Source organism: Gossypium raimondii, chromosome 9 (assembly GCF_025698545.1).
Source record: "Gossypium raimondii isolate GPD5lz chromosome 9, ASM2569854v1, whole genome shotgun sequence".
Classification (NCBI taxonomy): Eukaryota; Viridiplantae; Streptophyta; class Magnoliopsida; order Malvales; family Malvaceae; genus Gossypium; species Gossypium raimondii.
The window spans coordinates 11,319,285-11,391,373 of NC_068573.1; the positions used below are offsets into that span (position 1 = coordinate 11,319,285).

General features: G+C 32.6%; 3 protein-coding genes across 5 annotated transcripts; 1 reads left to right on the forward strand and 2 right to left on the reverse strand.

The window, feature by feature from the left end:
- Window positions 1-1,667: 1,667 nt before the first annotated feature.
- On the reverse strand, window positions 1,668-5,731 carry LOC105798428 (COP9 signalosome complex subunit 3). 2 transcript variants are annotated; one of them, XM_052621484.1, is made up of 11 exons: window positions 5,446-5,731; window positions 4,879-4,994; window positions 4,531-4,777; window positions 4,374-4,431; window positions 4,175-4,264; window positions 3,910-3,933; window positions 3,301-3,390; window positions 3,060-3,218; window positions 2,845-2,966; window positions 2,072-2,144; window positions 1,668-1,970 (listed from the first exon to the last, which is right to left on the reverse strand). In XM_052621484.1, exons 1-11 carry the CDS (start codon window positions 5,628-5,630, stop codon window positions 1,902-1,904), a joined length of 1,233 nt encoding a protein of 410 aa, XP_052477444.1. In that variant the 5' UTR covers window positions 5,631-5,731; the 3' UTR covers window positions 1,668-1,901. The 2 variants fall into 2 exon arrangements, with proteins under 2 accessions (XP_052477444.1, XP_012483939.1); XM_012628485.2 differs by having other exon boundaries at window positions 3,910-3,975.
- Window positions 5,732-27,544: 21,813 nt separating this feature from the next.
- On the forward strand, window positions 27,545-30,179 carry LOC105798429 (uncharacterized). Its single transcript, XM_012628486.2, has 4 exons — window positions 27,545-28,404; window positions 28,905-29,048; window positions 29,455-29,660; window positions 29,809-30,179. The coding sequence occupies exons 1-4, from the start codon at window positions 28,163-28,165 to the stop codon at window positions 29,961-29,963; spliced, it is 747 nt and encodes a 248-aa protein (XP_012483940.1). The 5' UTR covers window positions 27,545-28,162; the 3' UTR covers window positions 29,964-30,179.
- A 1,620-nt stretch (window positions 30,180-31,799) lies between these two features.
- On the reverse strand, window positions 31,800-37,141 carry LOC105798430 (uncharacterized). Of its 2 annotated transcripts, none has more exons than XM_012628487.2 (4): window positions 36,670-37,141; window positions 34,313-34,588; window positions 33,869-34,006; window positions 31,800-33,542 (listed from the first exon to the last, which is right to left on the reverse strand). In XM_012628487.2, the coding sequence occupies exons 1-4, from the start codon at window positions 36,970-36,972 to the stop codon at window positions 31,995-31,997; spliced, it is 2,265 nt and encodes a 754-aa protein (XP_012483941.1). In that variant the 5' UTR covers window positions 36,973-37,141; the 3' UTR covers window positions 31,800-31,994. The 2 variants fall into 2 exon arrangements, with proteins under 2 accessions (XP_012483941.1, XP_012483942.1); XM_012628488.2 differs by lacking the exon at window positions 36,670-37,141 and adding an exon at window positions 34,683-34,924.
- Window positions 37,142-72,089: the final 34,948 nt, after the last annotated feature.

The following is a 72,089-nucleotide window of genomic DNA, read 5'->3' on the forward strand; positions in this document are numbered from 1 at the left end:
CGTATTTTACATAACACCAAAATTCACATAAAAGATAATAAAAACTTACACTTGAAATATGATACATGCAATCCATGCAAGTTCAACAATCAAATTCATTACTTTTATTTACTTCATCTTACATTTTAGTTACTTACGTTAACATCTTGTAACATTTTAGTCACTGAGTCGTTAACCGTGTAATGGTAAACTGACGTGGCACGTTAAATCATCATTTCAAACAAAAATTTTAGGTTAAATTATACAATTGGTCTCTATATTTTTTCGTTTTGAGTAATTTAATTTTTTTCTTTTATGTTCTTTTAATTTTCGTTCTATCTCTTTTAATGTAGTTTTTCTATATTTTTCATTTGTTAAAACTTTTTTTATGTTTATGAAAAGAGAAAACAGAAAGTTGAAATCAAAATAAAATTTGTTTGCATATTCTCACCTTACAATTTCAAACCCTCATCGTTCTTCAGTGCTTTAACGAACCAATTTGGATCTCTCAATAACCTAATTCACAAGCTTGCCTCACTTGAAGACCTCGCCAATCATGACCTATGACAGTCCACCCTCAACAAAGTTTTCCGAGCCCGCTTCCTTAACCTCCTAACCAACTCCCACAACCACATTATCTATCTTACCTACAACATTCTCACCCTCTTGAAACTACGGTATTTCACGGATTCTTCAAAAGAGCTCTACACTCTCAATGACTAAAACGACCTCCATACGAAACTCGCCATCAACTTTATCCAAACCAATTTTGTTCCATACTCCCTTTCTCTCTTCAGTTCATCCATACTCAACTTCCAATCAAGCTTTCTTGAGAATATCTAAGAATGTTTAGATCAATTTTATCGTTTGCTTAATTAATCTACACAATTCTGTAGAAGTTTAGAAACAAAAATAATTTGTTTTGACCATAAAGAATTCAATTTATGTTTAGATTTGATTAAGTATATTTTTTTATATTGATTAGTTAGATCCAATTTTAGTTTCAAAATTAGGTTATATTCAAACCGATATTTGATTAAGAATGATATTTGATTTTCAGTAAAATTTAATTTAAGAATCATATGAAAGAAATAAGAACTTGGTTTATTTAATATGCAAAAATTATGTTTCAAGCAGTGAAGAATATGAGAAGAGAGAAATAAAAGAGAAGAAGAAAAGAAAAATTAAATTGTTCAAAAAATAAAAGTATAGAGACTAATTTTAACAAATGAAAAATAAAAAAAATACGATAAAAGAAATGGAGAATAGAGGAAAACAGAGAGAGGAGAAGAGAAAGGAATAAAAAAAAGAAAAAAAAAGAAAGTTCAAAGAACATAAAAGAAAATAATTAAATTGCTCAAAACGAAAAAAATATAAGACCAGTTGTATAATTTAACTTAAAATTTACGTTTGAAATGATGATTTAACGTGTCACGTCAACTTACCGTTACACTGTTAATAACAATTAACGCTCAGTGATTAAAATATTACAACACGGTAACGTAAGTGGCTAACATGTAACATTTCAAATATAAGTGACTAAAATATAACCTAAGACAAACAAAAGTGACAAATCATTTAATGTTGACAAATATGCTTATTTAATTTAAACCAACACAAACACTTGCATAATTTTCTAATTATAAGCTTTCCAGTTTTTCCCTTTTTTTTTCTCTAGGTGCATGAAATTTCAAAGAGAAAAATGGGCACCTCCATTGCTTCTCTAAATTCATCTTAAAATTGGGAAAAGTTGAGCAAAGACACATGAAAATCAACTAAATCTATTTAATTAACAACACACACATTTATGTCAGCAAAACTATATCAGAAAAAAAAAAATTGGTCACCTCTTAAACAAGTTGGACCCAGTTGAACATATTTGTATGTCTTTACTATAGTTTCTCAATTATCATTTTAACCATTCATATGTTAAACCTTTGAGGAACGTTGTCGAAGTCATCAAAGTCGAACCTCTGTCGCTCTCTCCCGGCCTGAACACCAGATGCAATTAGCTAATAGACGATCATCGGTTCATAAACAATAGTATTTAAGTAACAACTAAACTTGCTTTGATGTGAAATAGCAGATTCACCTTAAGTAGATACAATGGATCACATGACATTAGTTCATCCACACCATTCAGCTTCTTAGACAGGGTCATCAACCTGTAATGAAACATTTATTCACAAAAATAATTCCATACAAGTATAAACATTATAAAATTATGGTGATCATCCTCGCATTATATTCAACTTCAACATTTAGTTCCTATATTTGATGTTTAAAGATTTGGTTACTCGACATACGTGGAAATTCTTTTTTAAAAACCCGAAAGCTCGAAATCCGAAATTCTATGTCATTTAAAAGATGAAATTATGGTTATTAAAATAGTTAGCTTTCACTAATTTATCTTTTCTTAAAAAGTTTGACATTTTGAAATTATAGCTCAAATTATGATTTTTGTCCATGTACTATACTATTCAGTCCCTATACTTTTAATTTGGCATCATTTGATCCTACTATTAATAATTTTATGCCTTTGTCTAAGTCACTAAAATTTCATGTCTTATGGCTATAAAACTAGTTATTTTCCTCTAATTTGTCTTTAAAAATATTCCAACTCAACCTCATGATTTGGACTTTTTTTTATTATAATTCCACATCAATTAACAGAGTTTTCTAACAGTATTAGTGATTTGGACCAAGGCATAACATTAATAATAGTAGGAGGATCATATTATGTCAAATTAAAGTACAAAACTAGATCCTCGAGTTGAGCATAGTACAAGGATGGAAACCATAATTTGACCAAAAACTAATTATTCAAACAAAACATGAAATCAGTGTCTATTCTATAGAGTGCACCTTTGGATTGATGAGTCAATATGCTCAATCATTTCGCAGGTCTTATATTGTTCGGGATCTTCTAGGAATCGAACCATCCCATCCTTTTGGTTTATCGTTGCATATATCTCACCATCTTTAATCTAAAATTTGACACAAAAAACGTCAACAATGTAACTTTGTAATATATGAAATTGCAGACATTAATTAACCAAAACTGACAAATCCAGAATTACCATTTGAAGAACATGCATTTCCGCTTCCTTAGGGCTATTCAGTTGCACTCTATTAGCAATATCTTGAAGTGAGAGAGTTAAATATGTCTGTGTCAACCTCTGGATATTTCGTTTATACATAGATGATACAGCTTGCTTCACCAAGCCTAGATTGTTGTCCTGGTAAAAGTGTAAAGCCTCTTTCAAATGGTCAAACGAATAAAGGAGCAATAGCGAGTTTAAATTCAGATATAGCACTTACGCTTTCGAATTTATCCTTGTTTGCCTCTACATATGTCTCTATGTCTGCAATTTTGCCGTTGCTATAACTATTTGCCAGTTCGATATATGGCTACTCAAGGAATAAAAGTAAGAAGTTAATTAGTAAACCGAAGAGAACTAGTGAAGTAAACCATTCATTCTTTTTATGAAGGTATAAAGATACAATTTTTGAAGGTCCTAATTGGTCCAGAGCTTAAAAGCGTTCTAATTGAAACCGAAAGTATCAATATTGTATCAACCAGGCCCTTCCATCAATCTAGCCGTCAATTTGAATATAAAATGCAAGCTCAGATCTGACATGGAGGCCAATTTAAACACGTGGAGCAATCAAGCCAGTTTAAACTTTTGAAGGTTTGAAATTTTAGGGATTTCACACCAGATTGGCCTTCACATTAAAATCTGAGCTAGCATTTAATGCCCAAGCTGACAGAAGGACTCAATTGATATGATACTAAGACTTTAAATACTTGATTATGATGTTTTGAAGTTTGGGACCAATTTGATATGTGGGTCATAATTTGGGAACTTTTGATGCAGTTAACTCTTCCTTTTTTAGGTCATTATAATCAATCTCGGAACTTATACGTACCTGACATAAGTTCTTCAAATTTCTCTGCGCAACTGAAGAAGCATACTTAGGGAGATTGGTAGGGGACTGTAACCAAAAGAATGTAAGACCATGGGAAAGATCACCGCTCGGAGATGAAGAAGAGAAAAGACGAACAACAGCTTAATACATAATACAATTTGAGAACCAATCTTATCATCCGTTCTTTTTTTCGTTCTTTTAAAGGATTTGTCTGTACATCCTTAATACATAATACAACGTGATGAATGCTGATTGGTGAACCTACCTGTCCATGGTGAATAAGGGAGACCAATATGTACTTTTTAAAAGCCTCGACAGCTATAGCATTAACGGTAGACATTGGAGCAGTCACAACCTAGAAAATTACCATACACAAATAAAATTAGACTAATTGGAAGTTAAGACTCTCGGAATTTTCGTACCTGACCAATAATTTACAACAGAGGTGTAAAGAAGTAACGTACATTGTGTAGAAGCTCCAATGCTTTCCGGAACCACTTTTTTCCAATGCTTATCATTCCCCTATTGTAATGTCAAATGGGAAACCCAAATAAGTTATTCCCCCTCAATGATGCTAAACAGTGTAACAGTAAAAATCGAACAGTTTGAGAAGCAACCAACCCGTAATAGCAAAAAAGGAAAAGGTCTCTTGGTTGATCAACCTCGAAAACATCTTCTTCCAGAATGGAAAGACCAGCTTTATAGCACCTTGACAGCAAACAAAGCAAGAGAAACTCCGGGTGTAAAGCAGTCAAATGTTCGGAAGATGACTGAAGCTTTCGAATAGCGGTCAGCATTGGAGCCACCCCACGCAAGGGCTCCTCGAGCAAAAGAACTTGGTCTTTGAACCTCTTACACACGGTTATAACTGCCAAATCACATTCAAATCAACATCGACGATATCAACAACTTAAAAACAGAAACTTTGCAAATCTCAAGAACAATTTTGATACGAAGAAAGAGTCATACACTTATCAGGCGCCAATCGAATTTGCTCAGCAATGCATGAAGTGATAAATCTGGCAATCATTAACACATATGAACCAGCTTGCTCTTTTGTAACTGGACCAGCAGTGCATGCCTCCCTGTTGAAATCATTAAACATATTAAAAACTCTTACATGCATAAATAAGATTAAAAGTTAAGAGAAACTAACTACAACAGCAATTGAACACCTAAAAAACCCTCAAGATTCAATTTTCTTCCTACTTTCTATTCTGTTCAGCAACCAAACATCAAATTCTAAACCAGACTAATAAAACTCATTTCCTTCTAACAAATTTTTTTAATAAGAAACCCAGATTTTACATGTATAAATAAGATTAAAAGTTAAAGAGAAACCAATTATACCAGTATCTGAACATTTAAAAAAAAAAAAACCCAAGATTCAATTTTCTTCTAATTTCTACTATGTTCTCAATAAACAAACATCAAAATTCTAAACAATATCCATATCACCCCCTCCCCCAAAAAAATTATAAAATTCTACGAAGAAAAGTGGATTTTTTAAAGACTCGAATTGAAAAAAGAACTCACAGGAAATAGAGGTAACCCAGAGAGTGCTTGGAAGGGTCGAGTTGGTCGAGAAAAGGCAACAACCGAGTGGACTCGGCATGGAGCGAGTCATCAGCTTGTTTAAGCAAATTTTGCAGCGATAAAACATCGGAGGCAGTGGTTGATAGTCCCTGGATTTGATTCACTAAACCTTCCACTGAGTTCATCCCTTTGCAGCAGTGTTTTGTGATCCTATCGACTCAGTTACCTGACAAAAAACACAAATGTTCGATTTCCAGTTACTACAAGTCTCTGATTCACCAGAGCTTTGTCATTAAAGCTTTCCTTTATTTGAGGTAAATTCGCCGATAGGTCCCTGTCCTCTAGTATTCTCAGCAAATTAACCTCTCTGTTAAAAATGAACGATTAGTTTTTTTTATAAATTTAGTTGTAAAGCAAATAGGTAATTCTTTTGGGTAAACTATTAAAATAATCACTTTTGCTTGCTTCAAATTATTTTTTAGTTACTTATAATCCATCGTTTTTCCTTAACTGGCCATGTAAGGGTATTACTTACAACTTTTGGTAAATCTTGTGTTATTTCATCTTTATTCATCAAATTAGTATTCAAGATTTTCATAATTTGATCTTACCAGACATTTTAGTTTGTTGCCTAGCTGAGTTTTTTAGTCACTTTTAGTATTTTATTACTATTCAAGATTAAGTTTTGATTTAATTTAAAAATTTGGTTGTGTGTAGTTATTAATTTCACTCTAAATTTTCTTTAGCCGCAAAACATGGGGATCTAATAAAAAAAGAATGGGTATACATTTCAGCACCCCAAAACTGAAAAATTCTCTGAAGATGGCAAGAATGATTTTAACCTAAAACCTTTAGCCACAATACTATCAAAACATAAAATTTTGTGAGGGATAAATTATATTTGATCATAATTTAAAAAAATAAAATAAAATGTAAATAACTTAACCAATTTCCTAATACGAACCAAAATTGGTACATCTCATGTTTTTTTTTTTTGTATATCCTCGTATCTTTTTAGTAGCCCTCATGTTTTTTAGTAACCTGTTACATTTTTTTTTGTATTTCTTCATATTTGATAGTAATCCCTCACAATTTTTGGCATTTGCTTTTTTTTTTTTATAACCCTCATGTTTTTTGGTACACTCTCAAATTTGTAGGTATCTTCTGGCTGATTTACCAATAAAAGCTTAATTTTTTTATAAATTTACCGAAATGGGCCTAATATTTTATTATTTACCAGAATGGGCCATTTTTCAGCAAATCGCGTCCACGTCAGCGCGATGTCAGGGGACGTGCCAGGAAATCGCGGCCACGTCAGGAAAGCGCGCTGATGTGGCCGCGATTTCCACACTTGTAGGTTTTTGGATTTTAAGGTTTAGTGTTTCAGAGTTTTTAGGATTTTTAGGGATTTGGAGAAAAAAATAAACAGATAAATCGCGCCCACGTGTACGCGCTTCTTTATGGAAACATCTACCCTTGAATCTACAAATGTTGAGCATGCATTCACTGAAGTACTAACTCAAATACATCATGTGATCAGTCGAAAAGCACTCGAAGGAGGGAATGATCAAACAACATTGCCCAAGCCATCAATGTCGACTCTCGGGATGATGTTTCAGCTGTGAAGAAAGACGGCTGCTGTTCTGCATAATTGTTAGATGATTCCGAGTGTCCAAATTTGCTTCCTTATTAAGCACAAGCTTTCCTCACCGTGATCTTTCTCGAGATCTTTCGTTGAAGACGAAGAAATCACAGCATTCCAGGGATTTTCTTATAGTTTGTTCAGACAGATCTAGTTTTGGTATTTTAAATGATTTTCATTAGTTGTGGAGAATAAATTTTAAATTAGCTATCATAATGTTTTGTATTTTCAAAGGAGTATTTTATGTAATATAACAAATAAATAGGGATAATTTAGGTATTATAAATAATTTAAATAATTTAGTGCAACTATATACATGAAATTTCATTAGTTCACGCGTTGGGCAAGTCGCGGCCACGTCGGTAGCTTTCGACGTGGCGACAAATTGCCCCTCGTTGATGCGATTTGTTGCCACGTCAAGAAAGCGCTACCGACGCGGGTCTGCATGATTTCTGGTACGTCCCCTGACATCGCGCTGACGTGGATGCGATTTGCCGGAAAAGGCCCATTCCGGTAAATAATAAAATAGAGGGCCCATTTCGGTAATTTTAAAAAAATAAGCTTTTTTTAGTAAATTGCCCGTATCTTCTCATAATTTTTGGTACCTCGTCATGTTTCCAGGCAGCCTCTCATATATTTTGGTATACCCTCAAAATGGTTGGTATGGTATAAAAGTTAGAATTTGGTAAGAGATATAATCAAAACATAAAATTTTGTAAGAGAAATTAAATTTAATCATAAATTTGTAAAAATAAAATTTAAATAAATTAACAAATTTTCTAATATGAACCAAAATTGGTACATCTCATGTTTTTTGGTATATCCTCATATTTTTTTTTGTATCCTGACATGTTTTTCGGTACACTCTTATTTTCTGGTATCTTCTCATGTTTTCTAATAATATGTCACATTTTCCTTCTTTCTTCATTGTTTTGGTAATTCCACACAATTTTTGGCATTCGCTTATGTTTTTTTGGTAAACTCTCATATATTTTGGTATATCCTTATATTTGTTGGTAACCCCTCATGTTTTCTAGTAGTCCCTCACATTTTTTGGTATTTCTTCATGTTTTTTGTAGCTCTCACAATTTTTGGTATATACTTATCTTTTTTGGTAATCTTGTCATACTTTTTTTATATTTCTTCATGGTTTTGGTATACCCTCAAAATTGTTAGTATGGTTTCAAAATTAGAATTTGGTTAAAGATATAATTTTATGTTAGAATTTTGTGAGGGATGAATTAAATTTAATCATAATTTTAAAAATAAAATAAAATTTACATAAATTAACAAAATTTCTAATCTGAACAAAATTTGGTACATCTCATCTTTTTCGTATTTCTTAATGTTTTTTGGTAGTCCCTCACAATTTTTGGTATCTTCTCATCTTTTTCAATAATGCCTCATATTTTTTAATTCACTCTTAGATTTTTTGGTATATCCTCATATTTATTCATAACCCCTCATGTTTTTTCGTTAATAGATCACCTTTTCTGGTATTTTGCCATCTTTTATTTGGTAGTCCCTCACAATTTATGGTATTTTCTCATCTTTTTTGGTAATCCCTCATGTTTTTTTGGTAAAAGCTTTCAGATTTTTTGGTGTATCCTCATATTTCTTGGTATGCCCTCATGTTTTCTGGTAATCCGTCATATGTTTTGGTATCTCTTTATGTTTTTTGGTAGTCCCTCACAATTTTTGGTATCTTCTCATCTTTTTCTATAATCCCTCATGTTCTTAGATTTTTCGGTACATCTACATTATTTTTGGTAACCCTTATGTTTTTGGTACACTCTCAAATTTTTTTTGTATCTTCTCATAATTTTTGGTTTTTTGGTTTGCGCTCATATTTATTTATACATTTTTAGATATTTTGGTATTCTCTTTTTTATACAATTATAATTGTTGGTATGGTTTCAAAAATAATTTGGTGAGATATATAATTTTATGTTAAATTTTTGTAAGGGATAAATTAAATTTGATCATATTTTTAGAATAAAATAAAATTTAAATACATTATCTCATGTTCTCTCATATTTTTTGGTATTTTTCATATTTATTGGTAGTCTCTCATGTTTTCCGGTAGTCCTCATATTTTTGGTCTTGTCTCATGTTTTCTTTTTTTTTTTTTTTCTTTTGTATAAACTCATGTTTTTGGTTTGTATTTTTGATATTCCTCATACTTTTAGTGTATCCTCGTATGATTTCAAAATTAGAATTTTATAAGAAATAATTTAATGATAATTTAAAAATAAATAAATTTTAAATAAATTAAAAATTTTCTAATACTGAACCAAAATTAGTATATCTCATATTTGTTGGTATATCCTCATATTTAGGATTATTGTAATTGATTCTTTTATATTTATACATTCATAAAGTTCAATTTTTTACTACTGTATTGGGTACAAATTTCTCAACATCTAGATGGTATTTTTGCCATCTAGATGGCTAATTGGATATTATGAATAATGGTGAAATCAAATGACTTCAACGCCATCTTAATGATATTTTTTACCATGTAGATGGCTTCTTAGATTTTATAAATTGTATTTTCATGCAAATGAAAACAAGGTTGATACATAAATATAATTGACCATATTAATATCATGTCCGAAAGAAAAACAAATATCAACAATAAAAGTAAAATAAACATCATGTCCAAAAGAAACATAAAGACCTCCAAATATGGTTTAAGTTAAATCTTATCGGACAAATAACTCACATATGATTAGAACCAACATTGTCATCCTCCTCCTCATCCTTCTCATGTTTAGGTATATCATGTGGTGGAAACTCTCTATTTAGTCTAAATGTAGAAGGTTTAAGAACTGGATAATTTGCAAGATAGTATCCCGAATTTTCACTATTTGACTAAGGAAATCACGGAGTATCTTCTCATTCGCAATGCGATACGCATCAAAGATCTCAATTCTTGTTCTCAAAATTTGCATTGCTTCCATAAAAGATAACAAATTTACATTGTTCGAGCTACTTGACGGTATTGAAGAAGATGGTGGAGCTTGCTTTGACGACAATGGTTGTGATGGTTCAATAGCAAAAACCCCTTAAGCATTTTCTTTTCGATTTTTCCAATGCTTGATATAATAATACTTTGAATTAATATCCTCATCATAACATTGGATTGTACTAAAAATGATATGCTTGGCAATCAGTTTGCTTGTGTGGGTCATTAATTCGTGACGTCTTATATGGACTCCAACATCAAAACATAACTGCATAATCAAACAAGGAAACCAAAGTGTGTGTGAAGGATTTGCATAGCTTTGGATTTGGTTGTTCAGAAAATTTCCAAACGTCTATACTGTGACCAAACAAAATGCTGAAGAGTAGTAGGTATACTGATTATGTCAACTCATTGGTCTGCTTTGTCAGAATGAGATGATACTAATGAATAAACTGCAACGAAGTTTTAGCCTCTCAAGAAAGATTCGTTGAGTGGATACTATCGTTCTTATACAAAAATACAACTCTACAGCCTTGTGTTAGGACATTATAAACCATATTCAAATTCAATGTTAGAATTGTGTGACCCAAATTCTTGTGAAAATAAAATATAAGTGGCAAGATAGGGGGATTTACAAGTGGCACCCATATAAAAGTTTATTTTCTCTATTTGATGTTGATTAGAATAAGGTGTTTTAACCTTACTGTATTATTTCTATTTAACTTTGATTAGAATATAGTTTTACAAACCTATAAATAGATGTAGTTGTCTCTTCTCTTGTATTATTCGAATTCGACATAGTGAATTATCTTCTTCTCTGCCCGTGGTTTTTCCTAAAAGGGTTTCCACATAAAATTTTGTATGTTCTTCTTCTCTTTCCGATTCTTAGTCATTATTGACGATCTATTTTTCACAAACTAGTATTAGAGCTTCCGGGTTGTTTATCTCGATTACGGTAATAGCATCTTTGAAGTGTGAAATTCCACTGTTGGATTACAACACCAGATTCACGTTATGGCAGATAAAGATGCAGGCAATTCTTGTGCAGATGGACTTAGAGGATGCCCTACTAGGGTAGATAAGATGCCTTCAACATTGACAGAGGAAGAGAAGAGGCGTAAATATTGAAAGGCGTTAACACAGTTACATCTACATTTGTTTAACAAAATTTTACAGGATGTGATGAAGGAGAAGACCATCGCTACATTACAGAATAGGTTGGAGTAGCTATGTATGTCAAAAACTCTAACTAGCAAGTTGCATATGAAGCAGTGTCTTTATACTCATCGTTTGGAAGAATGAGTGTCTATACACGAACACTTAACAGTGTTTAAAAAAATTCTCTCAGACCTTGAGGCCATGGAGATTCAATATGATAAATAAGATTTAGGGTTGATTCTGCTTTGTTCGTTTTCCCCGTCTTATTCAACCTTTAGAGACACAATTTTGTATAGTTGCGAGTCTATCACAATTGATAAGGTTTATGATTCTATGATCTTGTATGACAAGATGAAACATCTTGTGGTTAAACCCGACTCTCAAAGAGAGGGTCTTTTTTGTTCGTAGGAGATAAGATCGAAATACTGATGACGATTGTGGAAGGACACAGGAAAGAAAGAAATCATGGTAAATCTAAGAGAAGATCGAATTCTTCAAATAGAGGTAAAACTTGTAACTTCTGTAAGAAGAAGGGGCACATTAAATCTGAGTGTTTTAAGCTGCGGAATAAGATCAAAAGAGGAGTCGCAAATCAAAAGGGCAAACAACCAGAAAATTTTGGTGAAGCTGATGTTGTAGAAGACTACAGCGACGGTGAACTTCTAGTCGCTTCTGTCAACAATTCTAAATTAAGCGATGAGTGGATCTTTGATTCGAGATGCACCTTCCATATGAGTCCCAATCGGGATTTGTTTACAACTTACGAAACAGCGTCTGAAGGTGTTGTTTTGATAGAAAATAATACTTCATGTAAAATCGCAGGTGTTGGAACGATTAAAGTTAAAATGTTTGACAAAGTTTTCAAAACACTTAGTGACGTGCAATATGTTCCTGGATTGAAGAGAAATTTGATTTCATTGAGTATTCTTGATTCAAAATGGTACAAATACACAGCTGAAAGTAGGGTTTTGAAGATTTTCAAAGGTTCCTTTGTTATGATAAAAGGGCAGAGAAATACCGCCAAGTTATATGTTTTATAGGGTTCTACTATTACTAGTGATGCAACTACCACTTCCTCGTCCTTGTTAGATGATGATATTACTAGACTTTGGCATATGTGTCTAGGGCATATGAGAAGAATGGCATGACAGAATTAAGCAAAAGAGGACTTCTTGATGGGCAAGGAATTGAAGTTCTGTGAGCATTGTGTTTTTGGGAAGAAAAAAATAGTTTGATTCACCAAAGAAATCCATAACACGAAGGGAACGTTGGAGTATATTCATTCTGGTCTGTGGGGGATATCCAGAGTGCCTTTGAGAGGTAGAGCTAATTACATGCTAACACTTATTAGTGATATTTCTAGAAAAGTTTGGTCATTTTTCTTGAAGAAGAAAAGTGATGTGTTTTTCACATTTAAGTCTTGGAAAACTATGATTGAAAAATAGATAGGAAAACAAATAAAACACTTCCGCACAGACAATGACTTAATGTTCTGTCCTGATGAATTTAACGAACTTTGTAAGTCAGAAGGGATCGTGAGATACTTGACAGTTCGTCATACTCCTCGGCAAAATGGCATTGCAGAACGAATGAATAGAATGATCATGGAGAATGTTCAATTTATGTTGTCAAATGTCAACTTATCGAAGTCATTTTGGGCCGAAGTGGTCTCTACTGCATGTTTTTTTTATCAATCGATCTCCATCTATTGCCATTGAGAAAAAGACTCCACAAGAGGTATGGTCTGATAATCCTACTGATTATTCTAATTTAAATATTTTGGGGTGTCCTGCGTATGCTCATGTTGATAATGAAAAATTGGAATCGAGATCCATTAAATGTGTTTTTCTTAGTTATAAAGCTGGTGTAAAAGGGTATAAGTTATGGTGTCTTGAAAATAGAAAATTTGTGATTAGCAGAGATGTTATTTTTTATGAAACTGTTATGCTACCTAACTTATCTCTTAAAGACTCTTCCAATAAAGAACAACAAAAGCAGGTGGAGCATCAGATTAATTTAGAATCTACAATAAAGTTGACTCTTCAAGCCAGTACAGAAAGTCAGAATAAAGTTGTTTCTTCACCATAATACTCTATCACCAAAAAAAACTAGAAGAGAGATTAAACCTCCAAAGAGTTATGCCGAGGCTGATCTAGTTTCTTATGCTTTAAATGTGGCTGAAGATATAAATGCAAACCAAGAGCCATCTACTTATTTCGAGGCAGTTAGCTGTGAAGACTCAGAAAAGTGGATGATTTCTATGTAATAGGAGATGGAATCACTCCACAAAAACAGAACATGGGATCTTGTGAAGCTTCCTAAAGGAAAAAATGTTGTTTGTTGTAAATGGGTGTTTAAAAGGAAAGAAGGGACTCTAGGAGTGGAAGAACCCAGATATAAAGCAAGGCTTGTTGCAAAGGGTTACAGTCAAATTCCAGGTGTGGACTTCACAAATGTGTTCTCTATTGTTAGGGGTGAGCAAAACTCGATTCGACTCGAAAAAATCAAAAAAAAATTCAAATTTCGAGTCGAGTTATTCGAGTTAATCGAGTTAATCGAGTTATTCGAATCAACTCGAAATTTTTTTTAAATTTCGAGTTCGAATCGAGTTGAGTTTTCGAATTCGAATAACTCGAATAATTTGAATAATTCTAATATCAAACTATAATATTTTATATTTTTACCCCAAACTCCCACACCTTTTTACTTTTCCCTTAAAACTTTTACTCCTTCCATTTTCCCCCCAAAACTTTTACTCCTCTCCCCTCCCAACCCCCCAATCTACCCAAAATTCATTTCCCACCAAAATTTTACTCTTCCATTTACTTTTTCTCAAAATTTTACTCCCAAAAACCCTCAAAAACTTTTATTTTCCCCCAAAATTTTTACTCCCTCCCACTTTTCCCCTAAAACTTTTATTCCCTTCCCATCCCACCTCTCATCTACCCCAAACCCTCCCCCCTCCAATTTTTTTTCATATTTTCCCTCCAAAATTTTGCTCCCCTATTTACTTTTCCTCAAACTTTTATTCCCCAAAACTTTTTATTTTCCCCCTAAAATTTTACTTCTCACCCTTTACTCTCAAATAAAAAATTAAAATTATCCAAAAATAATCACTAAACAGAAATAGTAATAATTTTATTTATATCCACTATTTATATTATTAAATTTTCACATTTTATATTATTTATATTATTGAATTATTTAGTCATATTGAATATTTATATTAAAATTGAATTATTAATTATGCCATAAAATATTCGTGTTAAAATTTTATATTGGTATCAATTTCACATTTTATTTTTAAAATAACTTTATTAAAAATCATATTTTTACATTTAATATATTTTTAATTCCAAAATACATAGCGGCAAGAATCTGAAGATAATGAAACAACTAAGCAAGTAGAGAAGCTAACCAATATATAAAAAATTAATAAATAAATTATGAGGTGATGAAAGTTAATAAAAATTTTGATTAAGGTGGACAAATTTTATTAAGATGGGTGACAGTAGTTACAATGACCCAAAATTATTTTTTAAAATTTAACTCGTACAAATATATCCGATTTGATTTGATTCGAATTCCATCTCACTCGACTCGATTCGAGAAAACTTCAAATAAAGTTAGGATGATAAAATGAGATTCGAAAACTCAATTAACTCAAAATTTTTTGATTCGATTCGATTCGATTCGATCGAATGCTCACCCCTATTTGTTGTTGTGAAGCATAGTTTGATTCGAGCTTTGCTTGGTATTGCGGCCATGAATGATTTGGAGCTTCAGCAGTTAGATGTAAAAACTGCATTTTTGCATTGAGAACTTGAGAATGATATTTACATGCAACAACTAAAGAGATTTATAGTCTCAGAAAAAGAGGACTATGTTTGCTTGCTGAAAAGTCCCTTTACGGTTTGAAACAGTCGCTGAGACAGTGGTACAAGAGGTTTGGTTCCTTTATGACTTCTCATGATTTCAAAAGAAGTAGCTTTGGCAGTTGTGTTTATTTTAAGAAAAACAGTGATGGTTGTTTTGTGTATCTACTCCTCTATGTTGATGACATGTTGATAGCAGCAAAAGATAAATGAGAGATAAGAAAGGTCAAATTTGAGCTTAATGAAGAATTTGAGATGAAACATTTGAGACCAGCAAAGACGATACTTAATATGGAGATTCTCAGAGATAGAAAAGCAAGTAAATTGTACCTAAGTCAAAAAGGGTACATTGAGAAATTTCTTTACAGGTTCAATATGTAGAATGCTAAGCCTGTTAGTACTCCTTCAGAAACCCATTTCAGAATTTCATCGAATTTATCTCCACAATCAGATGATGACATTGAGTACATGTCACATGTTTCATATTCTAGTGCAGTGGGATCTCTCATGTATGCTATGGTTTGTTCACGTCTAGATTTATCATATACAATCAGTGCAGTTAGCAGATACATGACGAATCCTGGTAAAGAACACTACAAAATAGTTCAATAGATTTTGAGATACTTACGAGGTACTACTGATGTTTGCTTACAGTTTGGAAGAACTAGAGATGGAGTCATTGGGTATGTGGATGTTGGTTTTGCTGGAGACCTTGATAGAAGAAGATATCTCACAGGTTATGCCTTTACAATTGAGGGTTGTGCAATCAGTTGAAAAGTCATTTTGCAAACTACAATCACTTTGTCTACCACTGAAGCTGAGTATATAGCGTTACTAAAGCTTGTAAAGAAGCTATTTGGTTAAAGGGTTTCTTTAGTACATTCAATAAAGACCTTCAAATCAGTATAGTATTTTGTGACAGTTAGAGTGCCATCTTCTTTGTGAAGGACCAAATGTTTTATGAGAGAATAAAACATATTGATGTTCGGTATCATTTTGTTCGTGATATTATTGCTCCTGGTGATATTGTTGTGAGCAAAATTAGTACTCATGATAATCTTATAGATATGATGACTAAGTCACTTCCTATATCCAAGTTTGAGCAGACTTGGTTGGTGTTCATTGTTGAAGATAAACCCCTAAGGGTTTTCTTGAAAAAGGTGGAGAACTTGTTCGTTGAGAGTTCGTGATGAAGAACTTGTTCGTTGAGAATTCGTGTCAAGGTAGAGATTATTAGAATTGTGTGACCCAAATTCTTATGAAAATAAAATATAAGTGGCAAGATAGGGGGATTTATAACTGACATCCGTATAAAAGTTTAGTTCTTCTATTTGATGTTGATTAGAATAATGTGTTTTAACCTTACTGTATTACTTCTATTTGACTTTGATTAGAATATGGTTTTACAAACCTATAAATAGATGTAGTCGTCTCTCCTCTTATATTTTTTGAATTCATCATAGTGAATTATCTTCTCCTATGCCTGTGGTTTTTCCCGAAAGGGTTTCTACGTAAAATTTTGCATGTTCTTCTTCTCTTTTCGATTCTTAGCCATTATCGACGATCTATTTTTCAGATTTAGATCATAATTTATGAACTCAATGTAAACACATTTCTTAACCATAAGAATTTCATAGTAATTCTTAATAGTTTCTAGATTGAATGCTACATTCTTCCTTCTTACAACACATATATTGCCAGCAACATTAGGAAGATTTGCATAAAACTCGCATACAATTGGATGAGAATAATCAGAAAGAGTCCCATAAAATGTTTTCTATCCTTTCCTTTCAATATTTATTGTATACTCAACTAAATGATTATATTTTGCCATATCTTTTGTATATTTTATATCCAACGAGAGACCAACATCGGAAATAACACCTTAATGTAAGAGTTTCTCAAACTTTTCTTTGGCTACATTCGAATGAGATTCACCAGATACCTTATTCCTTTTCATTGATGCCATCTACACTGTGAGTAAAAAATAACAAGACATCTTACAGGCTTGATGGTAATAAATAATAAAATTGAAAAAGTTGATATAGAAAAACATAACAGAAAAAAATAACATAAAAGCCTATCATAAGCTTTTTTTTTCAAAGCTCATAGCAGACATATGTTGAGTTGAGATATAACATGATGTTTGGCACAAAAATAATCTGAACAATAAACTTGGTGGATTAACCGTAGATAACTTTACCAGTATGACTTTTGACTCCCTTGATGAAGCATGGGCTTTCTATAATTCATATGCATCTTAAATTTATTTCAGTACTCATCTCACTAGTACACGTACTAATGGGAATGGATATCTTATCGGCCAACAATTTTGTTATTCAAAGAAAAGGTTTAGGATTAATAGTGTCCAAGAACATGACCAACAACGAAGCCCTAGACCTCTAAGTAAAACTGGATGCAGAGCTTTTGTGCGAGTTAATATTCAAGATGGAGGAAAATGGGTTATCACATATTGCATTTTTAGACATAACCACGAACTGTGTGAACCAAAGGGGAGACAATTTCTTTGATCTTATCGGTCGATTACGGAATTGGATTTAGCCTAAACAAAGTCGAAGAAAGAAGTAGGTGTCTGAACTTCTCAAATCATGAATTACTTTGTTCGCCAGTCAAGTGGGTACTAGAATGTTAGATTCATTTTCAAATATCTGTACAATACCCTCCACGCAATCGAGCAGAATGAAATAGCAAAAGGTGATGTGGATGCAATCATGTCATACTTTAAAGTTAGGATAGAATGTGATTTTTGTTTTTACATGAACTACAGTAACGATGATGAAATGCACCTGCACAATTTTTTTAGGACAATGCAACGTCTCGTTCGGGCTACACATTCTTTGGTAATGACATTACCTTCGACACCACTTATAATAAGAATACTAATGGAAGGTGTTAGAGTTGTGTAACCCAAATTCCTATTAAAAATAAAATACAAGTGGCAAGAATAGGGGGATCTACAAGGGCGAATGCTGTAACCCATCATAGATCCCCAATAAGCAAAATACTGGACTAGCAGCCCCGCGGTACAATACAGGCTGCACAAGTGAAATCTGTATAGAAGTCTACTTCCTCTATTTGATGTTGATTAGAATAAGGTGTTTTAATCTTTCTACGTTACTTCTATTTGACTTTGATTAGAATAATTTAAACCTATAAATAAATGTAATCGTCTCTCCTCTTGTATTATTCGAATTTGACATAGTGACTTTTCTTCTCTTTTGCCCGTGGTTTTTTCCTGAAAGGGTTTCCACGTAAAATTCTGTGTTCTATTTTTCTTTCTTTTCTTTGCGATACATTGCCATTATCGACGTTGTATTTTCACATAAGACCTCTAATGCCAATAGTGTGTATTGACATTCTTGAGGACGAGACGGTTGATATGTTTCAATGGGTTCTCCACACCTTTCTAGATGCCATGCATAAGAAGTACCTCATAACAATTGTCACAAATGGGGATAGAGTAATGCTCGGAGCAATCAACATAACTTTGCACAATGTTAGGCATAGACTGTGTACATGGCACATGGCAAAAAACTCATAAGCTAACATTATTAATATGATGTTCGCTAAGTATTCTTCAGCTGCATGAATTCATGTTAGACACCACATGAATTTGACAAAGAGTGAGTTGCAATGGTAAAACAATTTAACATTGATGATCATCCATGGGTTCTAGAGAAGGATAGGAATCTAGAGTTATGAACTTAGGCATATATTACAGGTCACTTTGTTGGCACCTTAAGATCAACACAAAGGTGTGAGTCTTTCAATGCTTCTCTCACCATACATCTAAAGTCCTTGAAGACATATTACAGCTTTATTTAAGTGATAGACCAACCCATTATTAAACTATGAATTAAGGAGGTCCAGGCTAATTACTTAAGTACATAGACAACTCCATGCCATTTAAGCAAGTTGTCATACATTGAAAGGCATGTAGTAGAGGTTTACACAAGGCAATCATTCTCTATTTTCCAATAGGAACTGCAACAAGAGACATTGTATCATCAATGAGACATTGTATCATCAATGAGAACTAGTTATTGAATATGGGAGTAAATAAATCTACTCATTAGGGAAGTATAGGCCACCAAATCGAAGGATACAAGTAGTTTTAAACATTGTTGCCGTTACGCTTCATTGCTCGTGCTAGAAATATGAAACAATCGGATTTCCTTGTAGGCATAAGATTCATGTCATGAAGCTTGAAGATTTGTCTTGTATACTAAATTCATTGATATTGCACCAATGGACAAAAAATGAAAAGTTGGGTCCTCCACCATTTATTAATGTTGATGTCTCTTAAGAAACTATGCCGATGACTCATTTCGCTTCCTTAAGCTAGAGCTATAATAAAATGTGTTACATAACATCCTAGATAAATGAGTCTTTCAAAGTCATACGAGATGAAATAAATAGACTCACAGTTACAATAGAGGAAATGTGCCAATTGCAAGATCCCATCTTCTACAAGACAAGTACGAATAAAGTAAAGGACCCTACAAGGAAAAAAAGGAAGGGTAGACAAGTCTCGAAAAAACAAAAGGCATCCCCAACTCAAAAATATGGTTACTGCAAAATGATAGGACATAATACAATGACTTGTCTAACGTTGAAGAATGGAATCTCTACCCCGACACATGAGTTCAGTTCAAAAAATTTAGGCAATGAAATGTCATATTTAGACAATGATTAATTTACTTCTACTAGACAGTACAATGTAAGAATCAATTATTCTTTGATGATATTAATTTCATACCATATCGATTTTCCTTTAGTAGCCTTTCGATGATGATTTTTACTTGCTAACAATTTTGTTTTCGTTTATTAAGTTTTCGAGTGATGAAGCATTGCAAACGTTGCTACAGTTGCATAACACGTGGATAATAGGTAAACTCCATTTCATTTATCTAAACATTTCATTTATCTAACTCAATATTTTAGGTTTGACAATGAGATTTTGGAATTAGTTGTTTGGGTTAGTGGTTAGGATTGAATATATAGTCAAAAATTTTCTCTAGATTTCAATTTTGTTTTACATCACTACTTTTTGATATACAAAATATATACATGTTCCTAATTTTCTAGCACGTATATGAATTTTCTTTTACTTGAAAGACCCCAAAATATTTGGTATTTTACCACTCGGTAGAAGAATGCACTTCGGTTTCAGATATATAAGAGTTCTCTGATCTTTTATAAAGTCACAAAGATAGACTCCCTCACCATATGCAAAAAAATAACATGTTCAACCAATTTTTTACATGTATAATAATCCTCATAATTTTTTTTCCCAGGAAATATTTGGTATTTGACCACATCATGATGGTTGCGCTTAGGTTTTGGTGATACACGAGTTATTTGATGCTTTTCAATAGCCGCAAAGAAAGTCTCCTTAGCCATGACACTCTATAAGTTTAAACATGATAAGATGAATTAATGAAAATTGACAACTTTAGTACCATTCATATCACTTTAGATTAGTTGTAATTTACTACATCTTTGATTGGACTATGAGGTAGATACATCATAAACTTTATCGTGTACAAACTGCAATCATCTCCGCCAACGAGATGAGAAAGTTAATGTTCAATGGATGGGAAAAATTTCAGATGAATTTACTTTATCGTGTATATGTTCCAGTTTATTTTGAATATCTGTCTAGGAGCTTGTAACCCATCAAGATGAGTTTGCTTACCATTCGATGGCATTACATGAAACAATTATTTAATAAATAGAAGCATATTGGACGCCATCTAGATGGTTTATTCTACCATTCAGATAGTATTACAAGATAAATTTATTTACCTAACCAAAATAAATTGGAACCCATCTAGGTGGCTGATTCTGCCATCTAGACGACATTACAAGAAACATTTATTTAATAAACCAAAACATATTGGAAGTCATCTAGATGATTGATTCTGCGATCCAAATAGCATAATATTCTTGAACATTTTCTCCTACTACACTAATGTATGAACTAAACTAACCCATTTTTTATTGTCCTGCATTCATTGCAACTACATTAAGCTTCTCAAACAACACCATTGGTTGGCTAACATATGATGCAAAATTTTCATTCTCCCACAATTTAGCATATGATGCAAAATTTTCATTCTCCCACAAACACAAGGAAGAATAAATATATTCAAAATAAACAATACCAAATGTTTTTCATCGGTTACTCTTCTAACATTATTACTTCCTCTTACCATGCTACCCAACACGTGTGCTTTCTTTTTGAACATGTTGATCACACACATATACCAGTGTACTGTTGGTAAACTAGAAATGAAAGTACTTTTAAAGAACTTGTTGAAATCATTTCATTTATTGAATTTCCAAGGCATCTATTTATACAACAAGTTTTTTGAATTCAAAATGCAGAAAAATCTGCTACTAAATCATAATCTAAAATGTTTTTTTTTACTATTTTATTTGCCTAAAAATAAGGGTTGATATTTGCCTAAAGACTATGACAAATTATAACTAATGGAGCTTCAAAAATAATAAAAGTTAACACTTATTGATATTGGAGTTGCAAATTCCATGCTTTTTTCTTAAGAACTCAAATCTAGCTTTAGGCAATGCTTTTATGAAAATGTCAGCATATTGATTTTATGTACTGCAATAAACCAATTGCACTTCTCCTTCCTTTTGAACATAACGAAGAAAGTAGAATCTCACGGTCCCTTCTGACTTGCACAATTTATTAAACTCATCAGAATAGAACTCTAAGCCATTGTCTGTGCCGAGGTGTTTTATTTGTTTTCCTGTTTGTTTTTCAATCATAGTTTTCCAAGACTTAAATGTAAAAAACACGTCGCTTTTCTACTTCAGGAAAAAGCCTAAACTTTTCTGGAAAAATCATCAATAAGTGTTAGCATATAATTAGTTCCATCTCTCGAAAGTACTCTAGATGGCCCCCACAAATTAGAATAAATATACTCATATGTTCCATTCATTTTATGGATTCCTCTGGTGATCGAACTCTCTTTTGCTTCCTAAAAACGCAGTGCTCACAAAACTTCTGTTTGTAAATTCCTTGCCTATCAAAAAGTCTTCTTTTGCTCAATTCTGTCATGCCATTCTCACTCATATGCCCTAGGCGCATATGCCAAAGTCTAGTAACATCATCATCTAAGAAGGAACAGGAAGCAATAGCTGCATCACCAGTAATAGTAAAACCCTGCAAAACATATAACTTGGCAGTCTTGCTTTGCCCTTTCATCACAACAAGGGAACCTTTGGAAATCTTCAAAACCCCACTTTCAACTGTGTATTTGTACCCTTTTGAATCAAGAGTACTAAACGAAATTAAATTTCTTTTCAATTTTGGAACATGTCGCACGTCACTACGTGTTCTGACAACTCCGTCAAATATTTTAACTTTAATCGTTCCAACACCTGCAATTTTACACGAAACATTATTTTCCATCAAAACAACACCTTCAGACACTATTTCGCAAGTTGTAAACCAATCCCAATTGAGACTCATGTGGAAGGTGTACCCTAAATTAAGGATCCACTCCTCGCTCACTTTAAAATTGTTAATAGAAGCGACTAAAAGTTCACAATCGTTGTAGTCTTCTACAACATTAGCTTCATCGGATTTTGCTGGTTGTTTTCCCTTTTGATTCGCAGCCTCTCTTTTGATCTTGCTCTGCAGCTTATAGCACTCAGATTTAATGTGTCCTTTCTTCTTGCAGAAGTTCCAAGTTTGAGAGAATTTCTTTAAACACTGTTAAATGTTCGTGCACAGACGCACCTTCCTCCAAACAATGAGCATAAAGATGTTGTTTCATACGCAGCTTGCTGGTTAAAGTTTTTGACATACATATTTGTTCTAGCCTTTTCCACAATGTAGCGGCAGTCTTCTCCTTCATCACATCTTGCAAAACTCTATTAGACAAATGCAGATGTAACAGTGTTAACACCTTCGATCTTTACACCTATTATCTTCCTCCGTCAATGTCGAAGGCATCTTATCTATCCCCAGCAGGGCATCCTCTAAGTCCATCTGTACAAGAACTGTTTACATCTTTATTTGCCGCAACGCGAATCTGGTGTTGCGATCCAACAGTGAAATTTCATACTTCAAAGACAGCATTACCGTGATTAAGATGAACAACTCGAAAGCTCTGATACTAATTTGTATAAAAATAGAACGTCGATAATGACAATATATCGCAAAGAAAAGAGAAAGAAAAATAAAGAACACACAGATTTTACATGAAAACCCTTTCAGGAAAAAATCATGGGCAGATGAAAAGATAATTCACTAAGTCGAATTCGAATAATTACAATAAGAGTAGACTATGTCTATTTATAGGCTTGTAAAACCATATTCTAATAGAAGGAGTGTAGTAAGGTTGAAACACCTTATTCTAATCAATATCAAATAGATGGAGTGTAATAAGGTTGAAAACCTTATTCTAAAATAAAATAAAATAAGTGTAGTTCTATATGAATTTTACTTTTATTTTATTTTACCACCGTATTTTATTTTAATAAGGATTTGGGTTACTCAATTCTAACAACCCTAAATTTTTTCTTCTAACAAAGAAAGACGGTGAGAGGAAGGAAAAAGTTCACGTCAAAAAAAATATAGAGAAGAAATTGAACAAAATTAAATTTTACATGAAAGTTGTTTTAATCCTTTTAATTTAAGTTGGAAAAAGTTGTTGATGTGGCATAAAATAATTGGCTAAGACCATATATGAGGTGATGGGAAGGGTCCATGGAATAATTTCTCCTTAAAATCTATATAACTTGTCAATAAAACTAATTGAAAACTTAAACCAAATTACAATATACACAGATATGGATTCTACCTTCATTTCAACAAGGTATTCAGGCATCGGAGATTCTTCCAAAGGCTTTCGCATAGCATCATCCTCGGTCCTATGTAATCCATAAACGAAAGTATGTACAATTTATTATATATAACATAACTACCTTCTCAGTTGAATCTAGTTCTTCCTGGATAACAATTTCTTAACCTTGTCATTCCCCCAAACACTAATGCTAGGGGGAAATTCATAGCTCTCATATCCATACCAAGGAATGGTATTACCTTGAACTTTGATAGAGCAGCTTGTTGGATCAAACTTTTTGATCAAGTAGCTCAGGACCTCCCTCTTCATTGACCACGAAGTCAATTGAATCGATGATTCCATACCAAGAGCACGAAGGATGTTCTCTATCTTCGTATCCTTCAAATCCTTGAACAACAAAGAGTAAGCATGCCTTACAAAAAAAAAAACATTTATTGTCAATATGTTTGCTTGTAGCATACAATAACTTACTTTTTAAAATTAAGCACATGAGATTATACCTTAATACTTTTCATCTTAGCCTTCTACTTCCAACTCTTCTTTCTCCATGGTAGTACTTTTGAAAGGCTTCTTCTCTGAATTCAATAGTTTTGAGCATTGTAAGGCCACCTTTGGACGCTCCTAGCTCAAAATAACACCAATGCTCCTATAACAAAATCTTCAATAAGTCATTTCTCAACCTCTCAACTAACCTCTAATTCAAAATTCCCTTTCTCAACTAACCAACAAAACAAAGCTACATATGAGAATATATACCTCCAAAATAGTTCACAAGTCATCTAGATGGAATTCTACCCATCCAGATGACATTTTATCATCAACACATATGGCCACGTGCCCTAAACAATGCAGAAACACAATTAATTCCATCAATAATGCTAAATTATATATGTAATTTCATTACCCAATATGACATCATTAAATCACTAATGCTCTAATGTCGATTCCCATGCAAGCATTCATGCGTTTACTATAAAAAAGTTAAACATGCATCGCCCTATAGTGCATCGTAATCATTAAAGAAAACAAGTGCATATGCTAGAATAGAATTTGTGGTTTTAAACCTTTTTACAGAAAAATGCAATGTACTCCTTAATGCCCTCAACTCTAAAGTTGTAATAATTTCATACAACCAAATAAGAGGAGATGTAAAAAAAGCAAAATTCAACTACTAAAGAAAGGCGAGCTGTTAAATGGCGATGAATTATCAATGGAATAATTATTTAACTAATATAAAACCTATAAAGCTTATTCTGTCAATCACTAAAGATTCCAACTCCCAAACAATCGTTGTAAAACGATCTGATTTTTCATGGTATCAAAAAATACAGTTTTAGAATCTCGTTTTCGTAAACCAAATCCAGAGATTAAGTTCGATTAAGACATTTAACCGATAAAATTAGTTAATTAAAATTCAGAGACTAAATTGTAGAAGTCTAATCGCTATTGAGTTTTAATTTAGAAAGGGCTTGAGAATCTAGATAGCAATTATCTAAAGAACCAAAATAGTTATTTAACCATTGTCCATCAGGAATTAGTGGTCGATAATATTGATTTCCACTTTGTTTAATTAATGGTTGATTAAGTATAATAATAACTTAATTAAACTAATTAAGTAAAATATAAATAGGAATATAGTGAGATTCTCATCTTTCTTCCCATCATCCATAGAAAGAAAAGAAGAGAAAACTTCAAAGTTGTTCATTCATTCGGTCATACCAAAATTACCAAGGTAATCAAACTATTTTCATCAATTTTTATAGATTTATGATAATGGGAGCTTGATTTAGCTAGCTTGTGTATCAATTTATTTTATTGTTAAGTTTTTAGCAAGTTATCATTATAGAGAAATTGATGAATTAGACCTTAATTTGATAGTTAATAAGCTTAGATCATGATAAAGACTAAATTGTAAAGCTAATTAAGCTTGTTAGATAATTTTGAAATATTAGGAATTAATTGAATAAATTGAAAATTGTCATGAGATTATATGAATATGGAATGAGCCATGCTTTATGATATTAAGTAAAAATAGTATGATATAACTGCTACATGATATGATAAATGAATATGGAATGAACATGCTTTATGATATTAGACATATATGAGTGATGATAAATTGAAAAAAGATTATGATATTGAATATGAATTGATATGTGAATTGATTATAAAATGAAATTGGATCATCGGTACCCTATTAACTATAAGCAAAGTCGAACATAGTTGGTATGCTATAGGGTTAGATTGTGCACGGGTTATACTTTGACTATATGTCAATGAGCGTTGGACGCATGTTACTTCAAACGTTCCAATGAGTGCTGGACACACCTTTTACTTTGGTTATACCTTTGAGTGGTAGGCACAATTTATATACTTTGGACGTTCCGATAAGACACTACTGGATGTCAAATTGGTATGTTGGTTGGATAATCCATGTACCCGTCCTGGATCCAAGTCAGGTTAATATGGGTATAAAGTATGAACTCGATAAATGATATTGAAGCGAAATGATATTATGAACAGGTACACATGTAGATATATGTAAAATATGATTTAAAATGTGAAAGACCATGCGAACGAATTTATACAAGCCTGGAGGGTCGATATGGTAATAGAGCGAATCAGTAGATTCGAGAATAAGATGAGTTAAAGAATGAGAAATTGATATGATATGAAATGAAAATATATGTACCTTATTGTTGAATGGTATGACATGATAAATTCTAATGCAAATGATAAATGAATTGTTATACAAAATTGTTATTTCCATGCATTATATGTTAATGGAAGTTCTTGGCGTAAATGGAATGTGATTTGGCTAAATGTTAACTTGAATTGATTGTGTTTATTTGATTAATGTTATTGTTATATTGACTTAAATCATGAAAAAATCACTAAGTTTTATTGTTCAGTGTATGGTTTGTTTATTCTATGTGAAGGTATGATCGTAAAATTTCGGCCCAACAATGTTTGTACAATACTTTACATTGCAATAGATGACATGTAACTAGGTTTGAACCATTTTAAGGTTGTAAATGGTGAATGGAGTGTTTTGATGATGGAATGATAAATGGAGGTTGACATATGAATTGTTATAACATCTGTATGTATGGCTTAAAGCTTTTAAAGGATGGAAATGTGTAATTGAACATCAACATGGGATGCAATGTTTTGCGTGTTGAGTTGAAGGAATCTACCTTCACATTGTGCATTTAAAGTCGCAACCCCGAGCCTATGTCAATGATGTCACAACACGGATCTATCATGGTCATTGAAAATTTTACATTTCGATCTCAAGTTATCAAAAGAGACTTTTGTAAGCTGATTATGAATCATATGATGAATGGTAACCAGCTATAGTTTCTCCGGGAACGAATATAAGATCTCATAGCTCGGATCGAATGCTCAAGTTGATTCCAGTTGTAAGCTCAAAGCAACGAAAACCCATCATAATTTCATCCATTCCAAACAATTTTATTTAATTACACTAATAAGTAACAACACAGCAATCTGAAAATATAAATAATCTTTCAATTTTTTGGTGACTTTTAAAGAGATCATATATTCTTTAACCACTGTCAAAAATGAAAAAGAAAAGAGACAAGAAATTGACAGATTACCCGCTGTCAAAAGAGACGGGGAAGAAGAGGAACGACCAAAATGCACCAATCGGAACCTACGGCACTAGGCTTCGTTAGTCGTCGGAAAGCGAAAGACACAACAACGATGTCCAATGGGATCGGTTAGAACCGCAGTGAAAAAGATGAAAGCATGGGATGGCATAAAACGTTGCCTTAAATGAAATCTACGGCATTGATGATGCAGCGGGCTTCGAACGGTGTCGGAGAGCGGCAAACACGACGGTGGCGTCGACCGGAATGGGTTGGAAGGAAGGCCGACAGGAATTGGTTTGGACGAGGAACGGGGAACGACGGCTTAGGGAAGAAATGTTTTTTTTTTTTTTAGCTTTAGTGAATTTATTTGATTACCTATAACCGGTAAATCCCGGTTTTGCTTTTATTTTAGGCTTTATCCTCTCTTTTTTTCAATCTAAAGCCTCCTGCTTTTTGAAGCTTATGGTAAGCTTTTTTTAGCTTTCTGTAGAATTTCCCCATTATATCACCTTTTCGTTTTATGTTCTTTAAAAGCAGAGAGCCAAAGAGAGAAAGAAGGATCTGAGAAGGGAAAACATAGAGAAAAAAGCTTTAAAACAATGGCGGATTACCATTTCGTTTACAAAGACGTGGAAGGTGCTTCCACTCAATGGGACGATATTCAAAGAAAGCTTGGTAATTTACCCCCAAAGCCACCCGCTTTGAAGCCTCCTCCTTTCGAACCCGCACCCGACCCGGATTCTGCCCCAAAGGACAAGTCTTGGGTCGATGCCAAGACTGAAGATGAACTTGATGAACTCGAAGATGATCTCGATGATGATCGCTTCCTTGAAGAATACAGGTTTCATTTACATTTCTTCTTCAATTAATTGGATTTTTTTTGCGGATTTCAGTTTTAGGATTTAGACGTTATTATTTTGATAATTGGATTCAGAGGTGATTTTTTTTATTGAATTAAAATATTGGTTTAGGTTATTTGGTTAAATTTGTTAGATTTATGAGCTGAAAGGGAAGTTTCACGTTGAAGCATGATAGCTTTAGGATTAATTCTGGTGATATCTTTTTTGTTCTTCATTTTGCATCAAATTCACGATTGCAAAATTGTTGGAACTTTTGCCTTGTGACTGGATTTTCATTAGCTATGGATCCTTCAAATACACATTAAAATATCTTTGAGACATTGTATCTAACACTAACACTCGAGTTGGAGTAATACCATTAAGAAATCCGTGTGGGACATACACCCGAAACCGGCACTCGCACCGGAATTCAATTGATACAGGCTTCCATTGATATCAATGTTTGTGCAGTTTATTGGAAAATTGGTGTTGTTTTTGATAGAAAGAAGAGGCTAGCTGAGATGAAGGAAGCAGCTAAGGTTTCAAAATACGGATCGGTGATGCAGATTTCAGGATCTGATTTCGTGCGCGAGGTTTCACAAGCTCCTCAAGATGTCTGGGTGGTTGTCTTTCTCTACAAAGAAGGGTATTTTACATTTGAAATATCGCTTGCTTCTTATACAAGTTTTAGTCATCAAAACCGTGACAAATTTGTTTCTTTTTATGTGTTAAGTAACAATTGTTTCTTTCCTGAGTTTGTGAATGGGCTTTTTTTGCTTGGTACAATACAATAGTTGATGTTTCCTTCTTCTAATTGGAAGTGAATTATATAAATATCCGTTTTAGTACCACTTGATCTAATCGAAAGTTACCATTTTTCTTCTCTGTTCTATATTATATAGATGTTTCTTTTGTTGTCATTGATGTACTTCGAATAAAAACTATATGACTTGTGAACCAAGGAATTTTAAGATGCTTGTGCTCGTTGAAAAATAGGCATGGATGCTCACTTTATTTGATTGATTTTTCGCTTTATTGGTATATCTTATTAGATCCCCAGAGTGTGGGCTGCTTCTGCGGTGTTTGGATGAATTGGCAATTAAATACCCTGCAACGAAGTTTGTCAAGATAATATCTACCGAATGCATTCCTAACTATCCAGATCATAATCTTCCGACTCTCTTGGTGTATCACAACGGAGCAGTGAAAGCAAATTATGTTAGCTTGCATAGTTTTGGCCGGAGATGCACACCTGAAGGTATGCTATCGTAATCTTGTGTTCTTGACAACCTGAAACTTAATCAAGTTGGTTCGTGCAGTCACACCATTACGAGATGACTTAGTATATGTTTGGGGTTCGATATCGATTTTATTTACCATAGTTTTTATTCACTCTGAAAACATAGGTGTGGCCTTAGTTCTGTGTAAATCAGATCCTGTATTAAATGATGGTCAAAGTGGGAGTGAGCAAGCTGTTCTTGAAGGAATTCGGAGGCAGTTTATCGAGAAAGTTGTGACGGAGCATGAAGATGACGATGAGGGAGGATCTTCAAGTGATTAGATGTTCCTACATTCATTCAGGTTCTGTTGGGTTTGGGAAAGACAACTCTATTGCTTCTTCTTTTGAAGTTTTCTTTGGTGATATAGTATTATTATAACTCTCTACTATGGTTTGACATCCATTGATGGAATTTTGTGTTATCACTTTTACCTTTGGGGCTCACTAATCTTGATGTATATTAATGGAGCGAGTAAAATATTATGTTTCGATGTATAATTTTGGTGTTATTGTTAATATATGTAGTTACAAATATGAGATTAAATATAAAATATTAATTAATTGACTGCATTTTATTTTATTATTAAATATTAAATAATATTTTATTAAAGTTAAAATTATGGGTTAAATTTATTGGTATTTTAATAAATACTTCTATAATGGGTCACCTAGATATTGGGCGAATCTAGAATTGTTGGAATTAGGTCTGGCCCAGTAGGCTGGGTTTGTAGGGGTTGACCTACTTTTAACAAGGTATTTAACTTCTTTCTGGAATGGAAGGCAAGAGATTGAAATTATTTAAGATTAAAATTGATTGATTTCAACTAAGAAAAAATTCCCAAAATTTTTAAAATGAAAAAATCCCGAAGTCAACCAATTTTTTCAGTTAAGAAAAAATAATACCCATATTTATTAATTTTTTAAATACAATTTGACTCATCTTAATAACCCAATTTTTCACTCTAAGATTTTAATTGCACAGCGAGAAGACAAAAAGGAAAGGAGCGAAAGATTGGGTATTGTAGTTTATATTTTAATAAGATAAGTTAAATATGAAATCTAAAGCTTAGAATCATTTATTTTGATCTAAAGGCTAAAATCATTTTCGTTCTCAAAGTCCTCATTTTAAAAGTTCTCATTATAATTGTTACCATAATATTTATAAGCACGAATTAGAAGAAACTTTTGAATTAATAAAAAAACCTTTATCATTCAACATATTACCAAATTGACATTTTTAGAAAATGTATATGATAAAATTTCTATTCAGAGGTTGGATTTCAAAGTAAATGAGTACTAATTAATTAATTAATTATTAATAATAGTTAAATCATATCAATTAATGTGATAAAATTATTTTTTTATACAATAAAATTTTATTCATTTGAATTGTAATATTAATTAACTTTAATAATAGAAAAATATATTAAAATTAAATTAAACTTTTTACACAATTATCATTTAATTAGTGATTATATTATTGTTAAATTAGACTTTTCATTTATATTAAACTAAACTCATTATTTTAGAATTATTATAGTTAATTAATTGTATAGTTATAAGCTAATTAAAATTAATACTTAATCTTGGAATGCATGGTCATTCCTATTGAGAGGGGTTTGACGGAATAATTATCTTTTCAAACAATCTAGAGGCGGTACAAGCTGTACAAGAGGTAATACATCCTCTTCTATTGGAAACAATACCCATATCATACTCAAAAGTTAATACTCAAACCTTTTTTTATCAATTTCCTCTTCTTATCTTTAGAGTTTTATTCAAATAATAACTCTATTTTAAAATTAGCATAACATTTTTAACTAATAATTATAAATTATAATATTTTTAAATGTGTTGTAATGACCATAATTTCTATTAGAAGTGTACAATTATCACAACTTTTACTTTACTTCAATTTTTTATTTTAAAATACAAATTTAGTAATATGATGAAAAAACCAAGAATGGTACCCGAGGTTGTTTTAGTTGTGTCGTTTTAAGAAGCCATTGGAAGCAGACAGAAGCAGTGTCATACGAAAGGGAAGTTGTATTTTGGAACACTGCAGCTCGAGCCTTAGCGAGGAAGCAGCAATGAGAAAGACGTTTCGGAAATTTGCAGTAATGAAATATGCTCCGCAGATTTATGTGAAGATGATGGCAAATAGAGTTTTGACTTTGGTCATCTTCAGATGACAAAGCAGTTACTAACTACGGCAGATCAAAACCTTTACAGCGAAATACCATAAATTCTAACTACCACCACCATATCATACTCCCCAGTATCTATACAGTACACTTTCTAACTCATTTTTACCTATTTTTCTTTCTGGCTACCAAAAATAGCCTCTCTTGTTATAAGCTTTATTCCTCTCACCCATAGCTCTGCCATTTCGGACCCGCCTTCGCACATGAAATGAACCTCTTTGTTCTTGGTAGTCACCACTCGAAATACGCCGGGTTTGTTAGCATCACCCTTGCTCTGCCGGTTCTTCTCAAAGGCTGCACTTGGTCCCAATTCTGCCTCTCTGCATATAACATTTCTTCGACTTGATTTCCCCCAATGCAGCAGTCCGGAACTCTGCACCATTTTCATGTCTTTCGAGTGAGGATTTCCCTTTCCTCCCTTTGTATGCTTCAGGATACGGGCACCCCTGACAACAAGGTTGCGAGCGAGCTCGTTTAGAATCACATGTTCAGCGCCGTCTTTCAAGATGACAGTTTTTCGAGCAAGAGAGAGCGCAGTCTCCCCTTTAGCATTCTTGAAATCACAATTTGCCCCATGTGAGATTAAGAGCTCACACATTGGACCATGACCTTCCCTTGCTGCTAACATGAGTGGAGTGTATCCATCCCCATCGGGGACGTTTACATCATAGCCCCTTCTCGTCAACAATGTCACAGCATCCAGGTCTCCATAGCGTGCTGCGCAATGCAAAGCATAAAATCCTCCAGCATTGCGGTTGCCTTTTTCGAGTGCCAATTCGAGCATCACTTTCTCAAACAGGTCACGGTTCTGGTTCAGTTCAGACAATGTAATTGCTGTCTCACCAGATTTATTTAACAGCTTAACATCAGCTCCCGCATAAACTAGCAGCCGGAAAGCTTCAACATGACCTTTTAAGGCAGCAACCATGACTGCTGAGAAACCATTCTCATTCTGATGATCAAGATTAAATTGTCCACTTCCAATCACAGCTTTTAGAGCCTCAACGTCACCAGTTTCGGCAACAATCATCAAGGGAGAGAAAACCGATACATTGCTCGACTTCGGAATCCTTCCAACCTTGATTGCATCCAGCACTGCTTGCTGAAAACCGCGGGACCACTGGTTTGAACCAGCAATCGAGCTAGCAGACTGACCAGAGATGTTAACTAAGCCAAAGTCAGCACCAGCCCCAGTCAACACTCTCAGACATTCTTCATGTTTGTACTTTGCGCAAATCATCAAAGCTGTGTCACCAGAGTCTGTCTTGGAGTTTAGATCACAACCGGAATCAATGAGTGATTGAAGGGTTGCCGACAAGCCAAGACGAGTTGCCATGTGTATTGGCCGGAACTCAGTTTTCATGGTTTTAACTGGGCATTCTACATTTGCACCACAGCTCAAGAGCACTTTGACAGCTCCTGTACTGCCACATAGGACCGCATGGTGCAGGAGGGTTCTTCCATAGTGAGGTGTCTCAAGGGGGTGGTGCTGAAGTAGCATCCGCAAGATGGCACCACTACCTTCAAAATATTCTACCGCGCACCAACTGATAGCATAGGGCTCAGCCAGTCCTGCACCTACTCGAAACTCTTCCCCAGTAGTAGTGTCCCATGACCACGCTCCAAGACTTACTTTAATATCAGTTGGGCCCCCAGACTGTCAATGAGCCAAAGTAGGTTTTAAGAAAACAAATACGAACAAGAATGGAAAAGGATTATTCGAAGCATGTTGTTCCTTAATGCAACTCTTTAAACTCTATGAGTTGATTTATAGGGGAAGATAATATCTTTCTAAAATGACTCTTCTTGAGTGAAATAAAGTACGACAGGGGTTGACCAGATCCAAATATAAACTAATATTATAATACTCGAGTGATTTAGATTCTACTCATAAAAAGCTTTCAGCTTAAAAACTTATACACCAGAAAGACATTTAGTGCCAATTTTACATTTATTTAGAGTTTCAAAAATTGTGTAAATCACCTGTAGAAGCAAGCGGACAACAGAGACCTGCCGACTAACCACAGCAGCAACAAGTGCAGTGCAGTCAACGTTTGTGTATAAAGAAGGTTTAGACGACCGAAGCAGCTCCCTATGACTTGCAGTTGCATCAACACCACACTGTTATTGAGCAGGAGACCATTAGATTATCATATAAAATTTAATATAAAAAATACTCTTATGCAAAATTACATCAAGACCTGGTAACTGGTCCTGGAGGGCCAACTGAATAAGGTTAGTATGGAATTGATGGCTAAGTCAGCAAAAAGGGCAGCAATGCTAATCAATGTTGAATTTACTTTGCCTTTTGAATGGTTAAAAACTGTTGAAATGTCCCATTGTGTTCTATTATGGTCGATTTTAGAGCTTTAGTCGTATAAACTGCTGCTAACTGGTGCACATGATTAGTTGGTATGATGGTTTTACCTTCATTAGGGCGTCCACGACTTCCACAAATCCCCTGCAGCAGGCGGTGACGAGAGCATGAATAGCAACATGCGGCCGAATTAAATCAGACCCCATGAGCAGTTCGGCAAGCCTTGCTTGCCCATGGCAGCTTGCCTCTAGAAGAGCCTCTTCGCAAGCCGGTTGAGACGCCCCAGCTTTAAGCAAGATTTTCAGAATCTCAAGATAACCCTCTCTGACTGCTACTGTTGTTGCAAAGCCCTTGAAGAGTTTCTGATTCACATCAGCACCTACGCTCTGTCATATGAAAAGATATGCACTTTTAGCACATCGATAGTTCAAGCTGGTAAAAAGAAACTTAAACTAGACATCTTTTTGCAGCTAATTTTACCATCATCCTCATAAGTCTACCAAAAAATGGAGAGAACATCATATAATACCCAGTATATCTTCTTTTCTTACTTCCCTTTTCTTAAAATCTTACAGTGGTCCATAAGAAGAAAATAATACAACTAGCATAGTAAGTATTTGGATCGTTCATAAGATACAAGAAATCAACACAGACGCAAACAGACAAAAATGATCAAAACAGCAATGATTGACAGAAAGAGAAAGTACTGAACGTTCTTCAAGATATGCATGATGATTTCAATTAAAAACGGTAATGGGGGATGCATCATATATACGTGTACTATTTTGTACTACAAACTCAAGCCAATGGTCGGTGACAACTCAGTATGGGCCTTGCAGAGCATGTTTCTCTTGAATAAATGTGGTAGGCAATAAACTACTCGCTCTTATTTTCTGATGCTATAAGATAAACTTCAAATCGCTTCAAATTACTTCTGAAATTATAATTGTCTTACTGAACAAGAAAATCTTTATTGGGTTTCCTTCAGAAAAGAAAATTTTTGTTTCAGTGAAACAGGAAAAGGGTAAATAAAAAGCCAAACATATGATTGAATAAGACACTCTAACATCTTGGGAATATTAATATTTGCATATCCCTATCATTAACTTTCTTACATACCACTATTCCATCGAAATCAAGAAAAAGGATCATCTAATTCAACCAAAACAAAAGCTAAAAACAACAACTTAAGTTTTGTTGAAGCAAATTAAACTTATTTAAGAACTCTTAAAATAGCACCACCTCCCCGGAAATGAAAATACGACATAGACTCCTACTTGGACCAAAAAGATTCTAAGCTTTTTTGCCCATAAATAATAAGATAGCCATATATTTACAAAGATTTTTCATAAATAAATGTGAAAGATGAGGGTAGAACACACATTTACTCCTCTATTTATATGTTACAGTAAGGAAACCAGTAAATTTGGTGTTTCAAACCAAGTCATGGTTTAAACAGGATTCTTGGTAGAGATTGAAGGCAAACATAAATGAAAGTACACTGAATTAAAGAAGCAAACTTAACCATATATGAATTTTTATGTCACTATTCTAAAGGTAATTGTACAGTTGGTAAAAAACATAAAATTGTAAATTTAATTTACACTGAGGAATTGAATTTTGGGGACCAGAGCAGCGGAATGAAATAAAGCATGAGGAAGAAATATTGAATCTTTGAACAAATGGAAATATTTTGAAGAAAAAAGAATATTAGTTTCCGACGATTATGCTAGGAGAACATGTAAGATGTAACCCTTAAATTCATAAATAGTAAATTTGAAAACTTAAAAAATATTTATATATATAATTATATCAACGAATCTAGGTAATTAGAGAACGCAAATTACGTGCAATTTTAAATTTAAAATACTTTTAGCACTTCGAAAAATTAGGAAATCACCAAAATACTCGGCTGAAATTTGAATTCAAAAAAGTCATTTTCAAAGTGAGCATATGTATACTACGCAACTTTGTTCTTTTCTCAGTAGCCAAACAGAGTATTAAAGACAGCGCCAGTGAAAAGCTTCAAAACCAAGAAATGAATGGTTAAAATTTTAAAATCATTTTGACTTTTACTGAATTCTATCAAGTGGCTTTAAAAAACGGAGACCTGAAAAGCAACGATCTGACTCTGTTGGCCTAAAACGTTGGTTTTTAGTGACCACGTACTGATTTCCAAAACATTCAAAATTAAAGCAAAAATGGAGGGAACCCCTCAATAATCATTAAAATGATTCTTAAAAATCAGTATAAACAACTCAAATTTAATTTTGAAAAGCGAAATGCAGAGGAGATTAAAACGCTTACGAAACACACAAAAATAAAATAGATAAAAGATTTCAACTTATAACCAAAATGAAGAAAAACCGCTGTAAAACGCAACGTGAATGGAACAGTTTGAGTCACAAACCGATCAAAACGATAAATAAAACAGGGAAAAAAAACGGATATTTTTTTATTGCATTACCAATAGTTTCTTTACGAGAGAGACATTTCCAACATGAACAGCGAGGAAAAGAGCGGTGACGTCAGTCTTAAACTCCTCATATTCGACGCGGACCTCACTCGCCGATTCTTCTCTCAAAACGACTTCTGCCTTCCTGGTTTTCAAGCAGACAGCGCCGACGAAGTTGACGTCGACGAACGGATCGGCGATGCATTCGAGAGCTGACCTCAGATCGCCGGTTAAAGAAGCTTCGAGCAGACGCTGAGAAACTTCGGCCTCGTAATCGACGGGAACCACCTGTCTGCTGCCGGAAAACACCGTCATTGTTAAGACGCGGCGGTTTCTTCAAGGTAGCACACAAAAGTCGATGTAACTACAGGAGAGGGATGGCATGCGAAAGATGCGCGTGGCTCGAGAGAGAAGAAGAAGAAGAAGAAGAAGCAGCTCTCTTGGAATTAAAACCCAAAAAAAAAAAAAGAAGTTGAAAGAAGTGAGCGCCACAGAGTGAAGCACATCCAAGGTGGCTTATTTATTACAAAAGGATTTTTTTACCCTTTTTACCACGGTTATATCCACGATAAAATTATGGTTATAAAACATAATTATTTATCATTATGATTTTGACTGTTTTTAATTTAAAGAAATTTCACATCAAATTAAGCATACTGTGAGGTGGGCCCATGATTTGTATACTGTTGGCCTAAGAATATCCGGTAATTAAATCATGGATTCCAGATCTCAAATCAGGACCGTTGATAAGAAAAATTTTAAATCTGGACAGTCCTGATTTGCTATAAATTGGACATGAAAAATGTGAAAAATATTGAAACATCCCCCCAGGATTTTAATTAATTCCAGATTAGGAGTTTATTATGTCAGCTATAAAACGCACAAATGAAGAAAAACGGAGATATATTTGAGCACTTTGATTACCAAAACAAAATTGTGCATGAATGTCGGACTACGAATCCCTCCTATTTTTTACAATCCTTCAAATTACACATTGTTATTCCTTTCACCTTTAAAAAATTTTAATTTATGTATCACATACATACTGTAAAACAAAATAGTTAGCACTGGTAGGATCAATAAATTAATCATTGTGTTGTGAAAGAATCACTGCCTTAGAAGCAAATCTGCCTTAATCGATGTAATCATATAGAGGAAGTCACCTCCAAAAGTTAACACAGTACTTCAGTATTCGTACAAGCGAATAAAGAAGGTGAAACACAATTGGTATTACTCTTCTCAAAAGTATTCGGAAAGTAAAACTAAAGCTGAAAACTTGGTCGAAAATTTGATCAGAAAAGTTTTCTGAACAAAAAACAAGCGAGCTAAAAAATGCAGAGAAAATATTGTTGTTTGCTTGCTGTTGTGTAAATTGAGAAGAATGACTTGCTATTTATATTGTTTTTGGAAAGGATAAAAATGATAAAATAGCAGTGTCAGTTTCCAAAAATAGCAGATGATTTTCCTCAACTTGAAAATAAAAAATATTTCTGATAAAAAGAATAACATGTGTTGACATGAATACGAGCTAAACAACAACCAACTACTTAGGGTGGGTTTGGATGGGCGATAGAGTGCAAAACGGTGCGTTTAGCTTACTTTTTATCTCACTATAGTATCTAATCTCACCACCACCGCTGTTCTTACACTAACCGTAGATAAACGCACCGCCCATCCAAACTCACCCTTAATAAGGATAAAAGGCGAGCCTATATTTACACCTTCTTAAAAGCCTTTCCTCAACCAATGTGGGATTACCCACTTTGCATTACCAACACATTGAATTCAACTCTTCATTTTTAATTACTGTAAGAAGTTTAATTGAATTTTTTTTATGTTAGGGTTTAGACCCAAGGTAATCATCCGTCTCAAAAATTCAAATCCTACAAATATACAAATGGCACTAGATAATTGAAAAATACGTGATTGTCAAAACCCAACAATGACACCTAATAATAAATCGATGATAGAACTAAGGGTGTTCAAATGGTTAACCAAATCGAACTAGTATTAACTGAATTAATCAAATTTTTTAACCTTTAATCGTTAATCGAATCTTAATTTTTTCAAAAGAAAATTAACCGAACTGAAATATTTCGGTTGACCTAACTAACCGAACTTTATATGTTTTATTTATTTTTGGTTAAAATAAGTATAAAACAAATAAATAAATAAATTTATAATGTTCATTTGACCGAATCAATTGAATTAAACACACTAGTAATAGCCTAATGCATATAATATATAATATTAAGTTGATTAATCGATTTTGAACAGAATTAACCGTTAACCGGTCTCTAACCGAATTAGATCAATCCGATCGGTTAATTCGGTTTTATTTAAAGTTTAAACATCCCTAGACAAAACCAATAAAAAAAATTAGAGGTAGTCATGTACCGTGAACAACGACTCTAGAAATAGCCAAGGACTCAATGATAAAAGGCTGGGATATGTTAATCTGCGTAGGTAGGATAACTAGTAGGACGACATTGTTAAAACATTCATTATATTTCCCTCATTAATTTAAGTACATTATATTGTATGCCAAAATGTCTAATCACCTTCGACCCATCAACAACTAAGTAAAAGAGATGGTGTGGGACTTAATTCCATCCTAATATCTAAATTAGTAATTAAAATGTTGGAACGTGAAATTGATCCAACTTTATAATACAAAATAAATGCTCATCGGATTCCCATTCTTCTACTCTGCCTTCCTCATTGCATCAAAACAAATCTCCTTTATTTATTCACCCATATTATTATATAAATTCATTTTATTTTTACTGCATCATATCTTTATAAATATTATTGTCAATATAGAAAGACGTAAATTTAATTATACTGAAACATATTAAAAAAAATCGAAGATGAAAGATGCTGTAACCAGCAATTTGCCATGCAACAGCTTTCAACACATGGCTGTCAGTTTTTCTTTTTAATTTTAAAACAAAATCATTTTCATAATAAAATAATAATTTCTATTTTTAAACTGAGATTTATGAATTTATTAGATTAATCGTCAGTATTATTTTATTTGCTACTTCAATAAGACATAGTGATTTTTCTGACCTTTTAATTTTTTTAAAAATAATTATTTTAACCATTCATTTAATTTTTTTATCTTTTTAGTCTTTGAATTTACATTTATTTTTATTAAATTACCTTAAAATAGATGAAAAGTCAACGTTTGTTAACTATACTAATATGGCATACACGTGGATTGCCACATAGATGACATGTTAACATTTAATTGATTTTTAAAATTTTAAAATATATGTTTATAATTTTCGCTTTTTAAAAATGATTTTAAATTTTTAAAAAATAATTTTTATTTTAAAATTTTAAAAATTTTAAAAATTTTAAAATTAATTAAATGGTTATGTGGCAATCCATATGCATGCCATATCGCAAAGTTAAAATACCATAATCATATCATGATCTCTAATATTACTATATTACTCTAATTATTATAGTTTACTATATATTAAATTATAATGTAATATTTAAAATGATAGAAAACACAATTTTTCATTGAATTGATAAACACGGTCAATAAGATCCATAATAATTAGGGTAAACTATACATATAGTCACCTAATTATTGGTAAAATAAATTTTGTTACTCAACTATAAAAGGTGAGAAAATAATCATTCAACTTCTTATTTTTGTGATCAATCGTTAAATGACCAATGGAAAGATAACATGATAGCTTTTAAATTAACATAATAGCAACTTTAACCCTTAACATTTATACATTATTTCAATTTAGTCTTGATTCTAAAATTTAACATCAACGCTTTACGTTGTGTAATTTATTTGTTTTTCTTTTTCAATTTTGCTATTCTTTGTGACTTGACTTTTCATCTAAAAGCTAAAAAAGAGTCTATCAACTAAAATTGATCGAAAATATACTAAAAATGAAAACACCAAAAATTCTAGTAAAATAATTTTATCTTTTCGCATTCTTTTAAAATCAACTCTTAATATCATAAATAAAAGAAAATTTGCAAGAAGAATACAAAATTATACAATATGTAAATACTGAGGTTAATTTTTAAATTTTTGGAATCAAGACATTATGTAAAAACTATAAAGTTATCTCTCCGTTAGTAATTAAATGGCCGAGACCAAAAGAAAATTTAAATAATTAAATGAAAAAAATACTAATAGTTAAGTAACAATAATTGTAATTTACCCTAATAATAACTATAAATTAATTATAGGTATATCAAAAACAAGATCAATAAAAAGGTTTTAGAACTGGTGGAAGCTCTGTGATACCAAAAAATATTTTTTATGTTTTTAGTTTTAGATAATTGTTTTATTTTTTATTTTCATTTTTTTTACGTACAGTGAAAGTAGAAGAATAAAGTTTACTGCCAAAATATTCCAAAATGCTTGGCAGTCAATATGAGTAACCAACAAGCAACCTTGTCTGGCTTGACTCACTGAGTCTTCCAGCTGACCCGAGTCATGTCTCTTTTGAGTTTGACCAACAATTTTCTTTTCCTCTTTTTGTTTTTACTTTGGTCATCTGATCATGTGGTTACGAATCACGGATGCTCAAATATCTAGATCAAAAGGAAATATTTAGAACCCTTCCTTTGACTACGTCTTGCAACTGTGATCTTGAGGCGTGGCAAATAAGATGATAAATCAGACGTACATCCGGATTCCGGATATATAGTACATCGCTGTATGATTTTATGGTAATAAATAGGGATGATATCAGGTACAACTGGATGTTCTGAATCCTTGCTACCGAATAGGATCCTATCTTGGCCTCCGCTTGAGTGCACAAGATATTGTGGTTTGTACAACAGTTCTTGCCACGTTGCAATTCAAAATTAGATCAACAAAATAACATTTTTTTTAATTTTGGTTAAACTTAGTGAACCAATTATAAAAAATTATAAAATGCTGATGGAGTTAATTATGTTTATCTTTTGGGTAAATTCCCTAGTTAGTCACCAAAATTTTAAAAAAAAAACCTTTTATTTTAGTCATTATCATTATAATAATTTATCATTTTGGTCACTTATCCGTTGCCTCGCTATCGAAGGTTGATGTGGCATGGCAAATAATTTTATTAATTAGATTTATTTCACATAAGCCCACCAAGTGGTTGGGGGTTTTAGACAAAACGATATTATTTTGAAATTTGTAACCCAAAACCAAATAAATAATTGCAACTCAAATTTTAATTGGAAAAAAACCCCAAAAAGTAAATTTAGGTTTTCCAAAACTAGAGACACCATTTGGGGTTTTTTGAATCAAGAACTGATTTAGGGTAATCAAATTTGGGGTTTAAAGGGTTAGTTAATCGACCCATTGGTGTCTAGGGTTTGCTTGTAACAGTTGTTGGATTGCAATGGATGGGTGTGTAGGAGCCAATCAAACTTGAAATCAATTAAATTTTTTTGTTTATATTAGTAATGAGTTTGATGGGTTAGCATTTTTTTCCCCAAATCCCTATTCGACTGTTTGTGATGTTCTATTTGCGAATTTTTAAAAAAAAAATTACTTTCGATTGTTTGTGGGTTTATTCTCTTCTATTTATGATTTTTTAAATGGGAATCACAAATTCTATATACTTAGACGGTTGTAAATGTTTGCAAAGTGAGATTATATTTGTGTTATTTATTGACATATTTGATTGGCAATGAGTAAATAATCATGAAAAGTGCAAGTTATATATTGAAAAATTAACATGTGAGGCATTTTATTAACAATTTTTTATTTGTCTTTTCTGATAAAAATAATTTGAAATGGATTTATTTTTACATTTGCTCCACCCAAAAAGCAAGTTGCAGTTGCTTCTTCACCCAAACAGCTTCCGTCTGCTGCAGTTGTTCCAACTACACCTCTAAATACGAAACCTACTCCAATTAGATGGAGACTTAATCCTCCGAATGCTACTAGATTGTCACACCTAGTATTGGCGGGTCTTGAGTTTAGGCGAGCAACCTGAAGTAATCTGAGTGGCGGGATCCTATTCGTCCAATCGATGCTTTTGGTGGATAGATCAGGCGTATAGTTAATGATAGAGTATCATGAAAGGATTGTTCGGTGAATGGGTTGAGTCGTAAAGGAGACGAGATTGGTAAGTGTGTCAAGGGTTCTTGGGTAATATGGGTATCACCAAAGGTAAGATACACCTAGTTTGTCTAGTTATGGTGCAAGTTACGTTCTAACGAGATGGTCAGAAATGAACAAAAGGATAAATCAAGGATACATAAAGATTTTGGATTCTTGTATACGTTTCTCTACAACTGTAAGCTACTAATAAGGAAAGTTTTGAAAGTTTGTGACACGTGTCAAGTTCCATTATGAGAATATGAATTTTACATATATATTGATGTGAGCTTTATAAGAAAAGGGGAGTTATCTTCTTCATCTATTTGAAAACACCACTGCTTACTTGCTTTGAAGTTGATCGAGGATCTTTCTTGCTAAACTGAAACTAAGGATCGGAGGTCATGTAGAAGGTTGCTTCATATCCTGGGTAAGTATTATGGGTTTGCATGTTGACTTCTGAAAGAGTAAATCTGTTTTGAAGGTTATTTCAATGCCTATGTGGCATACTCTAAATAATGACCATTGTGGCAACCATCCGAAGGAAACGCTTCTATGACGGACCCTGAGGGAAAGAAATGACATTTACGGCAAACTCTGAAGAAACAATAGTTGTAATGAACTCAGAAAGAAAAGCCCCTGTGGTGTACCTTGTTACACATTTGATGAGATACTCTAATGCTTCCTTTATGGCAAGCTTAGTACGAAATATTATGGTATATCCTGCATGGTTTTAAGACAAGAACAGAGAAATTGGAATGCGCCAGAGCATGTGGCGATTTCGAAGTATGGGTTAATTATACTTGAAGAACAAATCTAAGTAAGGGCTACGTCTGGTAAATTAAAGAAGGTTATCTATTTGTAATTATTAAAAGGAGAAAGGTATTCTCTAAAAAGGATCAAATCGTATAATTAAAGAATGTATCCGATATCTATATACGAAACCATTCATGTATTTCCAAGAAACAAACTTAGAGTATGTATGTAAGAATAACAATATTTTGTCTGTCTGGGCCTCTGGAATGGATATGGTTAAGGAATCACGAAAATGCATAGTGAAGAACGTGAGTAATGTATTGAATATGCAAGAGGTAAGGCATGATTTCAGAGTCAGGGGTGACATCTATGGTATGAAGAGTGACATTTTGGGAAGGTATTCGCTAGAGCAAGTTGAAGAATAAAGAACAAAGAGATGGCGAATTGAATCACCAGATGTGAAATACAAAAATGATTCAGGAAAATGGGTGTTTATCTCACTAATTCTCATGAAGTTACTATTGGAAAATCATGTTTGGAAAATGCAGCGGAAAATAATTTTAGGGAAAAAACCCAAGTTTAAAAAAAATTCCAAAACAAGAACATGATTGTGATATCTAAAGTAATAAACACTTAATCAAAATTATACCTTTTCGATTCGTCTAGGATGAACGCTTCGACCAAGTAGTCTTCTCTGCTATCCTTAAGCTCACGTCTGCCGAGTGTGGGCTCACTTCGAATCAGAAAAATTTTCACAAAAATTATTAGTAGGGTAATTTCGCAATTTCTCTGAACTTTTAGGCCAAGTTTAAATAAGAAAAATATCTCTAGAAATTTTCTAAAATAATTTCTTCAAAGATTTCTCTATAATTTTCTCTTAAATTCAAGTGTGTAAATAATGATCGAAGACTCTCTTTATATAATGAGAGTTCAATTATAATTGAACTTAATCACCTTAATATTAAATTAATATAATATTTATATATTGATAAATATTATATTAATTTAATATTAAATCTTATTAAATTAATAGAATATTTATATATAAGATAAACATTAAATTAATTTTAATATTTAGATAGTCACTTTAATCTTAAATTAATAAAATACTACTAAGATAAGTATTAAATTAAATTTAATGTTAAATCTATTAAAATAATATTATTTTTGAAATAGTTAATCTGAAATCAAATTTTCTAGTAGAGTCGAGTAGAAGTGTAATTATTCTACTGTTCAACCATCAAAGAACCGTCGCCGCCAACAATTTTCCGACCACTAAAATGTCATCGTCGCAGCCACCGACACCCCAAGCTAGTTTGGTTTTTGCCGGTTCGGTCAGGGTCAATCACGGCTTGACCGGTTCGGTTCAACCATCAGTTGGGCTGTCGACCCGGTTTCACATACCAGGCCCGATTCGACCAGTTTTTAGGTCTTAGTCTCGATTTTGGGCTCTCAGACCCAATTTACTATCTCAAGTCTAATTTTCAAGTTCAATTACCCAGTAGGCCAATTGTCTGACTTGAAAATTAATTTTCAAAAATATCATATTAATTTTAATTAATTTGATTAATTTAATTTAATTTGATTAAAATTAATATTCCCAAAAATCACTTAGATTTTCCAAAAAAAATCTTTAATCAAATTCTCTAGTTAAAACAATTCTTACAACTGCCCAATTTAATTCCACATCGAATAAATCGACTCAATTAGATCATTTCCAAACTTGTAGAATTTTCTTCTAATTCAAATACAATCTAATCGAGCTTTTGTTGAGCTAGCAAAGGGATCAATCGAACATATACAATTAGGCTCTAGTAATTGCAATTATTTCTAAAAGTATCGTTTCGATAATTCGCAATTACTTAATCATGGGGTCAGTGCAAAAGAAGTATCATGATTGAAATCTCCTTCTTGTATACTCTTTATGAAAGCAATTCATCCAACTGCTTTCTCCAATAAACTTGTCATTTGTGTGTTACCCTCATATGATATCTTTGATTCATTTGACTTAAATTTGTTCACTCAATACAGTTCTATTTTATATCATTATCACCATTGTGTCTTTTTAACGATTAATATGATCACTGTCAACAAATGACTGTGATTAAATTGCTCGTTCAAGAACAACAACTCTTGGCCAAGTTCTATATTTATCAATCCACACAATGTTAATGAGAGGATATCGTTAACTCTTTAATTGAGTTATAAATTCCATTGTTGCTAGTAAAGTCATGCCATACACGAGTCATGTACCCAACATACCAGCTATTAGCTCAATCATCTTTAGAGATAAGCCTCCACTTATATCAAAGCACATGACTTACATACACATGGTCAGTGACTAACCCAGGATTTAGGTAAATCACACCATGAATGTCACAAGTGTAACAACCCGTTTTTAGTAAAATCAGAACAGTGGTTTTAAGACCACAAATTTGAAGTCAAAAAATTTATTTTAATATTATTTTATGCTCTATAGTATGATAGGAATATCATATAAAAAAATTGTTAAGAAATTTTACCGTTTACATGCTTAATTTGATAAAAAAGACTAAATTGCATAAAATGCAAAGGTTGTGTTCTAATAGCTAAAGGTATTAAATAGCTATAGAGTTTTAAATTGGAGGTCGTTATATAGTAAATAGGCCATTAAAGTGCTTAGTGGTTAAGCATGAGTAGTCATAATTGGAAATTGAATAAATTATTAAGGGTAATTTTGGAAATTGGTGATTAAAATTATAATAAATAAAATAAAATAATCTATTCTCATCACCTTCCACCAAAAAAAAAGAAAGAAAGAAACCTAGCCATGGAAGCTTGAATTTGGACAAGCTTATTTTGCTTAATTAGGTATGTATTTTTGTCCCGTTTTTGATGATTTTTATGTTTCCGAGATCGTAGTAGCTTAATCTAGCTAGCTTGGGGATTAATTTGTAAAAATGTTAAAGTATTAGGGTTTTTCCATTGATGAATATGCTTGAATTTTGAAGTTTAATGATAGAAAATGAATGGTTGTTAGATAAACAACTTTTGCAAAGAGAATTTTGAAGAAATTATCTATTATGGATTAAATTGAAAAAGATGATAAATTTATGGCAAAATTTATGAATTTTATAAAATATGTGGGCTGCTATTAATATGTATAAAATCAGCTAGGCTTGAGTAAGGATTAAATTGTATGAATTTCATTTTTCGAGCCAAGGGACTAAATTACAAATGAATTAAAAGTGTAGGGCAAAATGGTAATTTTTCCAAAATTCCATGTTGGATTAAATTGAATGAGAGTTATATTGAAATGAGTTAAATTTATTTGTATAGATCCTGTCAGACCTCGTACAGAGTTAGATCGAGGTAAAGAGAAAATATCAGATTAGTCGCCTCTGTGTTTATATACACTTGTCGAGGTAAGTTCATGTAATTAAATTGAGTATTTATATGTTTTAATTGAATCATATGTATGTGATTTGTATAATTGCTATGTATAAATATCGACCGCATATCCGACGATTACTGAGTCTCATTTGAACCTTAGAAATACGTAGGATATAAATGACATGTCATTAGGGTTATCGATTTAGTTTGGGCCCTGTATGTGTTGCAGACATACCACAGCTCATATGAGCTTCTCGATTTACAGATCGTATGAGCTTCTCGATTTACAGCTCGTATGAGCTTCCCGATTTGCAGCTCGTATGAGTTTCCCAATTCGCAACTCGTGAGAGCATACTGATTCATAGCTCGTATGAGAATACAAGAATATGAATTGACGGATTACAATTTAGTACACCTCGTGTGTACTACCCGCGTATCCAACAATATTTGAAATGGTTCAATGAACACAGTTTTGTTACGAGATTATATGAGTTCGATATGAACTGTTACTGGTATTTACATGAAATACATGAAATATGATTATTTGATGAATTCAACCATGTGTGTTGGATCTTATATGTGATTTTCATGGCTAAAATGTTGGTGATCACGTGTTTAGGCTTTTGGCCAAATTGCTTCAAGCTGGTATATCAGTTGATTCGTGATCCATCTAGTCCAATTTCAATAACTTTATCTTTTTGGATCCAACTAACAATATATAAATCCATACACTATCAAGAAATCATATTAACAAACTTTATAAACAAATTAAGAGATAATATAACTTTTGACCCCTAAACTTGATAATTAGGTTCACTTTGGTACTTGTACTTTTTTTATCCACTTTGGTACCTGAACTTGACTACTAGATTCATTTTGGTCTCTAAACTTGAAAAATATAAAAAGTTTGATGGTGCTACAGTTTGAGATTGTGTCACATCATCACTTGAACATTATAAAAATTATATAAATTTTCAAGTGATGACGTGATACAATTTAAGAGTGTCACATACAAAGTTCTGATAACCAGACTAGTGGTTGAATCGGTCAGACAACTGATTTCGGGTTCAATCGGTTTGGATCAATTCAACTGCTAGACCAACAATGATTAAGTAAATAATAATTCATAAAAAAATTTTAAAAATAAAAAAATATTAAACCGATTCAAAGATTGGTTTTTGTCCCAATTTTTAATTTTTATTAGTTTCGAGTAGTTTCCAATTCAATCGGTTCAAACCCTTTGTTTGGACCAGTATACCAATCGATCTTGATCCAATCGGTCTGATAGATCAATCCAGTTATGTTCCAAGAACACTGGTCACATCATCAAACCTTAATAAAATCCATGTTTAAGAATCAAAATGGATCTAATTATCAAATTCATGTATCAAAATAAATAAAACAATACATATACCAAAATAATAGTGTTAGGATCGTCCCGATTAAGCAACAAACAAGTAAAAATAGTAGAAGAAATTGAAAAGATGAACACACAAATTTAACGTGGAAAAACCCCTCCAAAGAGGATAAAAAACCACGGGCAAAGATAATTTTACTATAATGGCAAAAGAATGAAAAGTACAAAAGATGGAGATAAAACTAAACCGAAAACACGAAAACAAAGAACCCTCAAAACGTAAATGTAAAATTCTCTCGAATGTGTTATGAGTTCTAATCTAATGGGTATTATTTCTAAGATTGTAAAAGAGCCTATTTATAGGCTAAATTAGTAAGTCAAATAAACTATACTAATAAATGTCAAATATATTATACTAATAAATACTAAACCTTCTAGAAAGAAAATATATTTTTGTTTAACTTGACTTGCAAGCAATCTCTTAGAATTTGGGTCACACAACTCTAACAATCTCCACCTTGACATGAATTCTTTCAACGCCATATTTGCCAAAACCCGCCAAGGGCCAATCTTGAACTATGCAGGGAATTAACTGAGTCGAATCTATGCTTAGAAGCTGGAAGACTTCTAGTCTTCGACTTATGCACTGACAAATCAAAACTAACCCGGGTCTGATTTTCACGAACACAGTGCCCTAACTTTTTAAAACCTGCATCCAAAAGAGAACCTCTCTTCAACCAAACGGTCATACCTTTTTCCCTCCTATGACCAAGTTGCCTCTGCTCCAAACGAGTTGACTTTGACTCCGTAACGGACGAGGGACGTCCAATTTCACTGGTCACTGTAGAACCTTCCAGAATATAAAGATTGCCAGTTCTTTTACCTTTTAACAAAACGAGAGCTCCACGAGATACTTTAATGTCGCTCGACTCGATGTTGATTCTGCATCCTTTCAAGTCTAAAATACTCAAAGAGATGAGATTCTTTCCTAAATCAGGTACATACCTTACATCTGAGAGTGTCATAATCGTCCCATCATGTATCCTAATTTTAACAGTACCAATACCAATTATGTTACTAGATGAATCGTTTCCCATGTGCACAACTCCACCTTCAACTGAACTGTATGTGGAGAACCATTCTCTGTTGGGACACATGTGGAAAGAACATCTTGAATCTAGGATCCACTCAGACTTAAGCTTGGAGTTGTCGCTCGTTGACACTAACAAGAAATCATCACCACCTTCATCGACCAAATTAGCACCAACTACATCTTTCTCGTTACTCTCAGCAGCTATTTTATTTCACAGTTTATAACAATCTGCTTTGACATGACCTAAATTTTTAGCGGCACCTTTTGTCTCGTTTCTTTGATGCTACCAAAACGGAAGCTTGCCTATCTGCTTTGCTATTCAAACCAAACTCATTGTCGAGTTTGTCTCTACTCAACAAATGACCCTTCACATCTTCGAATGAGAGTTTGTCTCTGCCATAAATCAATGTCTCCCTGAAAGACTTGTATGAAGAGGGTAAAGAGCACAACAATAGCATAGCTTGATCTTCATCATCAATATGAACCTTAACGTTCTTTAAATCATTTAAAAGAGTAATGAATTGACTGATGCGATCTCTAAGAAGCTTACATTTGTTCATGCGAAACGTAAATAGATGTTATTTCAACACTAAACGGTTAGCCTGAGACTTAGTCGCATAAAGAGTTTCTAACCTTTTCCACAAGGCGAATGAGGTCTTCTCCATCAATACCTCCTGCAATATTATATTCGCGAGGTACAACTGGATTGCAGACAAGGCCTTTTCATCAAGCTCTTCCCATTCTGTTTGATTTAGATTTTCAGGCTTTTTCCCTGTAACAACCTTTTTCAAGCCGTTTTGAACTAGAATTGCCATCATCCGAACTTGCCACAGATTGAGATTTGTCTCACCATCGAACTTCTCAATTTCAAACCTTGTTACTGCCATCTCTGAATGGGCTAATCTATGAAAATTGAACTAGCTCTGATACCAGTTGTTAGGATCGTCCCGATTAAGCAACAAACAAGTAAAAATAGCAGAAGAAATTGAGAAGATGAACACACAAATTTAATGTGAAAAAACCCCTCCAAAGAGGATAAAAAACCACGGGCAAAGATAATTTTACTATAATGGCAAAAGAATGAATAGTACAAAAGATGGAGATAAAACTAAGCCCCGAAAACTCGAAAAACAAAGACCCCTCAAAATGTGTTATGAATTCTAATCTAATGAGTATTATTTCTAAGATTGTAAAAAAGCTAGATTAGTAAGTCAAATAAACTATACTAATAAATGTCAAATATATTATACTAATAAATATTAAATCTTCTAGAAAGAAAATATATTTTTGTTTAACTTGACTTGCAAGCAATCTCTTGGAATTTGAGTCACACAACTCTAACAAATAGAAAACTCAATATTTAACTTAACTCAATTTAAATAAATATAAAAAAAACTCACACGTAATTAGACTCAAATTCAAACACTTAAGCTTCATCAACAAAAACCTCATTAAAAACTATTTTAAAACTTTCCGACGTAGGTAATTGTAGTCATATGATAAATACATTATACACTTAAATTTATTGAATTTACAAGCAATTGATATGTTGAGCCGCCTCTGGTTCAAAAATCCTAAATCAAATTGATGATCCAATCATCAACTTTCACTTTGATTTGGGTCTTAGAAAAGACAAATTAGAGTGGAAGCATTTGAAAGTTGTTTATATTAAATACATGAATTTAATAGCGACAGATTTAAAAAGAAGGTCCAGCACACGTGCTCTCTCGACCACATTGGAATATAAAGAACGGCAGGATGACCTGACACGTGATGGGGAAAATAGGAAAGATGTTTCTCACTCTCTTCAATACTACCACCTTTTTTTATTACAAAAAGAAAAACCAGACACGCCCAGATGGTTCAATTTTAAACAGTTTGACTCCATTACTTCATCATAAATAATTAACTATTTCAATCAATGCATGATCAAACCCTAAAGAAACAACCCCAAGGAAAAAAAAAGGTTAGATGTAGGGAATTGAGCAAGACCTCATGTGCAGATAATTAATTATGGTGGATTTGGAGGAAGGTAAGGGACACACTTCTCTATTTTCTCCGGACATTGCATTGCATATTTTGTTTTAAAGTCAATGCCTGTGTGGATGGTCTGCTATTATTTTTATTCTTTAATTTCATATGTTTTCTATCAATTATCTTTTAATTTAAACATCATACAAACGCCACCTATTTATTTTATTTGGTATAACTATAATCACTCCGTTCTCGACATTTTTAAGGCTCCAGCTAAAATAATAAATTGGGTTCCTTTTTTTAAAAAAAATAACTATAAAATGTAATACAATAAAAGCTGAAATTTCTTTGGACTTTAAGAGATGAAACATTTATGGTGAAGAATTGAAAGTCCTATACATTTAGTTAATTTGTTTTAGTCCAAAAATTCTTTTTCCCACGTTAAAAGCTAAAAATATATTCTTTTGGGGCCCCTTTCAACCTTGAGCCTTAGACAGCTGCACTCTTAAACAACCCCTAAGATCGAACTTGACTATAATTCGAACTTGGTTTATTCTTGAAGAAAATGAATAACTTGAGATTGTATTTACATAATTAATATGATTAAAAAGTATAAGTTACACTATATGTTAGGTTCTTGTACTATAAATTTACGAGTAAATTAATCTTTTTATTACAAAATTAAGCAAATTAATCCTTATATGTGTGTGTTTTTGTCACCACATAGGTGTAATTAAACTTTTGTGTTTTATGACTAGAAAAGAATAAAAGATAAAAAATATATTAAAACCGTCAAGTACTTACATATAAGGATTAATTTAGTGAAGTCCACTAACTACAATTGTTAGTGGAATATGTCATACATATGTTATCAGCAATTGCAGGTAATAGATGGACAGGTTTGAGCTAGTTGGGATCCAACTATCTTCAAATTTAGATTTCAACACTTAATTATTATTTTCTTTTAATTACAAGAAATTTTATTTCTTTAGACATGTCGGTCATATAAAATATGATCACATCTCAAATCTTTATGTTATGTTTGATAGTATAAAAAAATTTAAATAATTACATAAGTAAAAAATATTTGAGAATAATACTTCTCATCCCTCTGTAATAATTGGAGCAAGTAACTTGGTTATATATTAATTATAAAATTTCAGTATCACCCAAACATACTGTACATGTGTAATTACAAGCATTATCCAATAGTAAAGAGTATTAGAGAGAGGGTTTGAGAATGGCAAATGAAGCTCAAGCTAAGTGGTCCAAAATTTGAAACTTTATCCAAAGTGGCACCAACGTTAGCCAATCTAATTAATCCTTAGAAACCACTTCATTAAGCTATGTTAATTAGAATTCATGTTCAAGCCTCCAACTAACCCCATTTGTTATTGACTTAAATTTAAGGTTTGCTTTGTGTGTTGAACTTCCATTACTTAAGCAACAAACATCTTTCAGCATTTTTCTTCAACCCTTTTAATTACTAGATTTGTTTTTTATAAGTGGAGGGGATTTGGTTATTTAGATTCTAAGTTTAAATTTAAAGGCTCAACGTAAAAGTTTTTACGAATAATATTTTCAGTCTTTTTTTATGTTTGTTTCATGTAAAAAAAGATGGTCAACGTAAAATAACTCCCCTATTCCCGTAAAGTGTCTTACCAAAATTTTTTTTCGTAAGACATTTTCCAAATTGATAAGGCTCTGTTCACTGTAACACCCCCATACTCGACCCGAACATCGAGCCAAAACCCCAGGATGTTACATTCTCCACTACATTCTTTGCTTCTCAAATATTTTCTTATAAACTTTCATAAATTTTCAATTTAGTCCCTCTTGTCATAAAAGTTCAATATTCACTACTTAATCATATTAAATCAATTTTTTTTCTTGTTACACTTTAATCACATAATTTATCTCGACATCTTGTTTCACATATAAAATTTCTATGTATTTCACTTCTATTATTTCATCCACATATTTTCTCAAGTTTAACAATTTAGTCCTTGTCATCATAAAATTTCATATTTTCTACAATTTCACTTTTACAATATTTTATGCATATTTCATCATCTCATAACACATTCACTAAACTTTCATCATAATTTCTTTATTTGTCCCTATTGCCATGTAATTTATTTTTCATCATATAAGCACTTTAATCAAATAATTCATTATAATATCTTATTTCAAATAACAAATTTTCATGCATATCACTTCTCTTGTTTTAATTATAAATTTCACAAAGTTTACAATTTAATCCTTAACATAATGAATCTTCATTATTTACTATAATTTTACCTTAACACCACTTTATAATCAATTCACTACTTCATTTAAAATCTTTATTATAAATCTCAAATGTATGTTTATTTCATTGAAAACAACTTTTATAAACATTTTCAAAAATCTACTAAACAAGAGAAAACATTTTACACAGATTCATCCAAACACAAAAAATATTAACTTTTTCGTAAATCATTTTCAAGTGAAACATACAAAGCCTTAATGTCAACTAAAACTCCAGATAAAATTCTTTCATTTTGATTAAAAATAAAAAAAATCATCAAATAACACCTTCGTAAAAAGCCCATTTATAACTTAATTTAGTTGATTCATATAATCATATTATTAAAAGATAAAATTAATATATTTAAGGTTTCAGTTTTAGTTGGTAACCCATTCCTCTTTTCTATTGTATAAAATATATATACACAGGACTCATGATCACAAATACACAATTTTTAAATAAAATTTTGTAGTGGGTTCTTTTCTAAATAGGGAAACTTGAAGTATACTTTGTTTCCAAAAGCAAGTTTAAGGTTGTCTTACAAGTTTTGTATTTATGCATTGCCTTTTATGTATAATAACTTTTGGTCCTTCAACTTTAAAAAAAAAATCATTTAAATTTTCATTTCTTTTAACTTTTGAATTTGTATTTTTGTCAAATCACCTCAAAATAGATAAAAAAAATTAACTTTTGTTAACTTTGTTGATGTGGTATATATGTGGATTGGCATGTGAATGACATGCCACCATTTAATTAATTTTTAATATTTTAAAAATATATTTTTATAATATTTATACTTTTTAATTTTCTAAAATAATTTTATATTTTTTGAATTTTAAAATTTAAAAATAATTAAATACCGATGTGTCATTCACATGACAATCCACGTGTATGCCATATCAAGAAAGTTTAAAAAAAAAAAAGGTTGATTTTTTTATCCATTTTGGGGTGATTTGACAAAAAAGAAAACAAATTGAAAGACTAAAAAAGACGAAAAATTAAATGAAAGACAAAAATAACTATCTTTGCAAAATTAAAGGACCAAATAAGTTATAATACCTATCTTTTATCAGCTAATCTCTTGTCCTCCAGGAAAAAGAAATGAAGATTAAATAGATTTGTATGCCAATCATAGCAACAATGATAATGTGTTAGTGTTAGTGCACCAAAATGATTGCCACATTGTGATATATAATTTCAAGAAGATCTTATTGCTAATTCTTTCACCACTTTTGAGTACACATATCTCCTACATTATTAAATAATTGCAAAACTGTGATTTACGTAAAACTTCAATTTTCAGTAGTTGTGGGCTTAGGTCCAATAGATATTTGAGATGCCCCATCATAATTTATACCTGCACCCATCATGTTGTTTTATTTATTTATTTATTTATTTATCTATTTACATTTTATAAAAGTGATTGATTATCAATTTTGGTCTTTTTAACATGCTTAAATTTTAATATTCAATCTTTATTTTTTTAATTTTGATTTCTATATTTTTATAATTAGGTCAAATAGTTAATATTGTTAACTTTTCAATTAAAATGTCTCGTGGTTATGTATAACTTGAAAGTAGATTTATAAATACAAAAAGTAGAGGGATTAAATTCTTGAAAATAAAAGTAGGAGGACTAAATTTCAAATTTAAAAAGTGTAGAGGCTTGAAGTCATGGTTGTTCGAACTAACTGAGGTATTGGTCCAAAGAGAAGCATCAGACCAATTTACCTGCAAACCAATATGGACTGGTAGAACCAAGCTAAAAAACGATTGAATTGATTTTTTTACTGATTTATTCAATCGAACCGTATGAACCAATAGCCTGACTAGTTCGACCATCAGTTTGGTTCTGGAAATCTTGCTTAAAATATGCTTTAATTTTTAAAATTTTACTCTATAATACGATATAAACAAATAATCAACTGAATATGAAGCGTGAGTAAACCATAATAATATTATTAAATAAAAAAGCCTTTTTATTATATTTATTCACTAGATTTGTTTAACGTTGATCGATATCGGTTGGGTCAAATGATTTAAGTGTTACATTTTTAAAATTATTAAGTTAATTTGATTCAAGATAATTTGTATATTTTTAAAATCAAAGTAATTTAAATTTGTGAGTCGAATTTTTTGAGTTAAAATATTACATGAGTCCCTTGTTGGGCCTATAATGAGTGGGAAATTGGAGAAACGTTTTTCTTTGGGTTTATTTACAAAGCTTGATGGATAGAGAAGCTACTAATTTGAAGTTCCTCTCTGTGTACTACACATTCTCTAAAATATAGAGGATTTAAAATTAGAAAATGATGTCGATTGAGTCTTAATTTGATTGGTATTGGTATTGTTGTTAATATAGGAGGATGTGGGTTCAAGTGCACTAAAGTACATTATTCTCCTATTTATGGGTTGGGAGGGGGTTATAGGTAGTTTTAAACATTGTGTTAAAAAGTATTAATATTTATAAATATTAGTATTAAAGTATTGTAATTGGGATACTCAAAGAATTACCTTATTAAGATCATTTAAATTTTTTATTTTTGTACTAATTGAATATTAACTCGATTGATATGGATATTGTTGTCAATACAGGAAGACGTAGGTTCGAGTGTGCTGAAACGCATTATCCTCCTATTTATGGGTTGGGGAGGGACTATGGGTAGTTCTAAACTTTGCGTCAAAAAAAGCAGATATGATCAGAACCTATAATAAGATTATTAAAAAAAATTATTTTTTATTCATATACGAAGTTCAGTAAAAAAAATTCTCTCTAAAAAGAATATGATTATTTTGTTACTTTGATAGACAACCAATACAAGGTAAATATTATATAATTTAATCTTTTAATTATATTTAAAAAATATTATCTCAAAATGTTTTGCATATTAGATCAATACTTAATATAATGAAAGTTTGCTTGGTAAATCTTATATTTTAAATTTGCATTTAAATAAGTTTAATGCACACTTTAATCCTTAAAATATATTGCTTTCCACACTTTGGTCCAACAAAATTCCAACTTTTTCCATTATGAAACTTCTCATTTATTTATTCATTCAACTTAAAATTGCCTTACTTACCAACAAATTCTCTGATCTAAACTTTTAATTTTAATTCATTAAAGAATTTGGTGGTAAAAATCTCGACTCAACTTTGATATAATTTATTTATAATAAATATTTAAGGGTTTATGATTTGAAAATATGATATTCCTTTAACACGAGCTAGTTCAAATGAATGTTTTAAGAAGAAAAGAAGTTCACATCAATATTTTCAATGTTCATTTTTGGCTACTAAGTAAATATATATATATATATATATATATATATATTTAAATTTCAAATGATACATTAGTGAATTTAATACATGAATTTTGAAATCCAAAAAGTAAATGGATAAAATTCCAAATGTATGAAGTGTATAAAGAATTAGAGCATATTTTAACCTTCAAATATTTAGGGTGACTTTGGATAGACGATTGGGTGCGTTGTGGTGCGTTTAACTTACTTTTTGTCTCATGCTACAGTATCTATTCTCATCTCACCGCTGTTTTTACACTAACCACAGGTAAATGCACCGCCCATCCAAACCCACCCTTACTATATAATTTGACACAAACAAATAATCAACCCAATGCGAAGTGCAAGTTAAAACCATACTAGTTGTTATACAATAAGAATATAATATTAAAATAATTAATATTAAATTATGACACATCCACATTATAATGAAAAAGATAATGTAAAAATATATTTAAAATTTATATGAAAAACAAATGAGTCTATGGTTGAAACGACAAAATTGATACCTAAGGATTTTGGGAGTCCTAAGCTTCTCTCAATTTGTAGATTTGTTTTGGGTTTAAATGATTTTCTTTTTATAGATTTTATATAAAAGATAAAAACACTTTCATAATAATATTTATTACTTTTTTTTATGTTCAGTTACTCGTAGCACCGATTTATTCATAAACTTAAATATAATATAGAGGGTTTTTTAGATAAATAACCTAAAAAAATTTAAAAAATTATGAAAATAACCCTAGTACTAGATTATTTAGAAAAATGACCTAGTTTCTACAATGTCAAAGGGTGCCTCCACTTCCCACGGCGGCACCACTCCAAAAAGTAACCCAATCATTGTTTTATAATTACAGAAATAATAGGATGAAAAAAATCATTTTTTTTCATTGCCGCCCCTTCCCAAGGCGACACCCATATAATTTTTTTGTATTTTCCCGTGTATTTCCAGAGTTAATCAAATATATATATTTATTATTTCTAGTGCCGCCTTCTTTAATGGAGGCACCAAATTGGATTAATCTTTTTTGGTGTCGCATTTTTTCATGGAGTGACAAATATCTGTAAAAAAAACTTTTCCTCTCTGATGACTACTTGAGATGAGGCGGCACCAATATTATTTTTGAAATTTTTTGGTGTCGCCACTTCACATGGTGTCTCCAAAAACAATAATTTTTTTCCTGATCCTTACTCTAGATGTGGCGGCACTACCAACTATATATACCCCTAGCCTCAACTTAACACTATTAAATGTCTTAATTTTTCTTTGTTATGTTGAAAGAAAAAAAAATGTGTTATGTTGAAGGAAGGGGAGATATTTATTATTATGGTGTTCTTTAACAAAAAAATTGTTTCGTCATGACCGTTATATATAAATAATATGTAAAATATAATATCATTTTTTAGGTAGTAGTTACGCAGTTAAGAGTTTTTGTTGGTAGTGATTACGCGGTTAATAGTCTATCCCCTATCAAAACATCTCATTTAACGCTAAGGGAGATGAGGCTTCTAGTTGGTAGTGGTTACGCGGTCAAGAGTTCCTGTTGGCAGTGGTTACATGGTCAAGACTGCAAATTGGTTATGTTGTCAAGGGAGAAGCGTCGGCATGAAAAGTGCTCTCAGGTGGGGGAAGTGCCGGCAAAATGTCATACCCCAAGAGCAACCAAAGATGAATACCGTAGGGTTCCTGATCGACCTGACTCAAGTAGAAGTTGATGGAATCAGGCAAAATATTGATTTTACTAGATTATCAACTCTATAATGTGATGATTTCAATTAAAATTTTATTATTATTGTAATATTTGAAATGTTATTGTGTTAAGCAATATTTAATTCGTTAGTTATGTAAATAAAATACGATTAGTGGAAGGAAAAAATGTTTAGATGATGAGAAAACTAAATTTATTGTTCCATATAATCTAATACATAAATAAAAATATGTTTGCTTTTACAATTTTTTTTGCTTTAAGAAAATGTAAGATTTCATTTAATTGGATGAAAAATAGTAAAAAGGAAAATATATACAATATGTATGATTGGAGTTTAATAAAATAAATCCGAGTTAAATAAAGAAATTTGAAAATAATAATAGAAATGAGGGAAAAACAATATTTGAAAATGGAAAAAAATGAAAATATAATTGAAAATTGACGTATTAATAAAAATAAAAATAAAAACAACTTCTATTAGCGAGTGACTACAAAATTATTTATCATATAGAGAAAAATGAAAAAAGAAATTGATGGTTTGTGACCGATGCGACCCATCTGTCTAAAGCTCATCAATTCTTTTTTCCTCCTTATTTAAATGGAAATGATCTCTTCATATGGCTGTTAATAGAAGAAAAAAAATTGTCCCCACAGCCACCACATGCATTCGGGAGTTAAAAACCATTTTGAAAGATAATTTTTTAATGTATTTTATTAAGTTTATATTAAAAGTATGATTTATGTGTTTTATTATTGTTTTTATGATATTTAAAAGAAATATTTTTTATTATGTTTTATTAGATTTAAGTTTGTATTAAATGCATGATTAGTTTGTTTTATTAATGTTATTGTTGTATCTTATATCATTTTTTTCATGTTTAAGGGAAGGATATTTTTGTTGTTGTTGCGTTTTTTAGTTTTGGATTTGTATTAAATGTATGATTAATTTGTTTTATTAATGTTTTTGTGGTATTTTATATTAGTTTTTCGTATTTACTTGAAATGTTATTTTCTATTGTTTTATTTTATTAGCTTTAAGTTTGTATTTAGGTTTGATTAATTTGTTTTATTAATGTTTTGAAGAATCTTATATCGGTTTTTCGTATTTAAGGTATGAACCTATTTTTATAATTGGTTATTTCAGTGTATTTAATGTTTGGGGAATTGTGTTTATTAATATAATTGATATGTTATATTAATTTATTTATTATTTTAAAATAATGATTAACAATATTTTAAATAATAATTGTGACAAAAATCGGGATGAGTACACTTATCAAATCAGATGATCACACGACATGAAAGATCAATGAGAAGGTAAAAAAATTAATTCTATCTTATCGAGAAGTTGAAATGTTAAATTTGTGGAATCATTTTTTAGTTGATCATTTTTTTTAATTGACATCATGAGTATCGCATTTTGAGGGCGCATAGCCATGGGTCGAGCTACCGTCCTGACGACCGTATAATGCCATACTTGGAAATGGCTGGATTTGGATCAGCTAGTTTAATCGAGATGTTTGAGTTGCAGCTTGACTTAATATCCACATTGGTTGAGAGGTGGCGGCCGGAGACCCACACATTCCATTTACCGTGTGGGGAGTGCACCATCACGCTCGAGGACGTCGCACTACAACTTGGGCTACCAGTGGATGGTTATGTGGTCACTAGTTTCAATAAGGTGGCCAAACCTATGGATTTGTGTTACCGTTTGCTTAGTCGATCGCTGGGTGATGAGGAGGATAAATTTACTAGTTTGAAATTTTGCTGGTTAAAACAAAATTTCGAAAATGTATCAAGTAATGCTATAGAGTTGGAGCTTATGTGCGCTGCTCGAGCATTTATTATGTAGCTGATAGGGGGTATTGATGCTGGACGCAAACAATAATAGAGTCCACATTATGCACTTGCCCATATTGTTAGATTTACGCATCGCCTAGAAGTATTTGGGGGTTGATAGTATTGACAACATTATATCGTGAGCTATGCCGGATTACAAAGCACGATACGCAAGAAATATGTGGTTGTCTAATACTGTTGCAATCATGGGCGTTGTATAGGATGCCGTTTTTGGCATCAGTAAGCCATCAACCACCAGTGTGGCTGATTGTAAATAGGTAAGCAAATATCAAGAATAACCTAATCAATAGTTCAATTTTTTTGGCATTAATTTATTTGTTAACAATTTTCCTTTGTTGGTAGATGGTCTATGTGCCCCGTTATAGGGAGGTCTGCACAAATTGGGGTGTATCGTCAAATGATCGAGGCTTATTCTGGGAAGGAGATGAAATTTTTATAAAAAATGTCAATAAAAACCGTATCATGCTTTTTAATTGATTACTTAATGGAACGACATTTTCAATGGGCTTGGGATCGATTAACTCAGCAAACAATGGAATTGGTTCAGTGTTGTCCCCGTTCAAGCAACAAATTCCCACCATCGTGCCCAAGTCTTCTTTATCTACAAGTTTCATCTGTTGAAATTTCAACGGATTGAAGGAAATTGGAAATCTGTAGAATAGTCCGAACATTTTCCTCCCACAACGTCGAGCTATTGTGGTGCCAATCCTTTCTTTAATTTCTTGCACCCTTACATTTTTATCGAACCTCATTCCAGCCTCTTGACGAGATTCAAATACACAACCAATTGCTCTTTCTAAAATGACTCCATCAAAATGAACGTAAAAGATAATTTGGTTATTCATTTTTTATATAATTTTTATGCTGCACACTACAACTAAAAAAAAAGACTGTTTTTTCTTCTTCTCTCTTTAACAATTAACAATAAACATATATAATGAACTCTGCCAAGAATGGGGGCTTATATAACATACTGATTTTGGTGCCGCCACATTTACAAGCAACACCTAAAAATTAAAAGAAAATTACCTGGTGCCGCCACATTTGGTGTAAGGACCAGGAAAATAATTTTTTTACTCGTTCAGGTGACTTTATATAAAGTGGTGGGAAAAAAAATTCAAAAAAATATACTAGTGCCACCACATCTATAGAAGGGACTGAAGGAATTTTTTTTCCGTTTTTGGTGACACCACATGAAGTGGTGAGACCAAAAAATTAAAAAAAAACAAATACTGGTGCTGCCACATGTATAGTAGGGACTAGGGAAAAGTTTTTTTAAACTATTTTGGAAACACCAAGTGAAGTGGCGACAAAAAAAAAATTAAAAATAATATTGGTGCTGTCACATCTCAAGTAGTCTTCAGAGATAAATTTTTTTTTTAAAGATATTGGTCACTCCATGAAGAAGACGACACTAGAATTTTTTTTAATCCAATTTGGTGCCTCCATTAAAGGAGGCGACACCAGAAATAATAAAAAATATATTTTATTTTATTTTCTAGTACCTCTGGAAATATACGAGAAAATACTAAAAATTTATACGGGTGCTGCATTGGGAAGTGGTGGCACAAAAAAAAGATTTTTTTCGTCCTATTATTTCTGTAATTATAAAGCAATGATTGAGTAATTTTTTTAGGTGGTGCCACCGTGGGAAGTGGAGACACCCTTCAACACGGTAGAAACTAGGTTATTTTTCTAAATAATCTAGTATTTGGTTCGTTTTCATAATTTTTAATTTTTTTAGATTATTTATCTAAAAACCCCTAATATAGATGTAAAATAACATTACGTAAATTGTTGTATTAGATTATATCTAAAAGAATTATTCTATCCAAAACAAAAGTTCAAGTTTAGAAATTTTTGGATTGATGGACTATTTTGTAATTTTTATAATTTTTAAATATTTTTATAAAATTTATCATATTTATTAATTATTTTTATTCGAATTAAATAATATATAAATATTAGTAATTTTATTTTCAATATTAAAAGAATAAAGAATTTGGACTGGTGGCTAGGTTGGATTGAGAAAAAATGTCTTGAACAAAGAAAATAAAAGAAACCTGAGCCATCACTTAATACAAGAACTAGAATGTTTATAATCATTTATTAAATGTTTATTGAAATTGTAATATGTATTTATTAAAATAAATAATATAGGTTAAATCCTAAACTTTAGTAAATACTAAATTTTACTTGGCACAAATAATAGAAAAAGGACACGTGTGATATGACAAAATCGCTTAGGATTTTTTATATAAATAACTAATGAAAATATAAATATCTAAATTATGTAAAGAAATAAAGTATGGAGATTAAATCTTAAATTAAAATTTGACCATTTTATGTAATCTAAATAAAATGGGTAAATTACACTTCATGTCACTCTAAAATATTGTCCTTCTTATTTTGGTTACTCTAATTTTTTGCTAATTTAGTAACTCTAATTAAGATAATTACTTGAATTAATCATTACAGTAAAAATTTCGTTAATCCATTAAGGATTTGCTGACGTGACATTTTTAACTTTTGCTAAAAATAAGAATCTCTCTATAATTAGTCCAAAATAATTTATTTGCAACATAAGAATCACCAATCCTTATCACCATCCAACACCCGCCATAAGAACCATAAATCTTTTCCCCATTCTCATATCTATTGCTGACATGGTATTTTTTTTAACTTTTGACGTGATATTTTGTTTTTAATTTTGACTAAAACTATTATTTTTAATACCAGACTGTTCATTTCAACTTTTGTTTCATTTAAAGTGGATTTAATAATTAATATTAGACATAATGACTTATTTTCCCAGTAATTTAAAAAATATTTTAATATTTTGTCTTTTTAATCTTTAAATAAACATTAAATTTTCCTTCCATTTTAGGGTGAAAAATTAAATGGAAGCTTAAATATTTTTTTAAAAATTAGAAGGTGAAATAAGTTATTATACCTTAATAATAATATAATATAATATAATTATTATATGTAAGTAGCAACTTTTTAACATTGTGCAACTTTAAGCATACATGCATTTAGCATTTCTAAATTCAATAGACTATATTAATCATTATTTACAAATATAATCAATTAGGGAAATTTTGTAACCACAAATATAAATCATTTCCATTTCTCATATAACCTTTAATGCCAATGTAAAAATTATGTTTTTTTTTATATTTAAAATTTAATAAGATTGAGTCTTAGTTCGATTGGTATCGGTATTATTGCCAGTATAGGAGGACGTGGATTCGAGTGCTTTAATGCCACCGCTGTTTTTACACTAACCGCAGGTAAACACACCGCCCATCTAAACCCACCCTTAGAATTCAGGGCCCCTTTGAATCCCAATGAGTGTTAATACAGTTTTTGCTAAAACTGAATAAAATACTGTAATAAGAAAATAGACTCCGAGTAGAGGAAGCTGAACTATATATTTTATTCATTAAATAACAGTATTAATATAGGCAATTTCAGGAACGTTAAAAACAAACTTCTCCTAATATGTAGGCAGCTGGATAACTAAAAAATAAAACCATTCATTCATCTGTTGCAGCTTCCTTTGACAAGCATACTCCAAGCATCCTTCTAAGTTTTTCAAACACAACTTGCTTCAATGGCTTTGTTAGGATATCAACTACTTGACTTTCACTGTTACAAAACACTAAACCCATCACACCATCATTACACAAATTGCATATAAAATGGCATCTAAGATCTATATGTTTCCTTATCCCATGAAAAATTGGATTTTTAAAAATCTTTATTGCTGAAATATTATCACAGCAGATAGTTGTTGCTTCCTTTTGATGCTGTTGAAGTGTCTCAAGCAACCTTCTCAACCAAACAACTTGACAGGAGGATAAAGCTACTGCAACAAATTCAGCTTCTGTGGATGACAGTGTCACAATTTGTAGTTTTTTTACAACTTTGGAACTCATCATAAAGAAAAAACCTGATGTGTTTTTCTTATCTTCAACATCGTCGACATAATCACTATCTATAAATTCAAATAAGGAGCTTTTCACTTTAACTTTGTACATAATACCAAAATTAGTTGTGCATTTAAGATAACGAAAGATTCTTTTAGTAGCTAGCAAATGGCTTTAACTTGGATTTTGCATATAACAACTATTTAAGCTAACACCATGCATGATGTTAGGTCTTGTGGAAGTTATATACATTAAACTTCCAACCATTTGCTTGAACAAAGTAACATTTATCTTCTTTATCTTCTTAGCTCCATCATCTTTTTTTAGCTTTATGCCAAGCTCTGCCAGGTTATAGGTCAAATTGCAATCCTACATTTTAAACCTGCTCAAAACCTCAAGAATGTATTTCTTTTTTGAAATAAATATACCAGTATCTAATTGCACAACTTATTTGCCAAGGAAGTAATGCATCAATCCCAAATCAGTCATTTCAAACTCAGTCATCATATTTTTCTTAAAAGACTTGATCATTAGTTCATCATTGTCAATGTAAATCAAATCATCAACGTAGAGACACACTACAAGTAATTTTCCATTACCATCTAATTTTGTGAATAGTATGTGTTCATGTGGACACTTACAAAAACATTCTTTTGCAAAATAAGCATCTATACAACTATACCTAGCTCTTTGAGCTTGTTTTAGTTCGTATAGTGCTTTTTTTTTCAGCTTTATACCTTATTTTCAATGCCTTACTTCATGAAACCAGGAGATTGATCAATGTATACCTCTTCTTGCAATTATCTGTGTAGAAAGGCTGACTTTACATCTAATTGATAAACCTTCCACAAATTCTGAGCAGCTATGGAAAAAACTATACGAACAATGTCCAACCTTGCAATTGGAGCAAATATCTCTTTGTAATCAGCGTCAAACTCCTATTTGTATTTGTTAAAGTTAGTTCCCATGCAACCAGCTTCCCATGCAAAGGTGACCATGCAAGAAAAAAGGGCAGCAGGCAGTCGAGCCATGGTGTGCAGCAGATGAAGCTTGAAGTTGCTGATTTACTTGCTGTATTTAGTTCTTTTTTAATCCTTTTGTAATTTAGTTCATATTGAACTAAGTAGGTAAATGTTTTGATGTAATTTTTGATGTTGATTGATTGAAAAATCAACATAGCAATATGTGGAAGATAATTTTGTAAGTTTCAAGGCAGATTAGTTGAGTTAGGTAGTTGATTAGGTAATTACTTGTTTGTTTTACATGTTAGCTGATATATATAATGGCTTAATGCCTTATTCTCAAGGTTAATGAAAGATTTCAGCTTGTTTTTCATTCAAATTCTTTCTTTCTTTTCTGTTTTTCCACTAGCAAGCTTCTTTTCTGTTTTCTTTCTCATTTGTTTCTTCTCCAAGCCTCGAGGCTTGCTGTCCAAGAAAGACTGAAGCAGTCTGCTGCTTCCTCTAACACCAACAATTGGTATCTAGAGCCCTTATCTTAGTGGACCTGCTGTATCAAACCAAGGAACCTAAATGGCTTCTTCAGGATTTTCACCAGCAGCCCCACCAGTCTTCAATGGAGAAGGCTTCCACATATGGCTGGTCAAGATGAAGACTTACCTGCAGGCCTTTGATCTGTGGGAAGTTGTCAACACAGATGCTGAGCCAGCACCACTGAGGGCTAATCCCACAGTAGCTCAGATCAGACAATATGCTAATGAGAGGACCAAAAGGCACAAAGTTATGTCCTGCATTCAGAACTGTGTATCAGATGTCATCTTCACTAGGATCATGGCCTATGAGACTCCAAAACAGGCCTGGGATAAGCTGAAGGAGGAGTTTCAAGGCACAAAAAGAACAAGGCAACATCAGCTGTTGAATTTGGAAAGGGATTTTGAGAATCTGAAGATGAGGGAAGAAGAAACAGTGAAGCAGTATGCAGATAGAATCATGGTAGTGGTTAACAGCATAAGGCTCCTAGGTGAGCACTTTGATGAGGCAAGAATTGTGGAGAAAGTCCTCTCCACTCTGCCTGAGAGATATGAGGCCAAGATATCCTCTCTAGAGGACTCAAGAGATCTAGCTAGTATCTCTTTAACTGAGCTAATCAACACTTTCTATGCTCAGGAATAAAGGAGAGCTAGCAGGGCTAAAGACCACCAGGAAGGTGCATTTCAAGCCAGAGCCAGAGAAGCCTCGAGCACCAATGCTCATAGAGGCAAAAAGCCCTGGAAAAACAGGCCTAAGCTTGATGCTGCAAGAAGCAGTGACCAGCCCTGTAGATATTGCAAGAGGCTAGGTCATCCAGAAGACAAATGCTGGTTCAGACGAGATGCTATATGCCAGCATTGCAAAAAGAAGGGTCATGTTGAAAAGGTTTGTAAAAACAAAACCAAACCAAGGCAGAGCCAATTTCAACAACTAAAGGCTGAAGCTCGAGTGGCTGAAAATAGTAGTGACCAAGAGGAGCAGGTCTTTGCTGTGTCCTGCTCAGCTGCTGAGAAGAAATGTTCAAAAGGCTGGCTATTGGACAGTGGCTGCACTAACCACATGTCACCAGATGCATCCTTGTTCAAAACCTTAGACAGAAGCTGCAAAACCAAGGTCAAGGTTGGAAATGGTCAGTTTATAAAGGCTGAAGGAAAAGGAGATGTGCTGATATGCACTCCTACAGGAAACAAAGTCATCTTGAATGTGCTATTGGTGCCTGAGATTGACAGAAACCTTCTCAGCATAGCTCAATTGCTCGAGAAAGGCTATTCAGTTGTGTTCAAAGACAAACAGTGCCAGATTGCTGATCCAAGTGGATCAAGCCTTATGAAAGTCACAATGACTGACAAATGCTTTGAGGTTCATTGGCCAAATGACTCAAAGTCAGCATACATAGCCTCTACAGATGATTCCAAGCTCTGGCATCAAAGGCTTGGACATGCCAACTTCAGGTCGATGGCTCGAATGGCCAGAGAGTGCTTGACTGAGAACTTCACCAACTCAGTGGAGCATGATGATGTGTGTGAAGTGTGCCAGATGGGAAAACAGGTAAGACTGCCATTTCCCACAAACTCAGCATGGAGAGCCACTGAAAGACTGCAGCTGGTGCACTCTGATGTATGTGGACCTATGAGAACTGAATCATTTAGCAAAAACATGTATTTTATCCTCTTCATTGAAGATTTTACAAGGTTTTGCTGGATTTTCTTCTTGAAACACAAGTCTGAGGTAGCTCAAGTGTATGTAAAGCTTAAAATTGCTGTTGAGACAGAAACAGGCTGCAAGCTGAAATCGATAAGGACAAACAATGGGGCTGAGTACACTTCAGCTCAGTTCCAAGCCATTTACAATGATGCTGGCATCAAACACCAGCTAACAAATGTGTACACACCTCAGCAAAATGGGGTATCTGAAAGAAAGAATAGAAGCCTGATGGATATGGCCAGATGCTTACTGTTTGAGAAGAAACTGCCCAAAACCATGTGGGCTAAGGCAGTAAACACTGCTGTCTACCTTCAGAATAGGCTTACTACTAAAGCTCTTGCTTTCAAGACACCTTTCGAGGCTTGGTTTGGATTCAAGTCTTCCTTGGCACATCTGAAGGTGTTTGGTTATCTGTGCTATGCACAAATACCAGCAGTAAAGAGGGACAAGCTTTCAAAGAGAGCTCAGCCTGGCATTCTAGTAGGCTATAGCTCAGTCAAGAAGGGCTATAGGGTTCTGGATCCCTTGACAAGCAAAATTAAAGTAAGCAGAGATGTTATCTTTGATGAAAAGGCATGTTGGAATTGGGAGAAGAATGAGCCAGAAGCTATTTCAGAAGACCTGGTGCCTAATCAAGCTGAAATCGAGCAGCTTAGTCTTGAAATGGACATCAATGATGTGCCTGTGAGAGGCATAAGGTCCCTAGATGAAATTTATGAAAGAGCACAGGTTGCTATAGCAGAATCTACCAGTTTTGAAGAGGCTGAGGCAGATGAAGGCTGGAAACAGGCTATGGTTGATGAAATCAACATGATCCAAAAGAATCAGACATGGGAATTAATTGATAAGCCTGCTAGAAAGAAGACCATTGGAGTGAAATGGGTCTATCGAGCAAAACAAAATGCTGATGGCAGTCTTAACAAGCTAAAAGCCAGGCTTGTTGTCAAAGGATTTAGTCAGAGATATGGCCTAAACTACCTGGAGAATTTTGCACCAGTAGCTAGGCTTGACACAGTCAGAATGATAGTTGCCTTGGCTGCTCAAAATCAGTGGACCATTCATTAGCTGGATGTGAAGTCTGCATTTCTCAATGGCTTCCTAGAAGAAGAAATCTACATTGAGTAGCCTCCAGGTTTTATAATACCAGGCAAAGAACACATGGTGTACAGACTGAAAAAGGCCTTGTATGGCCTGAAGCAGGCCCCTCGAGCCTGGTATGCTCGAATTAACTCTTACCTGATCAGTTTGGAATTCGAGAGAAGTGTCAGTGAACCAACACTGCATGCGAAGAAAAATCAAGCTGAAACTCAGCTTATCCTTTCACTTTATGTTAATGATCTATTAGTTACTAGAGGAGATAAGAATATGCTACATGACTTCAAGAGAAAAATGATGAAAATGTTTGAGATGTCTGATCTAGGCAGAATGAATTACTTCCTAGGAATGGAAGTGAAACAAACTGCAAATGGAATCTTTCTCAGCCAGAGTTCCTTTGCTATGAAGGTTTTAAACAAGTTCTCTATGAAGAACTGTAAGCCAACAAGCACACCAATGGCTGTTGGAATGAAGCTATCGAGGCAGGAAAGTGGTGAACCAGTTTGTGAGACTATGTACAAGAGTCTCATTGGTAGTCTACTGTATTTGACTGCAACAAGGCCAGGTATCATGTTTGCAGTTAGTGTGCTATCCAGATACATGAATTGTTGCAATAATCAGCACTTTTAAGTAGCTAAAAGAGTGCTGAGATACATCAAAGGCACCATTGATCATGGTGTGTTGTTCAAAAGAGTTGAAAACATGAAGTTAACAGGCTATGTTGATAGTGACTGGGCTGGATCATGTGATGACATGAGGAGCACATCTGGATATGCATTTAGCCTTGGCTCATGCATATTTTGCTAGAGTTCCAAGAAGCAGAGTCTAGTGGCACAGTCAACAGCAGAAGCTGAATATGTTGTTGCTGCATCTACTGTGAATCAAGCCATATGGCTTAGGAAAATTCTTACTGATTTGAACCAAAATCAAGAAGAGGCAATAGAGATTTACTGTGATAACAAATTTGCTATTGTAATTGCAAAGAATTCTGTTTTCCATGGCAGAACAAAGCATTTCAATATCAAGCTACATGTTATAAGGGAGATGGGGCAAGCTCATGAAATCGAGCTGGTTCATTGCAATTCAGAGGAGCAAATTGCAGACATCTTTACCAAGGCACTCAATGTGTCAAGATTTGAAAAATTAAAGAGGGAGCTAGGTGTTACCAGCATGGAAACTAAGGAGGAGTGTTAAAGTTAGTTCCCATGCAACCAGCTTCCCATGTAAAGGTGGCCATGCAAGAAAAAAGGGCAGCAGGCAGTCGAGCCATGGTGTGCAGCAGATGAAGCTTGAAGTTACTGATTTACTTGCTGCATTTAGTTCTTTTTTAATCCTTTTGTAATTTAGTTCATATTGAACTAAGTAGGTAAATGTTTTGATGTAATTTTTGATGTTGATTGATTGAAAAATTAGCATAGCAATATGTGGAAGATAATTTTGTAAGTTTCAAGGCAGATTAGTTGAGTTAGGTAGTTAATTAGGTAATTACTTGTTTGTTTTACATGTTAGCTGATATATGTAATGGCTTAATGCCTTATTCTCAATGTTAATAAAAGATTTCAGCTTGTTTTTCATTCAAATTCTTTCCTTCTTTTCTGTTTTTCCACTAGCAAGCTTCTTTTCTGTTTTCTTTCTCGTTTGTTTCTTCTCCAAGCCTCGAGGCTTGTTGTCTAAGAAAAACTGAAGCAGTCTGCTGCTGCCTCTAACACCAACAGTATCCCTTGGCGATTAATCGAGCTTTGTGCTTGTTGATTTCGTCATTCTTCTTGAATTTTGTTCTATAAACCCATTTCACGCCAATGGACTTCTACCCTTTTGAAATTTCTGTCAGCTCCCAAGTGTTGTTTCTTTCTATTGAGTTGATCTCCTCTTTCATGGCTTTTTTCCATTTTTGTTCTTTGATAGCTTCTTGAAATGTAAGGGGATCACAATCCACAAACAGAGCAAAATGGGCAATTTGATCATCATCAAATAATTTATCTCCACTTACATAATCAATCATCCAAGTTGGCCGCTTTCTCAGTCAAGATTCATGGATGACTACATCATTATCCAATTGATTTTCACAAGAGAGTTGCGTGTGATTATCAGTTGCATCTGAATTTGACTCTTGAGTTGCAACTTTAATTTTATCTTCATCTCTATAAAAATTAGTGGGAATTTCTTGCTGTTTAACACCCTTTTCAGTGCAATTCCATGTAGAATTTTCATAAAAAAGACGTCTTTGTTGATGATGATCTTCTTAGTGAGCGGATTGAACAATTTTTATGCCTTGGTTGTCTCACTTACACCAAGAAAAACACATTTTTCGCCCTTATCATCAAGTTTTCTCCTTTTCTGATCGACACACCCATAAATTTTGAAGTGATTTACGGTTGGTTTTCTGCCACTCCATGCTTTCACCAAAGTCGTGTTTTGAACATAAAAGGTGAGACTTCTAGTTAGAACATGAATGCTCCAATTTAAAACTTTTAGCCAGAAAGCCTTTGGAATGTTCTCTTTTTCCAACAAGCTTCTCACCATTTTGAGAATGGTTTAATTTTTCATGTTTGACACACAGTTTTGTTGTGGTGTGTATGCAGCGGTGAGTTCTCTTTGAATGTCTTGTTCAGTGCAAAATGTCTCAAAATCCTTTGAACTGTACTCTCCCACACAATCAGTTCGCAATATCTTAATAGAACTCTCTGTTTTATTTTTAACTTGAGCTTTGAAGCTTTTAAATGACAAGAGGGCTTCTGATTTATCCTGCAAGAAGAACACCCATGTTTTTCTACTATAATCATCAATAAAAGTGATTAGATACCATTTCCCTCAATTTGATGTTGGATTAATTGGTTCCCAAATGTCAGGGTGAATTAGCTCTAGCACTTTTTTTGCTCTTCATGGCTTTTCTTGTGAAAATTGAGATCCGTGTTGTTTGATAAAAACACATTCCTTGCATATTGGATCAGCTAGAATAGTGATTTGAAGAAGCTTTGTCACCATATTCTTCCGTTAGAGTGTAGTTAGTCCACCGAAATTTAGATGACCAAAAAAGTGCCATAACCATGATGGATCATCTACTTTGGCTTGCAAACATGTCTGAGCACTTTTTATCTGTAATGGAAACAGTCTATTCGAGCTTATTTGAAAAATGACTACTACACGTTTTGAAGGACCATATATTTCACAAGCTTTATCCCAAAATGGTTATAACATAACCTCTCCTACAATTGACCAGCACCAAACAAATTGCTTTTCAAATCAGGAACATAGAAGACATTAGATATTGTTTCTATAAAGCCATTTTTAGTGTTGATTTTAATATCTCCAATTCTCAGGACCTTTACAGTAGATTTATCCCCAAAACTGACAGTAGTATGAAAATTTTCATTTAAATGAGAAACAATGGATTTTCTACCACTCATATGGTTGTTGCA

Coding starts and splice junctions, on each gene's coding strand:
- LOC105798428 (XM_012628485.2), bottom strand. CDS start 5,630: ATGAACTCAGTGGAAGGTTTAGTGAATCAAATCCAGGGACTATCAACC. Junction 4,778..4,878: donor TCGATTGGCGCCTGATAAGT/GTATGACTCTTT, acceptor GTGATTTGGCAG/TTATAACCGTGTGTAAGAGG. Junction 4,432..4,530: donor TTCCTTTTTTGCTATTACGG/GTTGGTTGCTTC, acceptor ACATTACAATAG/GGGAATGATAAGCATTGGAA.
- LOC105798429 (XM_012628486.2), top strand. CDS start 28,163: ATGGCGGATTACCATTTCGTTTACAAAGACGTGGAAGGTGCTTCCACT. Junction 28,405..28,904: donor CGCTTCCTTGAAGAATACAG/GTTTCATTTACA, acceptor TGTTTTTGATAG/AAAGAAGAGGCTAGCTGAGA. Junction 29,661..29,808: donor CCGGAGATGCACACCTGAAG/GTATGCTATCGT, acceptor CTGAAAACATAG/GTGTGGCCTTAGTTCTGTGT.
- LOC105798430 (XM_012628487.2), bottom strand. CDS start 36,972: ATGACGGTGTTTTCCGGCAGCAGACAGGTGGTTCCCGTCGATTACGAG. Junction 34,589..36,669: donor CTCTCGTAAAGAAACTATTG/GTAATGCAATAA, acceptor TTCATATGACAG/AGCGTAGGTGCTGATGTGAA. Junction 34,007..34,312: donor TCGTGGACGCCCTAATGAAG/GTAAAACCATCA, acceptor GCTCAATAACAG/TGTGGTGTTGATGCAACTGC.